Below are 72,089 nucleotides of genomic sequence, written 5' to 3' on the forward strand. Positions count from 1 at the left end.
GACACTACCTCACTTTCTCGACTTTAGCACTAATTTATTTATTTTTAAAGTGTGATTTGAAGTAATATTTGCACTGTGATTCTGTCACAAAACCACAGATTTCATGACCTCTTCTTAACAATAAATGCTGGTTCTGACATTAGTCAAATTACTTAAAATGTGTTCACTGAAATATAACCATCCTTGACTTTCTATTTTTAATTGGAAAGCTTCATTCACAATCCAGAGACAACCAAGGTTTCCTTGATGTGAAACCATGATGTTGGCAATCTTTCTTGTGAGACACTGCAGAGCATTCAATAATGCCAGAGACTAATCTGCACTACTAGTGTTAAACTTTTCATGGAATCATCTACAATACCTTAAATGGCAGAGCAGTTGACCATGCACATAACGAGTCAATGAGGTACATTTAAAACAGTGGTTCTCAACCTTTCTCTTCCCACTCACATACCACTTTAAGAATTCCCTAAGCCATAGGTGCTCTGCAATTAGTAAGGGATTGCTTAAGGTGGTATATGGGTGGAAAGAAAAAGGTTGAAAACCACTGTTTTAATTGTACCATTGACTCGTTATGTGCATGGTTTCATAACTCCAAAGGAAATTGGCCCATGATAATTTTTCTCAAGCAAAATATTTCAGTAACAATTGGCTGTAGAACAGTGATTCTCAACCTACCCTTCCCCCTCACATCCCACCTTAAGCAATTCCTTACTATTTGCAGAGCACTGATGGTGTAGGGATTACCTAAAGTGGTATGTGAGTGGAAAGAAAAAGGTTGAGAACCATTGATCTAACAATTGGTGTGTGAGCAGCAGCGATCATCAAGGATCCATACCACCTAGTATTCTGTTCTCACTACTGCCATCAGGCAAGAACTATCAATTTCACAAGTCTAGCACCACCAGGTTCAGGAACAGCTGCTCCTCCTCCACCATTAGACTCCTCAACGACACTCAATCAGAGACTCTTACTTATTACTGATTTTTTTTTCTGTTTTGCACAGTTCATTTACATTTCTTTGAATCTCAGGGATGTATATGATGTCATATATGTTCTCTGACATAAATCTGAACTTTGAAACTAAAATCAAGGAATAAATAGAAAATTAACCTTGATAGTTGCATAGTTTCATATCCCTCCCATTTGAAAATCTTGCAGTTGGGGACTTTGGAATATCATAAGGTCCTCTGTGGGCTCCAACTCAATACGCTGATTTGTTGATGACACCACCGTTGTTGTCTGAATTACTGGCAGGATGGCGATCGAGAACCTGGCAGGGTGGGGCCAGAACAACAGACTTGCTCTTAACATCACCCAGACCAGGGAGCTGATTGTTGATTTTATGAAGGGGAGACTGAGGTGGGGGGGGGGGGGGGGGCTGAGGTTGTGGTGGGGGGAGTGTCATGCACCTGTCTACATTGATGGGATGGAGGTGGAGAGGGTCAGAACCAAGTTCCAGGTAGTCCAAATTTCATGAGACATCTCCAGGTGCCACACCTCTACATTCCAAGGAGATTTGACATGCCATCAAATACACAGCCAAACTCCTACTTCTGTCAGAAGTGCACTGGGTGCTTGCATCACAGCCTGGTTTGGGAATTCAAGGGCCCAGGAACACAGAAGGCTGCAGAAGGTTTTAAAAAAAAAGTCACCAGGCTCTGACCTCCCATCCATTGTAGTCATAAATGTGAGCTGCTGCCTCAAGAAGGCTGCCAACATCATAAAAGTCTCCATCACCATGGTCATGATTCCTTCTCCGTGCCGCTTTTGGGCAGAGATTACAGAAGCCTGAAGATCAGGACCTCCAGATTCAATGATGTTTTCTTTTTTAACAAATTCCAGATGAAGGGATTAAAAAGGAAAGACTCAGCATATAGCAGCCAAGTGGGTAATCAAGTTGAACAGCTGAAGGGCATTTGAGTCAGGTGACTCAAATAGCACTAGAAACGTGAGGGACTGTGATAATTAAATGGTTGTCATCAAAGTGGAAAGGCTTTGGCTCAAGTGGCTTCAGTGAGAAGAGCCTGAGGTGGTGGTGATGGAGATGAGGTAGGAAAGGGCCACCCTATTCGAGGAACAAAAAGGAATCAGCAGGTACGTACAGGTAAGGGCAGGTTTTAGATATTATGTACTTTATTCCTCTTGTCATAGACAGAGGGAATGGCAGCCAAGGCAGGGGAATGCTCCTCTTGCAGAATGTGGGTGGTCAGGGAAGCCAGCAGTATCCCTGACAACTTCATCTGCAAGAAGTGCATCCAGCTGGAGCTCCTGATGAGCTGAGCTAAGGAATTTGAGCTGGAGCTGAACTCAGATCATTTTGGAGGCAGAAGGGGTGATTGACAGAAGTTACAGGGACACTATCACACATAAGAGGCAAGAGGAGGGTAGATGAGTGACCGGAGAGGAGAAGGGAGCATGCAGGCAGTGCAGGGCACGCATGTGAACATTCCCCTCAATAACAAGTATGCCATTTCAGATACTGTTAGGGGGATGACCAACCAGGGACAAGCCACGGTGATCAGGTGTCTGCACAGAGTCTGGTTCTGTGGCTAAGAAGGGAAGGGAGGAGAAGAGGTGAACTGTAGTGTTAGGGGAACAGATAAGTTCTGTGGAAGAGATCGAGTACTCGGATGGTATGTTGCCTCCCAGGTGCCAGGGATATCTCAGATTATGTTCATGGCATTCTCAGGAAGGAGAGTGAGCAGTCAGATGTCATGGTCCATATAGGGACCAATGACATGGGTAGGAAGGGAGAGGAGGTCCTGCAAAGAAAGTTCAGGGACCTCCAGGGTTGTGATCTCAGGATTATTACCTGTGCCACGTGCTGGTGAGGTTAGAAATAGGAGGATAATGCAACTTAACACGAGGCTAAAGGCCTGGTGCAAGGGGGAGGGCTTCATTTTTCTGGATCGTTGGATTTTCTCCCAGGGAAGGTGGGACCTATTCCGACAGGACAATTTGCATCTGATCTGGAGGGGCGTATCCTTGTGGGAAGGTTTTCTAGTGCTTCTCTGGTGGGGTTAAACTAGATTTGCAGGGGATGGGAACCAGAGTATCAGAGCAAATAGAGGAGTGGGGGAGGGAACAGATGATTATAAGCACCATGAGAAGTCAACAGGTTTAAAGAGGTGGAAGTTTTCTAAAGTGCATTTATTTCAATGCAAGGAGTATTGTAGGAAATTAGAACATGGATTGGCATGTGGAATTATGACACCGTGGTGGTTAGTTGCAGGAGCAACAGGATTGGCAGCTCAGTGTTCCAGGCTTCCGTTGCTTTACCTGCAATAGAATGGGTGGGGGAGGGGTGAAAAAAGTGTGAGGTAGGGCATTGCTCGACAGGGAAAATATCACAGCTGTGCTCCACCAGGACAGACCAGAGGGCTCGTCTACTGAGGCTATATGGGTGGAGCTGAGGAATGGGGATGTATTATAGGCCGTCCAATAGTCAGTGAGAATTGGAGGAGCAGATCTATAGAGAGATAACAGATGGCTGTGGGAAACAGGAGGTGTGATAGTAGGAGATTTTAATTTTCCACATATTGACTGGGACTCCCATACTGTAAAAGGGCTGAATGAATTAGAGTTTGTTTAATGTGTTCAGGAAAGTTTTCTAAATCAATATAAAGAAGTCCAAAATAAAGAAAGCACAAAGAGAATAACATGAAAATCTGTAAACATTATGGCTGAAGTAAAAACACACATAAAGGACACTGTTTGACCTTTTGAGTTTGTTCAGCATTATATGTGTTTGCTAGAGAGGGTGCAATACTGGATCTCCTATTTGGGAACGAGACAGGTGTCAGAAGTATGTGTAGGGGAAACATTTTGGGTCCGATGATCATAATTCCATTAGTTTCAGGTTAATTGTGGAGAAGGATTGGTCTGGACCTCAGGTTGAAGTTCTCTATTGGAGAAAGGCCAATTTTGAGGAAATGAGAAAGGATCCAGAATGCATGGATTGGGGCAAGGATGCACGAGATACATGGAGGACCTTCAAAGGTGACATTTAGAGAGTACAGAGTTTGTATGTTCCTGTTTGGATTAAAGGAAAAGTTAGCAGGCATTTCATTGGATATTGGGGATCTGGTTCAGAAGAAGAGAGAGGTGCATAAACAGGTATAGGCAATGGAGCAAATGAGGTACTTGAGGAGTATTTTTTTTAAAGTAAGAAAAACCTTAACAAAGAAATCATGAAAGCTAAAAGACATGAGGTTGCTTTGGTAGAAAATGTGAAGGAAAATCCTTCAGAGCAATAGTAAGGGACAAAATTGGTCCCCTTGAAGATCAGAGTGGTTGGCTTTCTATAGAGCCAAAAGATATGGGGGAGATCTTAATTTTTTTTAATCAATATTCACTCAGGAAATAGTTATGGAACGTGGAAAGTAAGGAAAATAAGCAGTGAGGACATGGACCCTATACAGATTAAAGAGGAGGAAATGTTTGTTGTCTTAAAGCAAGTAAGGGTGGATAAATCCCCTAGGCCTGACAAGATAGTCCCCCGAACCTTGAGGGAGGCTCACGTACAAATTGTAGGGGCTCTGGCAGAAATATTTAAAATGTCTTTGGCCATGGGTTTAGTGCATGAGTTTTGAAGGGTAGCTCGCATTGTTCCGTTGTTTAAAAAAGGCCCCAAATGTAACCCTGAAAATTATAGGCTGGTGAGCCTATTGGAAGGTGTTCTAGGAGACTTGATATACAAGTCTTTTGATAACATGGAATAATTAGGGATAAGGATAATCAACAAGTGTGGTAGGTCGTGTTTAACCAATTTTATAGAGTTTATCGAGGCAGGTACCAGGAAAGATGATGAACAAAAGGCTATGGATGTTGTCTACATGGACATGGTCCCACATGGGAGGTTAGTCAGCAAGGTTCAGATGCTAGGTATTCCTGGTGAAGTAGTGAACTGGATTAGACAATGGCTGGACGGGAAAAGCCAGAAAGTAGTGGTGGATGATTGCTTCTCAGACTGGAGGCCTGTGACTAATACAGGATGTGCAATTTATACAGGAAAGATATTAGACTGGGTGGATCCTGTTCTGGTTGGTTGCCGATTACTACTGGTGTTCTGCAGGGGTCTGAGTTGGGACCACTTCTTTTTACAAAGTATATTGATGATTTAGATTATGGATTGAATGGCTTTGTGCCAAAGTTTGTAGATGACACCAAGATAGCTGGTGGAGTAGGAAGTGTTGAAGAAACCAAAAGGTTGCAGAGAGACTTGGACAGTTGAGGAGAGTGGGTAAAGAAATGGGAGATGAGATACAATGTTGAGAAATGTACGGTTGTATAGTTTGTTTTTTTTCTATTTTATTTATAGATGCTTTGATTTATACAATCAAAACATTATATATACCTCATTCACAATTTCAGTGGTACATTTTGGAAGAGGAAATATACTGGCAGATTATTTGGATGGGGAGAAAGTCCTCCATTTCCTTCAGTTTCCCCTCCAGCTTTTCAATTTAAACAGTTAAATCTTTCATATTATCCTCCACTCTCTATAGCCTCTGTTTAATATCTTCTGTGGCCACTTTGTGTTCTTTTCTCAGTTTGCAGATCTCTGAGAGAATTCATGATGCTTCCTTATCAGACTGTTCCCCACTGTCCTGTGGGGTGCCTTCTCCATCTGCTCTCGATTGTCACTCCCTCCCTTCCTCTGCCCTCATTCACCCTACGCCAGTTCATCGCACTCAATTAATCATGACTACTTGAGTTACAGCTCATGCCTCGGACGTTATTTTCTATATGGCTGGTTTAACAAGGGTTTCTCGACGGGCAAGTTGACTTACACAGCTGGAGCTTTTATGATGTCACTGGAAGTTGCTGATGTCTTTCTATTGAAAAATAACCACTGGAAAGTTGAGTCTTGCAAAATGTGTGCTCAGTTTTCTATTTGAAAATAAGGCAATAAGACCATTCAATATTGGGGCAGAATTAGACCACTCAGCCGTGGAATGGATCATTTCATAGTGGAAAGGTGGAGGGGACTCAACAGGCCAAATGACCTACTTCTGCTCCTATATTAAATGTTCTTATGGAAGCAAATTATCCTTAATCTTGAACAGGACAGTGTTTGTGTGAGTCGTATTGTAGCGCCAAATGAACCCAGCTCAGCGTGGACATTGGCGACTTCAGGGGTTTTTACGAGGCTCTAAAGGCTGTGTACAGCCCCTCACCCCAAGTCCAAAGCCCACTGCACAGCTCAGACGGCAAAGACCTCCTCAGCGACAAGATCTCCATCCTCAACCGATGGTCAGAACACTTCCAATCTCTTTTCAGTGCCAACCGCTCAGTCCAAGAATCCGCCCTCCTCCAGCTCCCTCAACAGCCCCTAAGGCTAGAGCAGGATGAGGTCCTCACCTGGGAAGAGACATATAAGACAATTGAACAACTGAAAAGTGGCAAAGCAGCAGGTATGGATGGAATCCCCCCCAGAGTTCTGGAAGGCTGGCGGCAAAACTCTGCATGCCAAACTGCATGAGTTTTTCAAGCTCTGCTGGGACCAAGGAAAGCTGCCTCAGGACCTTCGTGATGCCATCATCATCACCCTGTACAAAAACAAAGGCGAGAAATCAGACTGCTCAAACTACAGAGGAATCACGCTGCTCTCCATTGCAGGCAAAATCTTCGCTAGGATTCTCCTAAATAGAATAATACTTAGTGTCGCCGAGAATGTTCTCCCAGAACCACAGTGCGGCTTTCGCGCAAACAGAGGAACTACTGACATGGTCTTTGCCCTCAGACAGCTCCAAGAAAAGTGCAGAGAACAAATCAAAGGACTCTACATCACCTTTGTTGACCTCACCAAAGCCTTCGACACCGTGAGCAGGAAAGGGCTTTGGCAAATACTAGAGCGCCTAGGATGCCCCCCAAAGTTACTCAACATGGTTATCCAACTGCACGAAAACCAACAAGGTCGGGTCAGATACAGCAATGAGCTCTCTGAACCCTTCTCCATTAACAATGGCATGAAGCAAGGCTGCATTCTCGCACCAACCCTCTTTTCAATCTTCTTCAGCATGATGCTGAAACAAGCCACGAAAGACCTCAACAATGAAGATGCTGTTTTTCATTCGGTATCGCACGGATGGCAGTCTCTTCAATCTGAGGTGCCTGCAAGCTTACACCAATACACAAGAGCAACTTGTCCGTGAACTACTCTTTGCAGACAATGCCGCTTTAGTTGCCCATTCAGAGCCAGTTCTTCAGCTCTTGACATCCTGTTTTGCGGAAACTGCCAAAATGTTTGGCCTGTAAGTCAGCCTGAAGGAAACTGAGGTCATCCATCAGCCAGCTCCCCACCATGACTACCAGCCCCCCCACATCTCCATTGGGCACACAAAACTCAAAACGGTCAACCAGTTTACCAATCTCGGCTGCACCATTTCATCCGATGCAAGGATCGACAACGAGATAGACAACAGACTCGCCAAGGCAAATAGCGCCTTTGGAAGACTACACAAAAGAGTCTGGAAAAACAACAAACTGAAAAACCTCACAAAGATTAGCGTATACAGAGCCGTTGTCATACCCACACTCCTGTTCGGCTCCGAATCATGGGTCCTCTACCGGCATCACCTACGGCTCCTAGAACGCTTCCACCAGCATTGTCTCCGCTCCATCCTCAACATTCATTGGAGCGACTTCATCCCTAACATCGAAGTACTCGAGATGGCAGAGGCCGACAGCATCGAATCCACGGTGCTGAAGATCCAACTGCGCTGGGTAGGTCATGTCTCCAGCATGGAGGACCATCGCCTTCCCAAGATCGTATTATATGGCGAGCTCTCCACTGGTCACCGTGACAGAGGTGCACCAAAGAAGAGGTACAAGGACTGCCTAAAGAAATCTCTTGGTGCCTGCCACATTTTCCACCGCCAGTGGGCTGATATCGCCTCAAACCATGCATCTTGGCGCCTCACAGTTCGGCGGGCAGCAACCTCCTTTGAAGAAGACCGCAGAGCCCACCTCACTGACAAAAGACAAAGGAGGAAAAACCCAACACCCAACCCCAACCAACCAATTTTTCCTTGGAACCGCTGCAACCGTGTCTGCCTGTCCCGCATCGGACTTGTCAGCCACAAACGAGCCTGCAGCTGACGTGGACATTTACCCCCTCCATAAATCTTCGTCCGCGAAGCCAAGCCAAAGAAAAGAGATTGTAGTGGCACACTGCTGCGGTAATTGGGCCAGCGCTCCAGGTCGCGAGTGCAACAAGGAGCCAGCAGACCGCACAGCGGTCTCAGCAAGTGAACCGGTGGTCAAACGGCTGAGCCAGTGTAGGGGCCAGCATCCCCAACGTGGCGCTGGCCACACTGCACAGCCAACAGTTAGGGACAGCACGTGGGAAAGAACTTATTGTCATGTAAGAATGTACCCTCACATGGGATACCCGCTGTTGTTATGCGGGCGGTGACATCAGCAAATGGTGTAAAAGTTGGGCTTCAGCCGCAATAAACCAGTTATACTTGACTACACTTGTGTGTGTGTGTCTTTACTTCGAATAGTGTGTGGCTAGAGTATTTTGTGGCACGTGAAGGATTCTTCTACCTGAAAGTTTCTTCGAAATGTACTGGGGGTGCAGGATAATTGGGTGTAAATTAGGCAGCATGGACTCAAGGGCCGAAATGGCTTATTATGGCGCTGTATGTCTAAATTAAAAGAAACTCCTTGACTCATCCACAGCCAGATTTTATTCCTTCTGATTCATCTCCCAACCCACCATGTGCATAGAGCCTCCCTCATTGCATGCTTGTATTGTAACTTCTCCACCTGCTAGTGAATGTAGGAGCTCTCTCCCTCTACACTCCAGCCTCTCTCAATGGCCACTGTGCTGTGTGTCGCTTCTCTCCTTCTACCATGAGAGAGTGGAAGTTAGTGCTGATGTGCAGTAGGGTGTAACTGGTCATCCTCTCAAGAACTGGGAAGATCACATTTTCACTCTTTATTCTGTGCACTTCAATACTGTTACACATCTTTGCCTTGAAGCAGAGGTGAGAATGTAACCAAGTGGGTGAAGTAGACCTGCAATCTATTAGACAGTTTCATGAAACCATAGTAGCCAGCCAACAAACACTGGCCCTGAAGGATAAATACAAGTCGCAATACAGTGATCCAGTTAGAAGATCTATTGGCTCAGCCTTCCACTGACCCAGGTTCAGTGCTGCCTTCCAGTGCTGTTTGTGTGGAGTTTGTGTGTTCTCCCTTTGACTGCGTGTGCATTGTGCAGAGTCTCCAGCTTCCTCCCACATTCCAAAGATGTGTGAGTTGGCAGGTTAACTGGTCGCTGTAAATTGGAGACTGTGGTACTTGTACACCAGTCTCTGAAGGCGAGCATGCAGGTACAGCAGGCGGTTAAAAAGGCAAATGGTATGTTGGCCTTCATATCAAGAGGGTTTGAGTATAGGAACAAGGATACCTTACTGCAGCTGTACAGGGCCTTGGTGAGACCCCACCTGGAGTATTGTGTGCAATTTTGGTCACCTTATCTAAGGAAGGATGTTCTTGGAATGGAGGGAGTGCAGAGGCGATTCACCAGGCTGATACCTGGAATGGCAGGAATGACTTATGAGGAAAGATTGTGCAAATTGGGATTGTACTCGCTGGAGTTTAGAAGATTGAGAGGGGATCTCATAGAGACATATAAAATTCTGGCAGGACTGGACAGAATGGATGCAGATGGGATGTTTCCAATGATGGGAAAATCCAGAACCCGGGGCCATGGTTTGAGGATAATAGGCAAACCATTTAGGACCGGGATGAGGAGGCATCTCTTTACCCAGAGGGTGGTGAATCTGTGGAATTCATTGCCATAGAGGGCAGTAGAGGGAGGTTCATTAAATATATTTAAGAGGGAATTAGATCTATTTCTTCAGTATAAGGGTATTAAAGGTTATGGAGAGAAGGCGGGGACGGGGTACTGAACTTTAAGATCAGCCATGATCTCGTTGAATGGCGGAGCAGGCTCGAAGGGTCGAATGACCTACTCCTGCTCCTATCTTCTATGTTTCTATGATTCATGGCACACTGAAGAGCTTGATGAGTCACCAAATTTGCAATGAAAGCTACAATAAAGATAACCACACGGCAGTTTTAAAAAAAAACATGCTAATCTTCATGAATGTTGGTGCAGATTCCAGAAGAGAATATTATTTCACTGAGGCAACGGAGTATAAATGGTCTTTTTTCTATTTTTTCAATACAAAACAACCAAATTTGAATATGTATGCACTTGCCCAATTTGTACAGCTACACCAATCCTGAGGAATAGTCACTTGAATTTAAAAAAAACAATGAATGTGGATTTGTTGCCAAGATTGTTCCCTATGGCCTTTGGGAGAATGGTGAACCATTTCCGTTAAGAGGAGGAAGGATTAAAACAAGAGGACATGAGTTAAGAATTAAGGGGCAGAGGTTTAGAGGTAACATGAGGGGGAACTTCTTTACTCAGAGAGTGGTAGACGTGTGGAATGAGCTTCCGGGAGAAATAGTGGCGGCGGAGTCAATTGTATTATTTAAGAAAAGGTTGGACAGGTATATGGATGAGAAGAAGATGGAGGGTTATGGGCATTGTGCAGGGAGGTGGGACTAGAGAGGGGTGTTTGGTTCGGTGCAGACTAGAAGGGCCTAATGGCCTGTTTCCGTGCTGTAATTGTTATGTTATTATGTTTATTATTAACACTCATCTGGACAGATAGATAGTGCAGGGATATGTCAAAGTCAATGTAAATTATAAACCCACACTGATGTTTGCATCGTCGGGATCTCAAGGATGATAAATGATTTCACTTTAAATCTAGATATTAGACAACTGTACCTGTTGCATAAATTGAATGTTGAGAGAGTGCTGTGTTTGCACCCTCAATTCCTCAATGCTGTCTGAGATATTGTATCTGACCATTAAGTTATGGAATTGCAGCAACTGCTGGGGTTGAAGATTTATTTTGGCAGAAAGCAAGGACAAATTGTCTTGTTCGACTTCTTTCTATTAGAGAAAATGCAAGCAGGCGTTTTCCTCTGCGTTGGGCAAGACAAGATCTGGAGGACAAAAGTTAAGGGTGAAAGGTGGATGTTTTGGTGGGGAACATTAGGAGGAACCTCTTCATGCAGACAATTGTGAGAGTGTGGAACGAGCAGCCAGCTGAAGGTGGTGTATTTAGGTCCGATCATCACACAAACCTCCGTCCTCTGCATGCACACCACTTGCATCTCTTTCTGCCAACATGCTATCTACTCTCTGGACATCTCCCTCATTCTATCAGTGAGAAGGCTCGAAGGTGCAAAAATGCGCACCAACAAGCTTAAAGATGTGGTTTTCCCCCACAACCATCAGGCTCCTGAATGAACCCCGCAACCGTGCTATCATTTCCCAACTAATCTTCCTTTTGACTGCAATCTTAGAAATGAATATTCTTCTTTACTCTGCTGTGTGCATTGTTAGAGGAAAACTTAAACTTAAATATGGCTTTCAAGGGAGGCAAATGTTGGGCATGGAAGAGATCCCTGGTCAAAACCACATTTCTACCCATCAGTCCTGATGCATTTTTTTTTAAACTTCTTTGGAATGTTCCCTCCCTTCACACTTTGAAACATGATTAGTGGTAAATAGTGTGTCAAATGAAAGGTGTGCAAAAAAAACCATATAACCTTCATTTCTGCAGCGTCTCACATTTAAGGGGAAAAGGAGATGGTTAACGGCAAGAAATGAAAGAGGACAAACTGTTTTTAAAAAAAGAGATTTTCAACAAAATGTTTTCAAGGCAAAATTATTTTGGAAAACATTTCAGTATAAAGTGGAAATGAAGAGGAATAAATGCTGCAGTCGATGAATCAAGGGGTGCAGATCGGAATGCTTGATTCATTGTTGCACTGCAAGAAACAAGCATCTGAGAAATAATGAGCAAATGGCCCTACAAGGACGAGAATTATGCCTTACAGGAAATCTAATCCAAAAATGATCAGAAATTGTGCAGGCCTTTCAGAAGGATTAAAAGTATTTAATTGGGAAGAGTGATTGAACCAGAGCTAAAACTATGGAAATACTATTGAGAGATGTTGGTTAATGTTTTTTGGTTAAACATTTGAGAGCTTCCGTTTACGAGACTTTAGCAGAGTGATTTATGAGAAGGTTATTAACCACGGCTACTCTAAAGCTCTGGAACAGTACACAAACATGCTGGAGAACCTCAGCAGGTCACACACCATCCATGGGAAGTGAGAGGGGCCTTCCCTCTGGGAGAAGCAAAAGCAGATAGGCACCTGAAAAGGCAGAGGTAGGAGAGGAGGCAGGAATGGGGGAAGAAGCACAGGCTAACAGGTCACGGGTAGATACAGATAGGGTGACAGAAGAGAAAAAAATGTGAAAATGCAAAGGGACCTGGGAGTCCTCATGCAGGATAGCATGAAGGGAAACTTGCAGGTTGAGTCAATGGTGAAGAAGGCAAATGCAATGCTGGCATTCGTTTCAAAAGGAATAGAATATAAGAGCAGGGATGTGATTTTGAGGCTCTATCGGGCACTGGTGAGACCTCACTTAGAGCATTGAGAGCAGTTTTGGGCCCCTCATTTAACAAAGGATGTGTTGTCATTGGAGAAAGTTCAAAGGAGGTTCACTAGGATGACTCCAGGAATGAAAAGGGTATCATACAAAAAGCATTTGACAGCTCATGGCTTGTATTCTTGGAATTTAGGAGAAGGGGAAGGTGTGACATTTTAAACATTGAAAGGTTGTTTCTCATGGTGGGAGAGTCTAAGATAAGAAGGCACAACTTCAGGATTAAATGGTGTCCGCTTAGAACAGATGCAGAGGAATTTGTTTAGCCAGAGGGTGGTAAGCCTGTGAAATTTGTTGCCAGAGACCATTGTGGAGACCAGGTCATTTGGTGTATTTAAGGCAGAGATTGATAGGTACATGATCAACCAGGGCATCAAAGGTTATGGGGAGAAGGCTAGATTGTGGGACTGAGTGGAGAAAATGGGTCAGCTCATGATTAAATGGGTGGGGGGGGGGGGCAGACTCAATGGGAAAGTGTAGAAATCAACATTAATGCTGCCTGGTTGGAGACTTCCAAGATGAAATATAGGATGTTAGAGGTTTGTTGGCAAATTAATTATGTTCAACTACATAATATGAGATCGATCGGATTTATTGCCATCTCAGAAGTTTGTGAGAAACAATTGTTCACCCAACTCAGACATTAAAATAGAGAAATAATTAAAAAAGACATTTGATGATCAGAGACCTATCAATCTTAACCTTCTGCCCTCTTACCCATCTCAGCTTTATTGTCTTCTACCCTCCTGCCTGTTTCTATATCTATAACCACTTGCACGTTAGCCTGTGCTCTTCCCATGGCCCCTTCCCCCATTCTCTCCTCCTCCTTGGTGATGGTATTGGAATAGTTGAAAGCCAGTTGCAATGGGAGGGGGTGTGAGAACTAGAGCACCAAGACAGCAGCTGGAGTGGCTGAGGGGAAGGTAGATATGTGTTGGCCCAGCATCATGGGCAGCAGGACTTGTGCTGTGCTGTTCCAAGAAAGGCAGTTTCATGTAATATGCCTGTGAACACTTCAGGAATACCTCTTTCCTGTAATGGCCACAATCCTAGCTTTTTAAACAATCTAGCAGTCTGTATCCAGCCTCCCTGATGCAGAGGAGGCCACAATAGGAGCACCCGGTGCAGTAAATAACTCCTGCTGTTTCACAGGTGGTATGGCTTCACCTGAAAGGACGGTTTGGGAATATTCCAAGACTAGATGTTTCCAAATATTGGTCCAGATAACATGTACAATGCTGTATTCAAATTGCAAATCTGCATTGGACATGAAGAACTACTCTAGTCTCCTCCAAATCTTCTTGCAGATTTGCAAGGAAGATTGGTTGAGAGATTGAACAAAAAGAAATTCAGAAGCTTCAGAGGTGGGCTGTTATTTTGCTTGGAAGCACTGTGAAGAAGATTAATTTACTGGGGCTGAGAGACCAAACTGATGAATCTCTGAAGCTGAATATTCATGAGTGCCAAAGTATGCAGAAGAAGCTAACCGATTAATTATAATTTGGTTTTAAAGCAAGAAAATCTGTAGCTGCTGGGACTGAGTGTAATACACAAGTGTGCTGGAGAAAATCTGCAGGTTGTATGTAAAGAGTAACCAAAGATTTCAGGCCTGAGCCCTTCATCAAGCAGGCAGATGCCAAAATATAAAAGTGGAGTTAGGGAAGAGGATGGACGAAGGGGCAAAGGGGGAGGAGTATGGGCTAACAGGTAAGAATTTGTAGGTGGATACAGGTCAGAGAGTAAAAAGCTGAGGTGCTCGGGAAGAGGCTTGAGGGTGAAGAACGATAGCTCTCTGGAAGAAAGGGAAATAGCTGGCGACATGGAGGCAGGGGTAGGGAAAGAAGAGAGACATGCTGGAGAGAGGGTTAATGAAAAGTCTATGTTAATCCTGTCTGGTTGGAGACTACCAAAATGGAATTTAAAAACATGTTAGAAGTTTCTTGACAAATTAACTCTGCTCTGCTACAGAATCTGAGATTGACTGGATTCATTGTCACCTCAGAAGCTTGTGAGAAACTATTGTTTGCCCAACTCTGACATTAAAATGAAGAAATAATTTGAATTGAGATTTGGTGATGTGAAAAACCCAAGTGGTGTTCGAGGAAGTATAGAACCACAGACCTCCAAGCAGTTTGTCCATGGGATGGCGTGCTAATCTGCATTTGTACAGAGTTCTTATTCAACGTGTACATCACTCCTAAGTTTGAAAGTCACTGGGGGGGGGGGGGTTCTAGATTACCTGAAAGATTCATTGAAAGATGGTAGAATCAATGCTTTCAAGGGGGAACTTAAGACCTGAAGATACATTCAATGTGCTTTTTTATGTCTATTTTTGGTTTAATTTAAACTGAGGAAATAGCAATAACTTTAAAAACACTGTTCGCAAGGAAATATCCAAGTTTTCACAACAAAACTTGTGGCACTTTAGAAGCAGTTGTGCTCGCTGTCTGTAAAACCTGGCTGGATCAGTAAGGCACTGTATTCATTTGGACACCGCGCAGTATTTAATATGAATATTTGGTAACTTGCCCTGGCTTTGCACCAGAGAATTCATAACAAAAGTTTAAACACTGATTAAATGTTTTGCATTTGACAGCGACTTCAGTCTTTTAGCATGCAGATGGAGACTGGTTACTTAGTACTAAGAGAATGTTAACTACATTAACAGAAATACTGTATATCATTAAGGCACTTCTTCATATTTCTCGACCCACTTTCTTCCAAGTAGAAAATGCTAACTCTCTGCTCAGAGGTATATGTAGTACAAACAAGACTTGGTTTCTGTAAATTGAACTGTTTAATGTGGCTTAGTTTAAACAAGCCAAATCTTGGCATCTAAGATATCTTAGGACAGTCATCCATTAGACACGATTGCAGTACGAGGTTGGAGACATTGATGCCTGACAATTAATGCTCCCTTGTGGAAGTCAGTTATCCTCCATTTTCTGCAGTCTTTATCTGAGGCTTGTTCCCTCAAAAAAGAATCTCGTATGTGAAAGTAGATTCCTGTCACATTAGGGATTGTGAATGGAATTAACTGATTTATTCTATTTATTTGCTGTTACTTTCAGAGCTCAGTTGCTACATTTAAACGAGCATTATTTAAACAAGAAAGTCTGCAGACGCTAGGGTCGGATGCAATACGCAAATGCACTGGAGAGAGTCAGCAGGTCATGCAGTGCCCAGAGGAAGTAAAAGGGAAGCAACGTTTTGGGCCTGAAACATTGGCTACCCTTTACATTCTATGGATGACACAAGATCTGCATTTTTCCAACACTTTAATGTATGGGTGGTTGATTTAATCCTTTGGTTAAACAACTTGTCAGTAATTCTTCGAGGAATTTATGATTTTCCAATGTAACCTTGTCCACGTTCGTCTGTAACTCCTTGAGACACTGATGACGTTATGGTTGAAACAGAGTTTCCACCTTTCTTCACAGAGATAGAGGTGCAGGTGCCAGCCACTACACCCCTTCTCCTCATGGTGGCTTTGATCCCATCCATTTGAAACTTAACAAATCCAACACCTTTATTTACAAAGGAATGTAGATGGTCAGAAGAAAATTACTGGGCAGTTACTTCAACTCCTGACATGGGGTCTAATGTCCAAAATTATTATTAAGGTTGTTGTATCAAGGAATTTGCTAATACAGTATTCAAGTTTATTGGGCAAATTCAATGTGGTTTTGTGAAAGGGAAATAACATCGTTTCTTGGAGATCTTTGAAGAACTGATGTGGATTAATCGAACCAGTAGATTCCTCAGATTTACCTCAGCTCCCTGCCCTCTTCCCATCCTTTTCCTACATTTGACCCTCTTCACCTGTCACTTTCAGCTATTTTTTAAAATCTTCTCCCCTCCCACCTGTTATCTCCTGCTTGTTGGCCTGTGCTCCTCTACCTGCCCCTCCTTCCCTCCTCTCCTCCTCCACCTTTTTACTTTGGCATCTGCCTGCTCTTTGCTCGTTCCTTGAAGAAGGGCCCAAGCCCAAAATATTGGTCACCCTTCACTTCCTTTGGATGCTGCGAGACCTGCTGAAGGATGCTTGTGTATTGCACTTGACCCCAGCACCTTGCTTAGCTCGAAGTGCAATACTTTAACTTCCAGAAGACATTTGATAAAGTGCTGCATTGAACATTGTTGTCTTTGCAGCAGGTATTGTAATGGTGGGAACAGAAGATGGGTAAGATGGGTCTTTTTATGGTTGTTGGGATGTGCCACAAGGTTGTTACAGGCTCCTCAACATTTTACAGGCTCCAAAAGTATGGTTACTATTTGCTGAAAAGACAATTGGAAAGTTGATACGCTCTATCCATCACTCCAGAGACAGTGAGTGAGAAACTATAAGATTTAATACACTTTAGATTATAGCTGACCCGAGTCCATGTGCTCAAATGAATAGATAGGAGGAGGGAGGTCAACCTTTATGACCAGGTCACACACACACACACACACACACACACACACACACACACACACACACACACACACACACACACACACACACACACACACACACACACACACACACACACACACACACACACACACATATATATATACACACACACATGCATATATACATATGTAGACAATATTTTGCTTGTTTCTCTGTCCACGTCTGCTGCAGGCTCATTGGTGACTGACAAGTCCGATATGAGACAGACAGGCACGGTTGCAGCAGTTGCAAGGGAAAATTGGTGGGTTGGGGTTGGGTGTTGGGTTTTTCCTCCTTTGTCTTTTGTCTGTGAGGTGGGCTCTGCGGTCTTCTTCAAAGAAGGTTGCTGCCCGTCGAACTGTGAGGCGCCAAGATGCATGGTTGGAGGCGAGATCAGCCCACTGGCGGTGGTCAATGTGGCAGGCACCAAGAGATTTCTTTAAGCAGTCCTTGTACCACTTCTTTTTATGCACCTCTTTCTTGGTGGCCAGTGGAGAGCTCGCCATATAACACGATCTTGGGAAGGCGATATATATACACACATACATATACACACACACACATTTGCACACACACATTTACACACACACACAAACACACACAAAGGTGAAAAATATACAAAAAGAGGTAGATTAAGTGAGTGGGAAAAAGATCTAGCAAATGAACATGGTGGGAGGAAAATGTGAAATTGTCCATTTTGGCAGGAAATAGAACTGACAAATACAGCACAGAACTGAGATTCGGAGAATATGGTTCCTATCCTCAATAATTCACAAAAATTGTAAGTGCCTAATGTAAATAGGAATGCTAAGATACTATTTGTTGCAAGGGCAATTTAAAACAGAAATTGGGAAGAAATAGGATAACATTGTCTGAGGAATACAGAGTCTTAAGTTTTCACAACATAGTAACATTGCCCCTTCTGACCAAGTTGTCCACCCGTGCAAGTCTCAGTTGCCTACGATTGGCCCATATTCCTCTGAAGCTTTCCCACCCTTGCACCAGACTAGATGTCTTCTAACCATCACAATTGCTCCCATTTGTTCTTCAAAGGAAATAGGTCCATTTCCACTTAATTTGCAATGTTCGCTTTTGAAATGTGTTCCAGGTTTTGGATCCTGAAAGCTCAAATGGAAGCCCAGCTTAGTGGTAAAATCAAACCTGGAAGGACATAACAGCAACCAGCATGATCAGGAATCTGACGTACAGATGACAGGGACATTGGTTATTACCAGTAGAGAACACTGAAAAGGATGTTGCCAGGAGTTGAGGAACTGAGTTACAGGGAAAGGACAGGTTAGGACTTTATTCTTAATTTAAATTTAAATGTACAGACCATTTCAGCCCATAAGCCCATACCATCCATTACACCCAATTCACCTACAACCTCCATGCATTTTGAAGGGTGGGAAGAAATCGGAGCCCCTGGGCAAAACCAACACAAACACAGGGGGAACGTACAAGCTCTCTTATGACAGTGCGGGATTCAAACCCCTATTCCGATCGCTGACACTGTAACAGTACTGTGCTAAACGGGCAGCCTGGAACATTGGTGAATGAGGGGAGACTTCATCAAAGTATGCAGAACTATGTGGGATATGGATGAAATAAATGTGAGGTTGACTGAGATGAGAATGAGAGGAATGGGTTAAGAGTGAAAGGTGAAATGTTTAAAGGGAACAGTAGGGGGAACCTCTTCACACAGAGAGCGGTGGAATGAGCTGCCAGCTGAAGTGGTGAATGTGAACACAATTGTGATATTTAATGGATGCGAGGTACATGAAAGACTATGGTCCGGGTGCAGGTCAATGGGACCAGGCAGAATAATAGTTCATCATTGACTAGATGGGCCAAATAACCTGTTTATGTCTGTACTGTTCTATGGTTCTCGGTCTTGGATTGTTGTCTGATTTACATTGCGTATGAAATTGGTACATACTCCAAGAACGCGGAGTGGGCTACACACTCTACTGGTCTGGCAAGCCTTCGGATGAACGACGCCTATCTGGTGTAGGCTTCATGGTCAAGATTTTCATTGCCTCCAAACTCGAAAACCTTCCGACAGGCCTCTCAGACCGAATCATGTCCATGCGACTCCCCCTTCAAAACAAGCGTCACATCACCCTCATCAGTGTCTATGCTCCAACCCTCCAGGCGGAACCAGCAGAAAAGGACAAGTTCTACACCGACCTGCGCAACCTCATCCAACGCACCCCTACAGCCGACAAGGTTGTCATCCTGGGCGACTTCAACGCTCGTGTCGGCAAAGACTCAGAAACCTGGCCAGGAATCCTAGGCAAGCATGGCGTCGGCAAGTGCAACGACAACGGGCGCCTCCTGTTGGAGCTCTGCGCAGAACAGCGGCTTGTCATTACAAACACCCTTTTTCAGCAGAGGGTCAGCCTTAAGACCACCTGGATGCATCCCCGATCCAAACACTGGCACCTCCTGGACTACATCCTGGTGCGAGAAAGTGACAAACGAGATGTGCTCCACACCAGGGTCATTCCTAGCGCGGAATGCCACACTGACCACCGGCTGGTTCGCTGCAAGCTCAACCTTCACTTCAAGCCAAAGCCCAGGAACAATAAAGCCCCCAGAAAGAGGTTCAATGTTGGAAACCTGCAGTCAGACGAAGCGAGAGGAAACTTCCAAGCAAACCTCAAAGCAAAGCTTGACGATGCAACCCGCCTCACGGACCCGTCCCCTGAAACCCTCTGGGATCAGTTGAAGACTACCATACTGCAATCCACTGAAGAGGTACTGGGCTTCTCCTCCAGGAAAAACAAGGACTGGTTTGACGAAAACAGCCAGGAAATCCAGGAGCTGCTGGCAAAGAAGCGAGCTGCCCACCAGGCTCACCTTACAAAGCCGTCCTGTCCAGAGAAGAAACAAGCCTTCCGTCGCGCATGCAGCCATCTTCAGCGCAAACTCCGGAAGATCCAAAATGAGTGGTGGACTAGCCTCGCCAAACGAACCCAGCTCAGCGCGGACATTGGTGACTTCAGGGGTTTCTACGAGGCTCTAAAGGCTGTGTGCGGCCCCTCACCCCAAGTCCAAAGCCCGCTGCGCAGCTCAGATGGCAAAGTCCTCCTCAGCGACAAGATCTCCATCCTCAACCGATGGTCAGAACACTTCCAATCTCTTTTCAGTGCCAACCGCTCAGTCCAAGATTCCGCCCTGCTCCAGCTTCCTCAACAGCCCCTAAGGCTAGAGCTGGATGAGGTTCTCACCCTGGATGAGACATATAAGGCAATCGAACAACTGAAAAGTGGCAAAGCAGCAGGTATGGATGAATTCCCCCAGAGGTCTGGAAGGCTGGCGGCAAAACTCTGCATGCCAAACTGCATGAGTTTTTCAAGCTTTGTTGGGACCAAGGAAAACTGCCTCAGGATCTTCGTGATGCCACCATCATCGCCCTGTACAAAAACGAAGGCGAGAAATCAGACTGCTCAAACTACAGGGGAATCATGTTGCTCTCCATTGCAGGCAAAATCTTCGCTAGGATTCTACTAAATAGAATAATACCTAGTGTCGCCGAGAATATTCTCCCAGAATCACAGTGCGGCTTTCGCGCAAACAGAGGAACTACTGACATGGTCTTTGCCCTCAGACAGCTCCAAGAAAAGTGCAGAGAACAAAACAAAGGACTCTACATCACCTTTGTTGACCTCACCAAAGCCTTTGACACCGTGAGCAGGAAAGGGCTTTGGCAAATACTAGAGCGCATCGGATGCCCCCCAAAGTTCCTCAACATGATTATCCAACTGCACGTAAACCAACAAGTTCGGGTCAGATACAGCAATGAGCTCTCTGAACCCTTCTCCATTAACAATGGCGTGAAGCAAGGCTGTGTTCTCGCGCCAACCCTCTTTTCAATCTTCTTCAGCATGATGCTGAACCAAGCCATGAAAGACCCCAACAATGAAGACGCTGTTTACATCCGGTACCGCACGGATGGCAGACTCTTCAATCTGAGGCGCCTGCAAGCTCACACCAAGACACAAGAGAAACTTGTCCGTGAACTACTCTTTGCAGACGATGCCGCTTTAGTTGCCCATTCAGAGCCAGCTCTTCAGCGCTTGACGTCCTGCTTTGCGGAAACTGCCAAAATGTTTGGCCTGGAAGTCAGCCTGAAGAAAACTGAGGTCCTCCATCAGCCAGCTCCCCACCATGACTACCAGCCCACCCACATCTCCATCGGGCACACAAAACTCAAAACGGTCAACCAGTTTACCTATCTCAGCTGCACCATTTCATCAGATGCAAGGATCGACAATGAGATAGACAACAGACTCGCCAAGGCAAATAGCGCCTTTGGAAGACTACACAAAAGAATCTGGAAAAACAACCAACTGAAAAACCTCACAAAGATAAGCGTATACAGAGCCGTTGTCATACCCACACTCCTGTTCGGCTCCAAATCATGGGTCCTCTACCGGCACCACCTACGGCTCCTAGAACGCTTCCACCAGCGTTGTCTCCGCTCCATCCTCAACATCCATTGGAGCGCTTTCATCCCTAACGTCGAAGTACTCGAGATGGCAGAGGTCGACAGCATCGAGTCCACGCTGTTGAAGATCCAGCTGCGCTGGATGGGTCATGTCTCCAGAATGGAGGACCATCGCCTTCCCAAGATCGTGTTATATGGCGAGCTCTCCACTGGCCACCGTGACAGAGGTGCACCAAAGAAAAGGTACAAGGACTGCCTAAAGAAATCTCTTGGTGCCTGCCACATTGACCACCGCCAGTGGGCTGATAACGCCTCAAACCGTGCATCTTGGCGCCTCACAGTTTGGCGGGCAGCAACCTCCTTTGAAGAAGACCACAGAGCCCACCTCACTGACAAAAGGCAAAGGAGGAAAAACCCAACACCCAACCCCAACCAACCAATTTTCCCCTGCAACCGCTGCAACCGTGTCTGCCTGTCCCGCATCGGACTTGTCAGCCACAAACGAGCCTGCAGCTGACGTGGACTTTTTACCCCCTCCATAAATCTTCGTCCTCGAAGCCAAGCCAAAGAAGACCTTGAATAAAAAGAACAATTCCACAAATCTGAGCTGTTGAGCCAAGAAACATTTTCGTGTCACCACACCCATTCTCAGATGATGATTTTGGATCATTGCTATATCTATTGTTCTTTTCGGGTGATTATCAAGATATTTTATGGGTTCAGGTCATAGGTCAAATCTATTCAGACTATCCTGGGAGGATAGATTATTCTTAAGTTTCCTTTTCTCTGACTCACTGAGAGTTTGTGAATTTCCTGGTTTTGCATCTACATTAAGACTGATTAATCCTTGTCAACCACATTTGAACCACATACACTTTTTGGCAATAAGGCAGGGCCCCCTGGCGAGGACATAGCTTTAGGGGAGAGGTATAAGGGGAACATTAGGGGAAAGTTTTTTTGCTCAGAGAGAGGCGGGAGTGTGGAATGAGCTGACATCTGATGTAGTGAATGCAGATTCAATCTTGAGTTTTAAAAATAAATTGGATTTATAGGAGATGTCTAGAGGGTGATGGAATGAGAGCAGGTCAGTGGAACTAGCTAGTTTTATTGGTCAGCACAGATCAGAAGGGTTGAATGGCCCATTTTTCTGTGTTGTTACGTTCTGTGATTCTATGGTTCCCCAGAACGCTTTGTCTTTCTGTCTGGAAACAAGGAAGAGTTCTCTATTTATGATACTGCATGGTCTCTGGAATGCAAGCAGAATCAAAGATAAAAATAACTTTCCTTTCAGCATTTAATTATCAAACAAAACTACTGAAATTTGGAAACCAAACCTCATGTGAATAATGTGTATTCCCAAAAACAAGCTTTATAGCGGGTGGGTCATGTGATGTGGAGGAACTGAGCAGATGGACCTCTGAGCTCCTCAACAGATTCCTTAAGATCAGCGAAAAATAGCCTGTAAACTGGAAAATAACTGCTACAAAGTATAACATTATGGGGAAGAACAACAAAACAAGCTTCCTGGGAATGGCCATCAGAACCGCGCGCACGGGAGCGATGTGATGGGGGATGGGTCCAACGCAATGACAGAGGGCCCAGGTCCTCCCTGCAAGCGGCAGATCGATCAATGGTGACCATCGATGATGTAATGAGCACCATTCAGAGATTGGTGACTAGGATCCGGACCCTAGACGAGAGGGTCCAAATAATGATAGAAGGCATAGGCGAGCTAAAAATTGTGCTTGCCCACACTGACCAACCACCCAAGGTAAAATGGAGGCCAGTGTAGATAGATTGGAGAGGATCGACAATGGCACAGTTGCCTGGAAGATTGAAAGGGAGAAATTCATGGAAAGGCTGGACTCACTAGAAAATCACGGCAGAATGTAAGAATTATATAGTTAGGGGAAGGGGCAGAGGGTCAAAATTCGGTGGGTTTTTTGGGAAGTAGATCCCCAAGATCCTGGGGCTGAAAGATGAGCCTATTATAATCGAGAGGGCCCACCGAATTTCAGATCCCCAACCAGGGCTGAATCAGTGCCTATGTACAGTCCTAATAAATATCAGGTCAGGTCAGAGCAATGACATTACGCGCAGCCAGGGAACGTGATGGACCATTGAGAGATGAAGGCGAGAGGATCAGTTTTTTTTTTCTTTGACCTAATCGTGGCATTGGTTAAGAAAAAAATTCTTTGCAACTAAAAGAATGTTACGTGCAAAAAAGATTTATATGCCTTATTATATCCGGTGATGTTACGGGTGAGGGGGGAAGAAAATATTTAAAGGATCCTCAAGCGGCATGGAGATGGTGCAGAAAATAAAAGGAGGACACGAAGACCAAGAAAATTAGACTTGGGGACAAAGTGTATAAGGGATACGGACAATTACGAGATATCCTTTCCCTTGGTATTTTTTCTACGGTGTGAAAAGCAGTAAATGGAACAGGATATAACATTTAAATGATGTTCTGTAGCTAGTGAAAACAAGGATAATGATGTAGATTATCTAAATATATGATAAGGAGCGTGAACAAGGACAGTTAAAAGCTTCAATGTGTATGGTTTGAAGGGCAATAATGACTTCAGGGTGGATAGCCATTTGGTGCCAAAATAGAAGGGAGGGAATATTATACTTATAGAGGGGGGAATACTTATTGAGGGGGGAATTGTTTTACTTTTTCCTTTTCCATTTTTTGTTACAGTGGAAACACCAACATTAAAGAAAAAAAGATCTGACAGGAGGCATGCACAAAAATACATGAGCTACCTGAGTGAGAGAAACATCCAGGTGCACAGTTGTCTCAGGTGGGCGGCTGGCGATGAGGATATTGTCCAAATAGATGAACGCAAATGGGAGGAGGTCCGGCTCACTGCATCCATCAGCCACTTGAAAGTTTGTCCTACCTTTAGACTGAAGGGCATGCGGAGAAATTCAAACAAGCCAAAAGGGGTTATAATTGAGGAGTTAGGGTCATCCTGGGAGTGAACTGGGAATTGGTGGTACCCTCAGATGAGGTTCACCTTGGAGAACAGTCATGACCCGGGCAGGTTGGTGGCAAAGTCTTGATGTGGGGCATGGGTTATGTGTCAGGCGCGGTGGCCTCGATGAGGCGGTGGTGGTCGCCATATGGCCTCCACCCTGCTCCACTGGTTTTGGCACCTTGTGGAGGGGAGAGGCCCAAGGACTGTCGGAGTGCCGCATAATCCCCATCTCCTACATTTTCTTAAACCCTTCACCAGGCTATGTTTCTTGGGCTGGAGTCAATGTGCTCTGCCATGGCATGGGGCGGGGAGCCCTCAGTCAGAATGTGGTGCCTTACCCCTTGCTTTGGCTCAGCCACAAAGAACTGTGGCGCCACTATCGAGGGGAACATTGCCAGGATGTGGACAAACTCATTGTCCGAGAATGTTAGAGTCCAGATGGGGAGCAGGTAACTTGGCTTCCCCGAGGCAGAGTCTGAACAGTTCTAGTGGGCACCAAGCCCCGTCCCTTGAGGTCAACTAGCAGGCAGTGGGCCAAAAGGAAGTCAGCCCCCAGGAGTGGTTGTGCCACTGCTGCGAGGGTGAAGGTCCTTGTAAAGCAGCTGTTGCCGAAGTGAAGGGGGATGGTAAGGTCCAAAAAGTCTGAATAGAGGAGCTGTCGGCTGCCCTCAGTGATGGACCCTGCTTGCCACTGTGGGTGTTGAGGCCTGTGAGAGAGTTGGATGCTTATCTCAGTGCCTGTGTCAACCAGGAAACACCGGCCTGACAGTGAGTCCCAGACATAGAGGAGACTATCACGTGGGTCAACCACCACAGCCATCAATGACGGTTGGCCATGGCATTTCCCAAAAACTCACAGATTGAGTGGCATTGACGGGCCTCCACACCACATCACTGATGATGGTAGCAGAATTGTCCTGGGATATTAACTTACCTCTCCACTGGTCTTGTTCTCACAGGCAGCTGTTCGTGGGGCTGATGTGGCCTACGACAGTACTGTTGCCCTTCATTCTCTAGAGCATGTCCGCCTGGGTCATGTCCCTCCGAGGGTCGCTAAAGTCCTTGTCTGTGAGCAAGAGTTAGATATCCTCTGGCAGTTGCTCCAGAAAGATCTGCTCGAAAAGCTTGCAAGGCTTATAGCCCTCAATTAAAGTGAGGATCTCTGTCATTAGGGCAGATGGGACCCTGCCCCCAAATCTCTCCATATGCAGCAATCAGGTGGCACTGGGAAAGCCCAAAAGTGCAGGTTAATAGCTCTTTGAGAGCCGCATATTTGCCTTGCTCCAGAGGCTGCCGAAGGAAAGCTACGACCCTTGCCACTGTGTCCTGACCAAGGGCACTCATGTTGTAGAAGTAGCGGGTGTTGTCAGCTCTGACATGTTGAAACTGTGCCTCAGCCTGCTTGAACCACACATGTGGCTACGACACCCAAAATGTTGGGCGCCTCAGTGATCATCACTCGATCCGCTTGATCCATCATCTTCGGGTCCAACTATCAGTTGGACCTGTCAGGGTCACCAATGTAGCATTCATGCTACATGTGCATGGAGAAGAATGACAAACACACCAAAGTCTTGAAGTCAAGACTGATTTATTGCCCTGGCCATTGTGTTTATGTGGGCCCCGGGAAGTGACATCAGGGCCCCACGTCATCAGAGTGCTGGCCTGGAATTGGTTGGCATTTCTGGCAGAGTTACCCAAATTCCCACCATGTGGGAGGTCACCTGGAATGACGGCCAGTGTCACCTCCCCCAGGCCTGTGCGATTGCCCCATTTGTCGGCCATCTTGTGGGCCAGACTGCGTCTCTGGGCACGGGCCACTACAAGAGAAAGAATATCAAAAATATGGTTCAAAAGACAAATATCAAAAATAAATAAAAATCTTAAATACAATACCAACATATAAAATGGAAAAAGATGTAATGAGCTCAACCAAAAATACTACGAATTAGGAGAGAGAGCTCTTAAAGTTTTGTCTTGCTACTTAAAGGTAAAGGAAACCTCAAAGACAATTAACGCAGTTCGGCTGGAACAAGACACAATATACCATGATGCATAAATAATTGATATTTTCAAACAGCTTATGCAGAACTATATAAATCAGAATTATCACGGGGGCACACAAAAATAGATGACTTTTTGAATGGAATCAAACTATTGAGATTGAGCCAAAAAAGCCAGATGCACCCTTTACTAAGGAAGAAATTGAAAAAGGTTTTGGGACTGTTGCAAACCAATCAGTCTCTGGGAGACGAGGGTTTTCTGTCTGAGTTTTATAAAAAAGATGTAAAGATTCATTGATGCCACTCATGATGGATGTGGTTAACAAAATGGCAGAGACAAAGACTCTCCCAGACATCCTTTCAACAGCCATAGTTGTGATGTTACCAAAGAAAAATAAAGATCCGTTAGAACCTTCTTTTATAGACCCATCTCATTACTAAATACAGATTACAAGATAATAGCCAAAGCATTGGCTGAGAGATTGGGCCAATATTTACAAAAATTAATAAATCCGGACCAAGCAGGTTTTATAACGAAAATAGATTCTGCTGACAACCTTGGAAGATTGCTGAATATAGCAAGTTTTGCACAGTTCAGAAAGGATCAGAGTGTGATGATATCTCTGGATACAGAGAAGGCCTTTGATAGACTAGAATGGCCATACTTACTCAAAGTAATGGAAAAATTTGGACTGGGACATATATCTATATATCAACTGGGTGAAAACCTTATATTATGAATCACAAGCAAGGATTATTATAAATGAACAGATCTCATCGACATTCTCCTTAAGTAGGTCAAGGTTACAGGGTTGTCTGCTGTCGGCAGGATTGTTTGTACTGGTTATTGAATCATTCGCAGAATACATTAGAAAAGGCCCGCACATAAAGGGGTTTAAGCTGAATCTTTGCTTAAACTACAGGCCATCCTGGAAGATTATGGTATGCTCTCCAGATATAAAATAAATTGGGGAAATCGTGAGATCATGCCCTTAACTTATTTCGATTATAGGAGATATAAACAAGTGAGTCGATTTAAATGGCAGATGGGTAATATAAAATATCTAGGGATAATGACAGATAGAGACTTGAGAAACTTATTTAAACTAACTTACCCCTCGGAGATTATTTAAATAGATGGAGAAGCCCATCAGGGTGAACTGTATCAAAATGAAGGTTATCCCGAGGTTACAGTATTTTTTGCAGTCCATTCCCATTTACCTGCCATGGAAATTTTTCAGTATGGTAATATAAGAATTTTTCTTTGGAATGGCAAAGTGTCCAGGATCTCCATTGACGAATTGACATGGGATTATGGATTGGAGGAGGCAGGGGATGGGGAGCTGCAATAACCAGATTTTAGAAAATGCTACTTAGCAGGCCATTCGAGATTCCTCGCATCTTTATTTGAAGGTGACCCACCAAACTGGATTAGCATAGGACGACATAGTATGGGGGAGAAGATGGCAAAAGACTTCATCAATAAGACAAATACCAAATCAATAGGTAAAAGATCAGATAACCCCATTCTAAAACATATTATAACAATCTGGAAGGAAATTAATGATTGTATTGGTAAAGATATTCTTCTTTTTCTTTGGCTTGGCTTCGCGGATGAAGATTTATGGAGGGGTAATGTCCACGTCAGCCGCAGGCTCGTTTGTGGCTGACAAGTCCGATGTGAGACAGCCAGGCACGGTTGCAGTGGTTCCAAGGGAAAATTGGTTGGTTGGGGTTGGGTGTTGGGTTTTTCCTCCTTTGTCCTTTGTCTTTTGTCACTGAGATATTGTAATATCGCCAAAAGCATCGTTGATGCATAATGAGCTGATGCCTATGAACTTAGGCAACAAAATTCTTGATATTTGGCATCAATAGGGGATCTGAACTATTGAGGACTGCTATGAGAATAGACACCTTATGTCCTTCAAACAACTGAAGGATAAATATGATTTTCCTAATAGAATCTCTCACTATTTTCTCCAGTTAAGATCCTTCCTGAGGAAAAAATGGGGGCCCTAGCATGACCCTAGCTGAAGGGAACTAAGTGAAGAGCTACTTTGACTGGGAAGCACTTCCAAATCTATGTCCAGAATGTACTTTGTACTTCAAAGGGAGAGCCCAAAGTTAGGCCTGCAAAGATTGAGGGAGAGATGGGAATAATGATCGATGATGTGTTGGTCAGATTTATGTAGGGAAAGTGTAACGTCAGTGATCAACTCTAGACTACAATTGGTACAGTACAATTTCTTACACCAATTATTACCTCACACCACAAAAATGACATAAAGGAAAATCAGAGATACTGGAAATGTTCTTTAGGTGTGGGCTAGAAATTGGGACTTTTATACACTCCACATGGGCCTGCCTGAAGGCAAGAGCCTTTTGGCTTGAATTATCTAACATGCTAACTATGATTATGAGAATAAACTTCCTACTGGACCTGAAGTTTTATTTATTGGGAAACTTGGAGGATGTGAGCAGAAAATTAACAAAATTCCAAATTAAGTTTGTAGATGTTGCCCTGTCAGTAGCAAAAAAAAAGTATTGCAATCACCTGGAGGTCCAGTTCTCCCCTGCTGAACATTCAATGGTCCACGGAGATGCACAACTGTGTACCATGGAAAAGATAACATATAATTTGAGAAATAAATATGACACTTTTGCCAAAATATGGCAACCTTATCTAGAACACTTGGGTTCCCAGTTATAATGACAGCTCACAGGTTGAAAAAATGTAAAGACAACGCCAGTGAAGCACCTCAAAGAGTGGAAGTAGATTAGAAAGACTGGTGGGGCGCTGAACTTCTCTTTTCATTCTTTTAATATTTCCTGTCTCTTTAGTTGTTTTTCTTTTGATGTTTGGGAGAGAAGGGAGAGGAATTACAAGTAAATTGACATTGTATCTGAAACTCAGAAGCGATTTGTACTAAGAATATGCAAACATGTTAAAAATGATTGTGCTTTCAAAAGTGATACTATGTTTTTAAAAATGAAAAATAAAATTTTCAAAAGTATGCTTGCATTCTTCGTGTCCTATTCGTATAGACATCCACTACTGTGCAACATTACCTTCTTTCTCTGATGTACTGCATAACGTCGCTGCCACCACTGTTGCCCCTTGCAGTTACTCTCCCCTCTGTTGTTTGAGGGACGTCACCTCAGTCTCAGTGAGGCCCGATAGAAAAATGACTCAAGACTGTGGTCCTTCCTACCAAAGCCCAAGCCTCAGTGCATTCCTTAGCCCATTACTCCTATAGCCTGGAGTTTGTTAGTTGACAGCATTCCCTCACGGACATCTCGGTGTGCTGGAAAACTTAGCAAGTTTCGGCATTTCACTTAGATGATGATCCTCCAGCAGCATTGGATTGTGTGTCCCAGGGAACAGCCTGTAAATCAGAGATTCCTCTGTCACGCTGCTGCTGGGGATGAAGGGCCTATGACAAGGACCCTTGCATCTTTCTCCTCACACCCTAAGCATATTGCATTCTGCAAAGCGGTGGGTGACTGTCTCCACTCCACCACGGTCCACCCGCATGTGTTGCGGGTGAGATTCTGCTTGTACAGGAATGATCTGACTGAAAGGGTCACGTGATTTAAATAGCTCTTCATTTTACTCTTCTCAATGATATCATTTTCAATACTTCTTTGCCTTGATGACTCTAATGCAACAGAGTCAGCAAAGAGACTGAAAGACCAGCACAAGGAGGGTAGAGGTTAGCGCCACGCTGTTACAGCAGCACCGACCCGGCTTCCAATCCAGTTTGTATCTTCTCCCCATGTCTGCATGGGTTTTCTCCAATTCCCTCCACCCTCCAAAATGCATGGGGGTTGAAGGTTCATTGGGTGACATGTAGAGGAAGGGCTTGTTATCAAGCTGTATATCTACATTTAAATTTAAATATTGACAGTATGCTAAAGGTGGCCAAACCGCGGCTCGCAAGCCACATGCTGCTCTTTGACCTTTAAGATGCGGCTCATGGAAAATTCAAATATTCTAGAAATTTCGACCCACACCCCCCCCTCACCTGCCCGACTCGTGCTGTCGGTCTCTCGCCCGCCCGACTCACGCTGCCGGTCTCTTGCCCACCCGATTCATGCTGCCAGTCTCTCACCCACCCAACTCATGCTGCTAGTCTCTCCCCCCACCCCCCCCCCAACCTCACCTGCCCGACTCGCACTGCCGATCTCTCGCCCGCCCGACTCACGCTGCCAGTCTCCTCCCCCCCCCCTCACCCGCCAACTCGTGCTGCCTGTCTCTCGTCAGCCCGACTCTCGCTGCTGGTCCTTCTCCCGCCTAACTTGCGTTGTCAGTCTCTCGCCTGCCCGACTAATTTTGTAAGGTGGAAATCTGATTTAAAATATATCTAATTTTTTGGTTTACCTTTTTTACATATTTGTGTCTTTATAATTACTAAAACTAATACAAATTAGCAGTTTAAAACTGCATGCATGAATAAATATTATTGCATTTAATAAGCATTTCTTAAAATGTATCTAAAATTTTTGTAACAAAATGTGTACGTAACAATAAAAACATATGTACATATCCTGCGACTCTCGAGCATCTGAGCTTTATCGTTTGTGGCTCTTTACATTAAGCAAGTTTGGCCACTTCTGTAGTATGCTGCAGATTAGTGAAATCTGAAATTTCATTTGCAGATGGTTTCAGTTGATAAACCCAGAGTTATGTTTGCCAAGCCCCCACAGGGCTGCATTTTGTGCATCAGCTCATTCACATGTACATTGGACAAATTGTGTGCAAACATGAGGAATGTACTGAGAATGTTTGGACATTACAGTGATGAACCGACTAACCCCTTCCTTTACGGAGGGTGGGAGGAAGCTGGAGCTCCTGGAGAAAATCCATGCAAGTGACGTGAAGAACGTACAAACTCCTTACAGACAGGTGTGGATTCAAACCCAGGTCACTGGCACTGTAAAGCATTGTGCTAACTGTGTCACTACCGACAAATTCATCCTCCATCTGTAGGACTGAATAGGCACTGACTGTGTATCGCTGAAGACCAGGAATGAATGTCTAAGCACAATCCTCTCAACATTTTCTCTAATCTAATTTAATTTTTAACTCCGAGATACAGCTTGGTAACAGGCCCTTCTGGCCCATGAGCCATGTAACCAGTTAATAAACTAACCATGTACTTTTTTTGGGATGTGGGATAAAGCAGGAGTGGACAGGGGAGAACAGATAATGCTGGATTTGAACTCAGGTCACTGGTGCTGTGATAGTGTTGTACTAACCATGCAATACTGTTTCTCCGCTATCCTGAGTTGATGAAACATAATTTGCCTCCAATTGTCAGAGACCTTGTTTCATTACCTACTGAAGACAAATTTGCCCAACACACCCACATTCTCATGTCACTTATTTCCCGCCTGGAAAACAAATAAAAGCTGCAAATGTCAGAATCAGGAACAAAACCAGAAATGCTGTAATAACTGAACCAGTGAAGCAGCAACTGGATTCTGAGGAAGAGACCTTGGTCAGAAACATTAAAAGTTTTCTCTTTTCATCGACGTTGCTCGACTGGTTGATTTCATCCAACATTTCTGGTTTTGTCGCTCCTCTCTCCTTGGTCATAATGGTTAAGCCAAACAGATTGAATTTTTACATTCCTTTTTGTAGGCAAGTGTCTGACCCATATCTCCTCCATCACAAATCTGCCTACGTTGTCAATATTCTCATGCTGAAATTTTTATTTAGTGGTACAGGACCAGATGTGTAGGGATTAATTAGGGATAATCAACATGACTTTGTGCCTGGTTGGTCATTTCTAACCAATCTTGAGAATTTTTTGAGGATGTTACCAGGAAAGCTAATGAAAGAAAGATGTTGTCTACGTGGGGGGTGTGGCGTGATGGCAGATGAGAGAGACGTGAGTGGTCAAGTTTTTTATTCTTCCTTTTAATTCTAAAGCTAGAGGGGTGGCAATTTTAGTTCATAAAAATTTGCCATTTATATCAATTGGGAGGGTTTTGTTAGTTAATTGTAACATTTATTCTGAGTCTTGGACTTTGATGAAGTCTAAAATTGATCTGCATAAATCAAGACTTAAATGGAAGAAAGATGTGGGAGTTGATTTCGATAGAGATCACTGGGAAAATATTAGTGATGATAGTACGACAAAAATTATAAATGTTAAGTACAGGCTTGTAACTTATAACTTTATACATCAATTATATTTGCCTCCGGAGCATTTGAAAAGATATAATTATGAGTTTTTCTGATTTGTGTTTTCGATGTAATGGTCAGAAAGGTATGTTTTTACATTCAGTTTGGTCTTGTGATAAGGTTAAATCTTTTTGGTCTCAGGTTAAGGATTTTTTAGAGAATATTTTGAAAATAAAATGTTTAAATTTGAGATATTAGTGAGTTTTGTTTGCTATATAAATTGTATAAATTTCAAATAGCTTTTCTGAGATTGGCATTGGCAGTGGCGAGGAAATGTATAGCTATTTCGTGGAAAGATCAGGTAGAACAGTTTACAGAGATGGCATTCAGAATTAAGGACGTATTCTGTTGGAGAAAATAATGTACAATTTGAGGGATAAATGTTATATTTTTAAAAAGACGGAGCCCATATTTGGATTATTTCAATTGGAAAATTTGAAGATGGTGATCTGAATGTAGTGGGGTTTCTTTATTGCACGATGTATTCATTTGTTTTTCGGTATTTTTTTTTTCTTTTCCTTCTGTTAGGTGGGTTAGGTGGGTTATGGGGTAAGATTGGAGGGCGGTTTTGGGTTTTTTTAGTTTTAGGTTTATATAAACCATGTTAGAATTAGGATATATTGTATCATTGTATTATTGTTGTTATTTTTAAATAAAATATTCAAAAAAAATGTTGTCCATGTGGACTTTAGTAAGGCGTTTGACAAGGTTCCACTTGGGATCCAGGATGAGGTAATAAATTGAATTAGACATTGGCTTTTTGGGAGAATCCAGAGAGTGGTTGAAGAGGATTAACTCTCTGACTGAGTTTGTTATTTACATCAATGAGCTGGATAATATTGTTGTCAATTTGACACTAAGATTTGGGGTGTCGTGGACAGTGAGGAAAAATGAGCTGCAAAATCGCAGATAGAATTTAATACAGGAAGTGTGAGGTGTGGCACTTTGGGAGGGCAAGGCAGAGTAGGGCTTACATGGTGAAAGGTAGGGAACTGAGGAATGGAGTGGAACAGAGGTATCTGGGAATGCAGATCCGTAATTCCTTGAAAGAGGCATAAAGGGCGCTTTTGGCACATTTACCTTTATAAAGTATTGAGTATAGGAGTTGGGATGTTTTCCTGAGGTTGTATGAGACATTGGAGAGGCTAAATTTGGAGCTTTGTTTATCTTTTTGGTCACCTAACTACAGAAAGGATAGCAATAAAAATGAAAGAGTACAGAGAAAATTTACTAGGATGTTGCAGGACTGAGTTACAGATATAAGGATAGGTTGAATAGGTCTGGACTTTACTGGTGTCGGAGAATGAGAGGAAATTTGTTAGAGGTCATAAGGGTTTGGACTCCCTGCCGATCTTATCATTGGGAGTTAATGGGTTGTCCGTGCACATATGCCAATATTTTGTATGGCCTTTTCTGAGGGAGAGCTATTCTGCCTAAACTGATCTGAACTTGTTTCTGACAGCACATGACAATCAATCTGAGGCTATCATGGGGTGGGGGGGGGGGGCAGTGTGGTGGTGTTGTATGTGCTTTTTACTGTAGCTGAGAAATAAGCATCACAGAAAGGAGCAGGTGACCTCAGGAGTTTGGACTTCACTGGTCACTACAATCCACTTAGAATATGCAAATAATAAAATTCACATGAGAATCTTTGGAAAGTTTTATGTGTAAGTATCATGTACTTAATCTACAACAGTAATGCACAGAGAACTGCAGCCAAGGTCATTTGGACACACAATTCCCTCTTTGGTTATGAGAGAGACAATTATCCTGAGCTTTTATGGCATTGATTCAGTCCAGGGAGAAACTCTAATAGCCAGACTCCATGCATTCATCAGGTGAATGTCAGGCTTTGGAAGAACACTGGAGGATTACTGGGCCAGATTGAGCTAGCTGATAGCCAGCTGTTCCATTCAGGTAGTGCCACTTGTCAGCTCTTCAACCATCAGCCCTGGTTTGACTTATGCGCATGTTCCGTGAGGTGTGTGTTCAAGGTGAGCTACAGGTCAGATGCACGAATGAGCCAGGGTTCAGGTGTGCAGCAGGTGTACTTCACAACTGAGCCACAACATTAGCCCAAGGAAGACTGAGAAAGAAAAGCTCACTCTGTTTATCTTCGTGTTTTAATGTAGACTATCTGCAAATGTATCCATTTGAATAGTTTTGAAATGTTTCTCTGGGCCGCAGGATTCATCGACCAAAACTTGCTCTGCTTCACTGGAATCACAATGAAAAGGCATGCTCACCTGACTCATCAACCCCAGAGACCATCATCCAGTCAGGCAGGTACTGAGACTGGCCAAGGGCTGAATGACCATTACATTACATAGAACATAGAACAATACAGAACAGCCCTCGATGTTGTGCAGACCCATATATTCCTTCCTACAAAAAGTACTAAACCCTCCCTATCCCATAACCTTCTATTTTTCTTTCAGCTGTGTGTTTGTCTAAGAGTTTTTTAAATGCCACCAATGTTTCAGCCTCCACCATCATCCTGGACAAGGCATTCCAGGCATTCACAACTCTCTGTGTAAAAAAAAAGTGTCCCTGATATCTCCCCTAAACTTCCCTCCCTTCACTTTGTACACATGTCCTCTGGTGTTTGCTGATTCTGCCCTGGAAAACAGGCACTGGCTGTCCATCCTATCTAAGCCTCTTATAATCTTGTAGATCTCTATTAAGTCTCCATTCATCTTTCTATGCTCCAAAAAGAAAAGTCCCAGCTCTGCTAACCTTGCCTCATAAGACTTGTTTCCCAATCCAGGCAACATCCTGGTAAATCTCCTCTGCACCCTTTCCACAGCTTCCACATCCTTCCGATAATGAGGTGACCAGAACTGAACTCCAAATGTGGTCTTACCAGAGATTTGTAGAGTTGCAACATGACCTCTCTACTCTTGAACTCAATCCCCCTATTAAGAAAGCCCAGCATCCCAGCCTTCTTAACTATCATATCAACCTGTGCGGCAACCTTGAGAGATGTATGGATTTGAACCTTAAGGACCCTTTGTTCCTCTTAAGTTATCGGCCATTAACCCTGTACTCAGCCTTCTGGTTTGTTCTTCCAAAATGCATCACCTCACACTTATCCGGATTGAAATCTATCTGCCACTTTTCTGCCCAACTCTGCATCCTGTCTCTATTCTCTTGTAACTTTCGACAACCTTCCGCTCCATCCACAACTCCTCCAACCTTCATGTCATCCACAAACTTACTGACCCATACTTCTGCCTCTTCATCCAGATCAGTTATAAAAATCACAAGGTTCAGGGTTCCCAGAACAGATCCTTATGGTACTCCAGAAGTCACTGACCTCCAGGCAGAATTCTTTCCTTCCATTGTTTCTTCCTACAAGCCCATTCCTTGCCACTGTAACAGCAGCAACTGTGCTGTTCTTGTCCAATATTACTGGTCTCATAGCTATTTGGTCAGACCTCACTTATGAAATAGAAAAGCTCAAAATTATATTTAGAATGTGGACTTTCTCTTCAAACATTTTAAGAGTGAATGAGGCTAAACTGGTCTTTGAAAATGTCAAACAAAAAAAAACCAGAAATGACCATCCATTTAACAATGCATTCAACTTTTCTTTCCCTTGAAATGATTTCACTAGAAAAGAAAGGGTGGCCTCGTTAGCTATTACAGCGTCAAATCTTGCCCTCTCTGTAAGGAGTTGGTACGTTCTCTCTGCGTTTCCTCTGGGTGCTCCAGTTCCCTCTCACCATTCAAAACGTACAGGGGTTGGAGGTTAATTGGGCTTCTGTTGCTGTGCTGTATGTCTAAATAAAATAATAATAATATCCAAATTCTTGATGACAATTCAGACTCAATGATGGATTCTGGCCCAAACTGATGGCCATTCTTTTTCTCCAAATGAGTCACTGATCTGCTGACTTTTGCCAGCAGATTGTGTTTAGCTTCAGATTCCACTGTCTACAGTCACCTGAGCTTCTCCGGTACATCTTAAAACTTAGTTCCTGTAACTGAGTTGCTTTCAGAGCAGATGATTGCAGAAAGACATGCATTGATTTGTTTGTAAGGCAAGAAGTTACCCAAGTAAAAGTCATGCCAGATCAGGTCACGGTCAACATATTAGCCCTCAGCTCACTGAGAACATGGCTCAGATTTCACAGTTATAAAACCAATGTGATTCAGAGAGCGGGGAGAGGAAAATGTGTTTTTATCCCTAAATTACATGCCCACAATCCACCAATGAGTCTGCTCCTTTTTTTAATACCCATTCACTGACATGAATAATCTTGGTGTGGCTAACTGCAATTTGACACAGGAGGCATTGTTGGAGAAGCCAATACAACGCCAGTGAACCGGGATAGAATCCTGCACTCTCTGTAAGGAGTTTGTACGTTCTCCCTGTGTCTGTATCAGTTTCCTCCCACCCTTCAAAACATGGAGGGAGGGGGGTTTAGGTCAATTGGTGTATTTGGTGGCATGGGATCGTGGGCTGGAAGAGCCTGCCACCATGCTGTACGACTACATTTAAAACATTTAAATATTGTACCAATAATGCCTTGCACTGCTTTTCTTTCTTGCTAATTGGCGTCACAGCATTCAAATATGAATATTTTATTGACACTCAACCTGTACCAAGCATATGCTGGTGATGAGTTACATAGATCAAAAAGTATTGAAGTAGTAAAGACATATTTTTTGGATACCTGGCCCCATTCCACAAATTGGAATGAGTCTGCATAATTCTTCCTTTTGCATCTCACAGATTTATTTGATTTAATCAGAACAAAATGTTCTTTTGGACACTGACCTACTTTAATAACTTATTGGGGAACAGGATGCCATTAATTTGCCTGGATAATGCCAAGTGGTGTGTTTCACTACTTGCTTTATTTCTATTGCACCATAAAGGATCCAAAGTAGAAAAGGACAACAGAATATAATTGAAATTATGATGTGGCTATGCAATATGTTTGCTACTTAAATCTGTATCAATTGATCGTAGCAAGATAGGCTTGTGATTCATGCGGACAGAGGCAGCCTACACATTAACCACATATTACGGGCTATATATTTACACCCTATGATAGCTAAGTATTATTCATTAGTTTGGCTTCAATTTTGGCTCATAATGAATATGGAAATTCAGAGTTGCATTCCTTTAGAGAAAATTATGTATAGTTTGAGAAATATATTTTTGCAAATATGGTGTCCATCTATGCAAATGTTAGGCAAAATATGTAATGGCCTCTTCCTTTCCCTGGAGCCCTGTAGAAATCCTCTAAAAATTGACTTTATAGAAAATTGATTAATGTCTTACATGTTTGATCATGCCTCTCAGAGCAATCCTTGAAGTTTTTCTTTCTTTTTTTAAACTATAAGGGTGGGGCTAATGGGAAGAGGGGGATTATAAATACATGAACTTTATTGTTATATTAATTGAATATTAAATACATGTATGGAATATTTTAAATAAAATATTCAATAAAACCTTTGGCTTATAATGGAACAGAAAAGTATTCCTTGTAAAATATGTTGTGTCATAAATGTCATCTTAAACATATAACCACATAATATTTACAGCAGAGAGACAGGCCAACTTACCCCGCCAAACACTTACTATTGACACACTCAACCCATAGCCCTCCATTCCTTTCTCATCCATATGCATATCCAACTTCTCCTTAAATGCTAATATCGAGCCTGCCTCCACCATTTCATCTGGAAGCTCGTTCCATATGCCCACCACCATCTGAGTAAAGAAGTCCCTCTTCATGTTTCCTCTAAATTTTTGCCCCCCAACTCTCATTTGTATCTCTCGTTTGTATCTTTCCCTTTCTTAAAGGAAAAAGCCTCTCCACACCAACTCTATCTATACCCCTAATAATTTTAAATCCTTCAATCAAATCCCCTCTCCACCTTCTGCACTCAAAGAATAAAGACCTAATTTGGGCCTTTCCACTGAGAGAATGGAAATGCTTATCTTTCCATGTTTTCTTCAGGAACTGCAAACGATTATATTTAAAAAGATTGAAGACTAGACTACTTAACTCCTTTAAGTTCCAGGGTAATGCTAATTTGTGAGGCAGGAAGAAGAACCACCAATTCTCAGACTACCTTCAGCAGAAACTAGCCATGGCCACATGAATTTATCTGTCCTAATTTCTTAACATTGCACAGTTTGAAAATAATGAATTTTGCAGTGGAAAATGCAAGACTGGTGTTTGCCTTCTCAGTTGTGCAAAGGAGAACAAAAAGTGAATATGAACTCAAAGTCTAGGAGCTCTCAGAAATGATCAGTGTGTGTGTCAGGGAAACAAAGGATTTTTAACAAAGAAATTTTGTCTTAACGCTATATTTAGGATGATTTTGTTTCTGGTTTTTCTTATCAGTAAGATGAGTCAAGATTGTCAACATCTCCTTCACATATTGGCACAAAAGCAACAAATCAAAGGCAAAATATCAGAAAACCTCTGGTAAGTGAGGATATCCTGACAATAAACTGAGTATCATTGATATATTTCATGACCAATCTCACATTATTGTATTCGGAAGCTAAACAGGCTCAGGACTGGTCAGTTCTTGGAGGGCAGACTGCCTAGGAACACCAGGTGCTGTAGGTTTCTGTGAGGAGTGCTGGACAAAGTGGCAACTCTCTGTCTGCCTTATGGTAGAGAAAGAATTTCATGCATGTTGCATTCTAAATGTAGTATTACATGACAACAATGGAACCATTACCTTTAACTTCATGAAAACTTTAGCAACTTTACCAATTGATTTAAAATGTAAAGTTTAATTTTCTGAAGCTTATAGAGTTCATTTTGCTCTGATAATGAAATGTCAACTCTATAGGAAGTATTCTCTTTGTGGCTATGAACAGCTTCAGAAAATTAAACTTTACATTTTAAATCAATTGGTAAAGTTGCTAACGAACTCTTCCCTTGGCTTTCCAGATTTGAGTTATCACTTAATCAGCGCAGGAATCCATACCCAACAGCTGGTGACGAAATGTGCCAAACTTATAAAAATGCATGACTGCTGGTTAAAGCTGATCTTGGTGGACTCCAGCAAATGACAGTAGCAGGACTGCCTAAAACCTTTTGGCTATTCCCAATACGACATCAACATCTCACATTTCAATGAATGATTTCTGTGAAGTAAAACACGAAAGTCTGCAGACAACATGGTTGAAGTGAAAACACAAAAATCTTAGCTCGTCAAACAGTTTTCTTCAAAGAGCAAATATAGAAATTTGAAACCAATGTTTTGGGCTTGAGTCCTTCATCAAGGTATGACATAATGTAGGCAGGCAGGTGGGGGCAGGGGCAGGGGGAGGAGCATAGACCCAAAGGCAGGAGGTAATAGGTGGATAAGGCAGGGATAGCAGACTACAAATAAGGTAAGGGGGATGGCCCTGTGAATGGAGGGGAAGGGATGTGGAGAGCTGGAGGAAAGAAGACAAAGGGAATGAGAAGGGGGGGAGAATGGAGAGTAGGTTGGCAGAAACGATCCAGTTGGAGAGTACTCAGACAGAAAATCAAGTGTTGCTCCTCCATTTTACAACTGGTCTATTTTTGGTTGGACAGACGTGTCAGCATGGGAATGGGGAACAGAATTGAACTGGTTGACCAACTGGGAGATCCCTGTCACTGATGTGGACAGAGCGAAGGTGCTGAGCAAAGCGATCTCCTAGTCTGCATCCAGTCTCTCCGAAGTAGAGAGGGCCACAACGGGGGCACCGGATACAGTAGATGACTCCTGCGGATGCACAGTAAAATGTTGCTTCACTTGGAAGGACTGTTTGGAGCCCTGAATGGTGGTGAGGGAGGAGGTGTGGGTGCAAGTGTGGGCACACGTTCTGTAGGAGTAGGTGCCAAGGGACAAGAGATGAGTAGATGAGGGAATCACAGTGGAAGCAGTCCCCATGGAAGGTGGAGAGAGGAAGATGAGTCTGGTGGTGGGATCATGTTGGTAGGTGGCAGAAATTATGAAGAATAATATAATGGTGGGGTGATAGGTGAGGACAAAGGGAAATCCTGCTTTTGTTGCGTCTGGGGGGCAGAGGAGGCCAGGGAAGATGAGCTGGAAATAGAGGAGATGTGGGTGAGGGCTGAGGTGATGGTGGTGGAGGGGAAGCCACGATTTTGAAAGGAGGAGGAAATTTTGGATGATCTGGACTGGAAGACCTCATCTTGGGAACAGATACAATGGAGACGGAAAAATTGGAAGAAGGGATTAGAACCCTTGCAGTGGACTGGATGTGAAAATGTGTAGTCGAGGTTTGAGAAATATGTCGGTGTGGAAAGCTTGTCTCCTGAGATGGAGGCAGAGATCAGGGAAAGTGTGAGGGTCACCAGAGATGACCATGTGAATTTGAGGTTGGGGTGAAAGTTTGCAGCAAAAGTGGCTGAAGTTGATGAGCTCATCACAAGTGCCTGAGGCAACACCGATGTAGACATCACTATAGTGAAGGAAGAGTTGAGAGGCCTTGCCTGTGTTTATTATTCCTGTGAAACTGTTACGCATTAAAATAGTTTTGGCTTAATTTTAGTAATCAACATTATGCCAGTACACAAATGAATAACTTTTTAAACATTCTTCAGGAAAATACAAGGAACATCATATTGATTGAGAGTTTCCTTTATCTCTTTCAATTACCACAGTGCTTTCTCTGTGACTCTCTTGTACACTCAAACTTCTCCATCAATCATCCCCTTGCACCCACACCTCCTCCCTCTCCACAGTCGGGGGCCCCAAACAAGCAACACTTCGCTTGTGTATCTGCAGGAGTGATTTACTGCATCCGTGCTCCCTTTGTGGCCTTCTTTACATCGGAGAGAGTGGGCGGAGAATGGGAGATCGCTTCGCCGAGCACCTTCGCTCTGTCTGCATGAGTGACAGGGACCTTCTAGTGGGAAATCTTTTCTATTTTGAGTTGCACTCCCACACTCACATGCCTGTCCATGGCCTTATGAACTATCCCACCAAGACCACCCATAAATGGGAGGAACAACACTTGATTTTTCACCTGGGCGTGCTCCAGCTGGATGGCATTAACATCGACTTCTCCACTTTCTGTTCACCTGCTCTTCTCACCCTCCCCCTTCCCTTCCTCGCCTTCTTTCCCTCAGCTCTCCACCCCTTCCATCTCTATTAACCGAGCCATCCCTCCTCCTCATGTGCCCTCCCTCCTTCTCCACCTATTATTGTTGGGGCCACACTCCTCTCCCCACCCCCCCCCACCTTTTTGTTTAGACACCTTCCGACATTTTTCCATACATTGATGAAGGGCTCAAGCCTGAAACATTAGTCACGTATCTTTATCTTTGCTACATAAAGGTCACTGTTTGACCTGCTGAGTTTCTCCAGCATTGTGTGTGTTTTACTTCAAACTATGGTGTCCGCAGATTTTTGTGTTTTACTTCATTTTGCTTTCTAAATTCATCTGCAATACATATGTATCATTATGGAAAGATTGTGGTTTTGAATCGTTTTACATTCCCTTCAAAGATATCCTGGCATGAGATGATAATTTAGGAGGAAAAGAGGAAAATTATTTACTTAATGAAAAATAATTTTGTTTAGAACAAGCCCAGTACAAGCCCTGCGGCCCTCGATGTTGTGCCGACCCATATATTCCTTAAAAGAATACTAAACCCTCCCTACCCAGTAACCATCTATTTTTCTTCCATCCATGTGTCTATCTAAGAGTCTCTAAATGCCCCCAATGTTTCAGCCTCCACCACCATCCTCAGCAAGGCATCCACAACTCTGTGAAAAAAACCTACCCCTCATGTCTCCCCTAAATGTCTCTCCTTTCACTGTGTTCAGATATCCTCTGGCTTTTGCTGACCCTGCCCTGGGGAAAAGGCGCTGGCCCTCCATTATCTATGCCTCAAACCTATGATGCCCACCCTCTCCTTTGCCTATGTAGCACTAAAGCACACATACAGGCCCTTTGACTGTCTGTGCTGAACTATTTCTCTGCCTAGACCCTAGTGCCCTCCACATCCCTCCCATTTGTGTATAAATCTAAATTTTTATTAAATGTCAAAAAAAACCCCTGCATTCACCACAGAAGAAGTCCCCTGCCAAATATTCCCTTTAAATATTTTACCTTTTAAAACCCTTTATCCATGTTCTCTGGCTTTTGTTTCACCTACCCTCAGTGGGAAAAGCTTGCTTGTATTATACTCCCTTTTAATTTCATGATTTGGTTAATTTCACCTTTAAAATATCTTCAAAGTTTGCAATTAGTTTTTGAAGTATTCCTGAAAATTGGAGACTTATAAAAACTCAAAATTGCATTAAACTTGTACAATCAATAACATTGCAGATAAGCTTGTGCAACAAAGGAGAAACTCAACAGGGCACACAACGTCCACTGGAAGTAAAGGGTAGCCAACCTTTCCTCCTGTGACTTCTTACCAGCTAGCCTATTCACCTCCCCTACCCCTCCTCCTACCCCTACCCCTCCTCCCCCAACTTTTTTATTGCCTATTTTTCCCCCAGATGCTGCGTGATCTGTTGAGTTTGTGTGTTGTAAATTGGAGTTAATCGTTTTGATCAATAAAAGAATCTACTTGTTACCGTATGGTTGAGTGAAATAATTGAACAAGATCTGATCACAGCCGGACCCAGGAGAGTGCCCTCATGTTTTGGGCTCCAATAATGAGAATTATCTTCCTTTTTGACTTCAACCACTGTTCCCCTTAACTGTTACCTCACCCCGACAGAGGCATTCTAAAGCTATTTTAATGACAAGCATAGTCAATTAATCTTTAAATTTGCCATATTTGCCAAGTTCTACTTTGAATACAGCATAAAAAGAGCGTCAACTGAACTGAGATTGTTTGTAGAACAATGAATGTTACAGCACAGTACAGGCCCTTTGGCCCACGAGATATCGCTTTAGTGGGACTAACTGGAGAGCTCAAGAAACACAACTACCAGAGAAGAGTCAATTACCAACTGGGTTATATTTTAAATAATCGCATGCTTCATAAAGGGGAGTGACGTCAGCACCTCATAAAGGAGAGTGATGTCAGTGCGCCTCATAAAGGGGAGTGATGCCAGTGCGCCTCATAAAGGGGAGTGATGTCAGCGCCTCATAAAGGGGGGTGAGGTTAACGTGCTACAGAGTCGCTGTCTCTCTGGCAACATCCCAGCAGAGAAACAACGTGCTCCATCAACCCAAGGGGGTCTGCAAACATCAGCTTCTCCTGGGCAAAGAAGGGGAGCCCACCCCATTCTGTGCTGGCCACTCTGGAGGTGGGACATGCACAGGTTCAGCAATGTCTATATGTCCAGGCTTCAGTCTGTCTCATGTAAAAAATTCTGGTTGACCACCAATATCCAATAGCACAGTAGATCCATTATGCTGCAGCACTTTATAAGGCCCCTCTTACAGTAGGATGGACGTTGAACAAAGACGTAAGAGGTAGAGTCGAGAGCAGCAGGAATGTGTGAAGGCAGTGATCCATGATGAGTTGCTGGAATCAAAGCCAGGAAACCCATCTTGTTTCTTAGTTCTTGTAATTCCTCTATGACCAAGGATCTAGCTTTGATTGGAGAAGGAGTGATGTCTGCCAGTACTAGGAGTGGAGCACCGTAAACTAATTCTGCTGAAGGGATCTTCAGATCATCCTTAGGTGCTGTTCTAATACCCAACTGAGGCCCGTTAAGTCTTGCCCGCAAGGCTTATTTCAGATCCCGGTGGAAACATTCCACTGGCTCATTAGCCACGTTTCAACCGTGATGTCCATCATTGGTGTAGCTTCCGGCCAACGAGTTAAATGGTCAACCATTGTTAATATATACTGTTGACCTCTGGATATGGGGCAGTGGGCCCACAATGTCAATATGTACATGCTGAAACCTTTGAGTCTCAGGTGTAAATTGTTGAAGTGGTGCTCGGGTGTGCCGTGGACCTTAGCTGCCTTACACTAGAAGCATGTTCATGCCTAGTGAGTGACCTGCTTCCTTAAACTATGCCAGATATATTTTGAGGACATCAGCTTGACGGTTGTGTGGACAAATGGATGGGACAGGCCGTGAATGTGGTTGAAAAGTTTCCCCTGCCAAGAGAGTGGGATGATTGGTCGTGGCTGGCCAGTTGAAGTATCACCAAGTATGTTCACCTGGTTGGGGCCCAATGGAACGTTGGCTAAGAGCAGGTCCATAATAGCTGTACAGAAAACTTGTATCTTCTGGCCTTCTTGTTGGGCTATTGCAAGATCCCAGAGATCCAGCCCTCCTGTAATTGCATTGACCTCCGTCATGGACAAGGCATCAGCTACAACATTGTCTTTATCGGACAAATGCTGCACATCAGAGGTAAATTCAGAAATATAGGCTAGATGCCTCTGTTGACGTGCCAATCAGGGATCTGTAATCTTGGTAAATGTTAGAGGCTTATGGTCAATAAATGTAGTAAAATGCCTACACTTGAGAAAATATCTGAAAGGTTTGATAGCCAGATAAAGCGTTAACAACTCATCGTCGTAAACGCTGTACTTTAATTTGGGAGGGTATAGGTGGCAGCTGAAAAATCTCAGGGGTTGCCAGTGACCGCTGATTTTCTGTTCTAGGACTGCCCCATGGCGATGTCCAATGTGAGTGAAAGTAGGGCTTCCATATGGGGGAGGGCCAACGTGGTTACCTTTGAAAGGACCTCTTTTGCTTTGTCAAATGCTTCTGTGGCCTTTGTAGTTCAGAGCAGTGTTTTAAGATTGTCTGTGAGGATGTGGAACAAGGGCTTCATGATCCTGGCAGCTGCTGGGATGAACCTGCTATAAAAGTTAACCATTCCCAGGAATTATTGTAGCTCTTTCACTTTGGGCTTTGGGAAGGCTCAAATGGCTGATACTTTGTCTGAAAGCAGGGTTGCGCCTGCATTTGAAATCCTGTGTTCCAAAAAACCCAATTGTGTGTTTGCCAAATACACACTTCGCAAGGTTAATAGAAAGGCCAAAGTCCTGAGTCTCTGGAACAATTATTGCAGGTGTTGTCTGTGCTCTTGTGTTAACTCGCTGGCCACTAAGATGACATCAAGGTAGATGAGAAGGCAAATCTCTTGTGATGGCGTCCATTAAACATTGGTATGTCTGAGCCGCGTTCTTAAGGCTGAAAGACATCCTCCGAAACTCAATTGACCAAATGGAGTAATAATGGCCGTTTTAGGGATGTCTTCTGGGTTGACAGGGATTTGGTAATAATCTTTTACTAAGTCTACCTTCGAGAAGATAAGTTTGTCATGGATGTTGGCGGGAAAATTTTGAATGTATGGTATTGGATACCTATTCGGCACAGTTGCACCATTGTGACGTCAGTAATCTCCACAAGGTCTTAGGCCATTGGATGCTTTGGGCATCATATGGAGTGTCAATGTCCAAAGTCTCTCGGACCTTCGGATGATGCCTAGTTCCTCCATGGTTTTGAACTCTTTTTTTGGCCTGCAGTAGCCGGTCAGGGGGAAGTCTGCATGCCTTGGAATGTAGGGGAAGGCCAGTGGTGGTTAAGTATTGCTGAACTCCATGACATAGAGAGACTAAATGGAAATCTGGTGTAATAAATTTGCAAAATTATCGGTGGCAAGTGTTTGCAGAAGTAGCAGTGTTGCCAGCTGATGACCTAAATAAAGTGGGCATGTGTGAAATGTGGTGGTTTGGACCAAATGGTGCTTTTTCACGACTATCAACAAGTCATGTGCCCTCAGGAAGTTCGCTCCCAAAATGGGCTGTCCTACGGCCACTAGCATGAAAGTCCAGCAGTAAGGTGTGTCGCCTAATACCAGCTATATCTACTTGGTACCATAACTGCTAATTGTACTTCCAAGGCAAATCGTTACTTGAACAAAAGTTGATTTAATTATCTTTAAACATCAAAACAGGATCAAACTTTAACTTATTAGTATAAACTTAATTAACCTAACTTAACCCCCATATAATTCTAAGCGCACGTGTGTGTATTGTGTGTATAAGTTCAGAAAAGTTCTTTGATTCACAGTCCAATCTCACTTCTCACTCCTCCAAATTCACTGATTGCATGCAATTCTTATACTATGCACAGAATTTAACATTTATCAATCTTCACTAGGCTTTGGTGCTTGAAAGATAAATGGTTACCACACAGGAAAGTTCTTGTCAGTTTTCAGAGAGAGATTTGTTGTTCGCTGGACACCCACAAACTGATCCCTTAACCATATAACCATATAACCACTTATAGCACAGAACAGGCCAGTTTAGCCCTACTAGTCCATGCCATAGCAAATCCCCACCCTCCTAGTCCCACTGACCAGCACCCGGTCCATATCCCTCTAGTCCCCTCCTATTCATGTAACGATCCAGCCTTTCCTTAAATGTAACCAATGATCCCGCCTCGACCATGTCTGCCGGAAGCTCATTCCACATCCCCACCACCCTCTGCGTAAAGAAATTTCCCCTCATGTTCCCCTTATAATTTTCCCCCTTCAATCTTAAACCTTGTAATCAGCCATGTCAGTGTCTTGCTGAAGAAACTTGCCCCATCAGGGTTTTCCAGATGATAACCTCTTTCTTTCAGGTCACCACAGAGTTCCTTTTTGTTTCCCTTATTTCATGTGAAATATTAAGCAGCCAGTCCTCTCCTCTTGTATAGACCTCAAGGGGTTTGATCAGGCTGAACGAAGAACTCACAACCCATCTTCAAAATGGGGTTTTTCCACAAGTGATCTGCTCCGCAATTTATTGCAGACTGTGTTCCCTGATTCAGTAGGTTTAAACCATACAGAATCTTACCGATTTGATCTGCTAATTTGAAAGACCAGTTTGTGTTTTGTATTTTGACAAGCGTTTCCCGATCGATTGTAGAATCAACGTAATGTGTTGGGGATTTTACTGTTGCAAGGAACCGAAGTGGCCATTGTGACCTCGTGTGCCACCATCTTGGATGAGGGAGGCTATACTTTTGGAAGTTATCCTGAGAGACTGCTTGTGAAAATGGCCTGGGGACATTTGCATGTTGTCTGTGAGCCACCGTGGAGTTGGGGGTTTCACTAGGTGGGCACATAATGTTTGTGTCTACTTGTTTTGGAGCAACCAACTGGGATTTGGCAATAAACCCTGTTCTTCAATAAAATAAATAACTTGGTAATCCTGAAGATGAGAATCGCAACATTTCTTTCTCATTTTGGTTACCGATTATTCAGCTGGGGAAGTTTTAAATAATGTTTCAGTCCAGTTCACTCAAAGAATAACAAAGTTCAAAGTTTATATTTATTGTCACAGAGTAAATACATGACATAACTAACAACCTTGAGACTTTTTTCCCTGCTGGCCAGGCAGAATTTATACTTAGTGGTAGTGTGTATTCAAAAAAGAGAAATGTAAACAAACAAACTGATTGCGCAAACAAACCGATTGTGCAATATAGAAATAAAAATCAAAGGAGAGTTTTTAAATACGTTTTTAATTGAGTCTGTGGTTGAGGAATCTGATGGTGGAGAGGTAGCAGCTATTCCTGAACCTGGTGGTGCAAGCCTTGTGGCATCTATACATCTTTCCTGATGGCAGCAGCAAGAACAGAGCATGCGCTGAGTGGTGTGGATCCTTGATGATTGCTGCTTCTCTCCAACCACAGTGTTCCAAGGAGATTTTCTTCATGGTGGGGAGAGTGTTGTCTGTGATGCACTGGGTTGTGTCAACTACCTTTAGCAGAGCTTTCTGCTCAGAGGTATTGGTGCCCCCCCCCACCCACCTCCTGCCCATACTAGGCCCTGATGCAGCCAGTCAGCACATTTACCACCTTATATCTGCAGAAGTCTGCCAAGGTCTTTTGATATCATACCAAACCTTCACCAACTCCTCCAATGCTGATGTGCTTTCTTCAAGATGACATGCATGCGTTGGGACCAGGAAAGGTCCTCCAAGATAGTGATGCCAGGGAATTTAAATTTTCTCACTGACTCTTCCTCTGATCTCCCAATGATCACCTTTGGTTTTCCCCTCCTAAAGTACACAATCAGCTCTTTGGTTTTGGTGACGTTTTGGTGATATGAGAATAGTACGGAGGGAAAATAGAACTGCTAAAGTTGTTTCCTCTTACAGCATAATGACACTATGACAACTTGATTCTGTCCAAATCTCCTACCTGTGAAAAAGAGTGAACTATTATTTCCACATAACTCTTCCACATTGGTGGAAGACAATGAGACTGATGCACTATCAATAACTCCAAAAACTAGATGTTACCTGACTGAATGGCTTTTATTACCATAAACAAAAGGCATGTCTCATGTTGCTGACCAGAGACCCGGGCTTGTTCTGGGGGAGGGGTTTATGGTGTTGCCGCCTTTATTGGGGGAATCAAGGGGGAGGAGCCACAGGTACAATCAGCCATACACATACAAACAGTAATACAGCGGTTCCACCACAGAGCAGAATTTGGCCATTCAGCCCATCGTCTTCCCCACTATTCCTTCATGCCTGATTTACTACACCTTTCAACTCCATAATCCTGCCTTCTCACTATAATCCTTGGCTCCCTTCTACTCAAGAGCCTACCTAACTTCATCTAAAATATACCCAATGGTTTAGCCTCCACAACCATCTGCAGCAATGAATTCCACAGATTCACCACCATCAGGGTCAAGAAACTCTTCATCTCGGTTTTCATGTACTGAGGCTTCGCCCTCTGGTCCCAGCCTTCCCCACATCCTCTATATCCACTCTATCCAGTCCTTTCAGTATTCAATGAGATCCCCTCATCTTTCTAAACTCGAGCGATTACAGACCCAGATCAAACACTCCTCATAGGAGACCCTTTCATTGTAGGGATCATTCTTGTGAACCTCAGGAAAGTATCATAGCTATGTTTTAGGTTTTAGGTTTTTTTTTATACTCTACTTGGTCATGTGAGATGGTGAAACATTTTTGGAATAGAATTAAGGAATCGTTAGAAGCTATATTTAAATTTAAATTTTTACTTGATCTTATGGTATTTTTATTGGGTTATATTAAGAAATTGCGTTTGGAATTAGATAAGTTTCAAATTGCTTTTTTTGAGATTGGCTTTAGCTGTGGCTAGAAAATGTTCGGCAATTACTTGGTGTAGAGCTCGTCGAAAGAACCAAAGACTTGTTGATCCAAACCAAGGCTTTTATTAGCAAAAGACCGGAGCTCTTCACAGGTGGCCGACCAGTCCGGAATGATCCGACTGGCTAGGGACACAACCCTTTAAGGCCCAAACAATAGGTGTGGCTTAGCTCTCAGCCAATCGCTGTAAGCACAGTCTAGATACAGTAACTATATACACTATGTACATTGGTGATAGATCTGTACTATCACATTCACCCCTTCTTGGAGAATTGACCCTGGAAAAAAAAACAAAAACGAGGGAGAGAATGAAAAGGAAGGGGTAGGTCAAGGACTGTAGCGATCAGGGGGTCTGACCATCCGGCGTGACCGCCGTGGTGCCGGGATTGGGGTCGCTGGAGTGGTGTCGCCAGCGGGCTCATCGGGTGCGACTGCTCCATCGCTCAATTCCCCAGTCGTTTTGTCGGCAGGGTGGCCCGAGTCATTGGGGTGCTGTTGGTCCTTCTGTTGCGGCACAGGGCCTGGAGCATAAGGAGTTGGGGGGTTTGCTGGGTCTACCGCGTCCTGAGCTAGGTCCCGCACCGAAACAGTGTCCTCCCGCCCGTCTGGGAACTCCACGTATGCGTAATGTGGGTTCGCGTGGAGTAGAGTCACTCGGTCGACCAAGAGGTCGTTCTTTGAGTGCCGGACGTGGCGTCGCAAAAGGACAGGGCCAGGGACGGTGATCCATGCCGGTACAGTGGTTCCCGATTCGGATTTCCTCGGGAAAAGGAACATCCTTTCGTGGGGGGTGGCATTTGTTGCAGTACATAGGAGGGAGCGGATGGAGTGTAAGGCACTAGTGAGAACCTCCTGCCAGTGAGAGGTGGGGAGACCTTTAGACCGGAGAGCCAGTGTAACCGCTCTCCATATGGTGGCATTCTCCCTCTCGACCTGGCCATTACCGCGTGGGTTATAGCTCGTGGTCCTGCTTGAAGCAATACCACACTCCAGAAGGTACTGTTGCAGCTCTGCACTCATGAATGAGGACCCCCTATCACTGTGGATGGAATTGGGGTACCCGAAGATGGTGAAAATACTGTGAAGGGCCTGTATCACTGAGGTGGCAGTGGTGTCTGGGCAGGCCACAGCGAATGGGAAGCGGGAGTATTCGTCGATGGCCGTAAGGATGTAGGTATTACGGTTGGTCGACGGTAGGGGTCCCTTAAAGTCTACGCTAAGACGCTCGAAGGGGCGGGTGGCTTTGATGACGTGGGAGTTACCCGGACGGAAGAAGTGGGGCTTGCATTCGGCGCACACCGAACAGGCTCGGGTCATGGAGCGGATCTCCTCAACTGTGTAGGGTAAGTTGCGCGCCTTGACAAAGTGAGCAAACCTAGTGACCCCTGGATGACAGAGCGCCTCATGGAGTTTCCGTAGTCTGTCCATCTGTATGCTGGCGCACGTCCCCCTGGAGAGCGCGTCAGGCGGGTCGTTGAGCTTACCAGGCCGGTACAGGATGTCATAGTTAAAGGTGGAGAGTTCGATTCTCCATCTGGCGATTTTGTCGTTTTTTATCTTACCACGCTGGGTGTTGCTGAACATGAAGGAGACCGCGCGTTGATCAGTCAACAGTGTAAAGCGCCTCCCAGCGAGGTAATGTCTCCAACGACGTACCGCTTCAACTATGGCCTGGGCCTCCTTCTCGATCGAGGAGTGTCTACTCTCCGGACCCTGGAGGGTTCTGGAGAAGAAGGCTACAGGCCGACCGGCCTGGTTCAAGGTGGCTGCCAGGGCGAAGTCGGATGCATCGCTCTCGACTTGAAACGGGACAGACTCATCGATCGCGTGCAGCGTCGCAGCAGCGATGTCAGATTTGATTCGATCGAAAGCCGCTGTGGCTTCGGTCGAGAGGGGAAAAGAGGTGGTCTTGATAAGAGGACGTGCCTTGTCGGCGTAGTTTGGAACCCATTGGGCGTAATACGAGAAAAGGCCCAGGCAGCGTTTGAGAGCTTTCTGGGTATGTGGGGGGGGTAAGTCCATTAAGGGACGCATGCGGTCAGGATCTGGCATGACTATCCCGTTTTCCACCACACAACCTAGAATAGCGAGTCGTGTGGTTCGGAAAACACACTTGTCCAAATTGTAAGTCAGGTTTAGCTGACGGGCAGTTTGAAGAAATTTGTCTAGGTTGGCGTCATGGTCCTGCATGTCGTGGCCGCAGATGGTGATATTGTCCAGATACGGGAAGGTAGCGGTTAGCCCGTTCTGGTCCACCATCCTGTCCATTTCCCGCTGGAAGACCGCGACACCATTTGTGACCCCGAATGGTACCCTGAGAAATTGATATAGCCGCCCATTCGCTTCAAAGGCCGTGAATGGTCGGTCCTCGCAGCGGATCGGGAGCTGGTGGTAGGCCGAACGTAGGTCAATAGTGGAGAAAATGCGGTACTGGGCGATCTGGTTCACCACATCCGTGATGCGTGGCAGGGGGTACGCATCCAGGAGTGTGAAGCGGGTAGAGCTCGTCAAAAGAACCAAAGACTTGTTGATCCAAACCAAGGCTTTTATTAGCAAAAGACCGGAGCTCTTCACAGGTGGCCGACCAGTCCGGAATGATCCGACCTGGCTAGGGACACAACCCTTTAAGGCCCAAACAATAGGTGTGGCTTAGCTCTCAGCCAATCGCTGTAAGCACAGTCTAGATACAGTAACTATATACACTATGTACATTGGTGATAGATCTGTACTATCACACTTGGAAAAATGAGACTGATTTGAGTATTCGCCGGTGGCATTTGGAGATGAGATCTTGTATTCCATTGGAAAAGATAATTTACGTAATAATTATTCCTTCTTTGTTAAAACTTGGAGTCTGTATATGAAATATATGAGGTTGAATTTGTAGTAGTTTTTTTTTCCCACAATGGATGGTGTTGCCCCAAACCATGGCAATAATTGAAGGCTGTGATGTTATTCAATCTCCTATTCTCTCTTTCTTTTGGGGTAGTTTAGAGAGGGGTTGGGAGGGGTGGGGTGTTAGATGGGGTAAAATACTATGTATTTACTCATGTTTTTATTGTACGACTTCTTACGATCAATAAATAAAATTTTCAAAAGAAAAGGGAAGTATACCATACTAAATAAAGTTAAAGGTGATGGCTATGTTTAGCTCTTCAACAAACTTGCATGAAATGAAATTCAAATGAAAGCTGATGCCACTGGTTATCTGGCAGTTACATGCTATCATTCCTAACATTCGAAAATTTGAAAAGCCACTTTAGTGTGAGGTTACATTTAGAAAGAACAACAGCTAGTGGTGTCCATACTGTAAAAGAGGGGATTTGGATTTTATTGTTCTGTTGTTTTCCAGACCAAATTAATAGTAATAACTTCCAAAAATATAGTGTTAATAGCTAGGCTGGATAAAATAAATAGACATAAATCATCTAGATTGTAAAATGTAATTTTTAAAAATAAAATATTTTTCAGATTGTGTTCACCCTTTACATGGTTCAGAGATTTTTTTTTAAATCTGCCTGTTTCCTACAATCATGAACCTGCAAGTTCCATGTGGACAAATAAGAAAAATCAATCAATTTTTCATTTAGAGGTGCAATGTGGCAATTGCGTGTTGATCCTGAATATTCCGCCTGAACACTCTCCAACTAGATGGCATTAACATTGACCTCAACTCTCCATTAATCCTCCTCCCCCAAATCTTTCTCTTTCCCTACCTCCCTTCCTCCCTTCCTCCAGATTCCCTTTCATCTTGTCAGGGAGCAACCCCCTCCACCATAACTCTCACCTGTTGTCTCATGTCCCCCCTCACCTGTATCCATCTCTTACCCATTAGCCTACGCTCCTCCTGCATATCTCTTCATTCCTCCTCTCCTCCTGATGTCACGCAAGTCCTTGTAACTTCTGGCCAAATTAAAAGATCTACCTATTGTGCCACCATTGCTTATCCACAGATGCTTATATAGTCTCAGAATCAGATTTATTGTCATGAGCATGTGTCATGACATTGGTTGTTTTGTGATGGCAGTATTGTCCAGAACAAGGAGCAAATTACAATTCTGTTAATACAAGATTCAAAAAAATAAATAACTAATGCGAAAAAAAATTGAGGTTATGTCCACAGCTTTATTGTCCGTTCAGAAATCTGATAATGGAGGGGAAGAAGCTGTTCTTGGCAACATTCGGTGTGTGGCTTCAGGCCCCTGTACCTCCTTCCTGATGGTGGCATTGAGGAATGGGCATGGCCTGAGTGGGGAAGGCCCTTGATGATAGAAGCTGCTTTCTTGAGACACCACCTCTTGCAGATGTCCTTAATGGAGTGAAGACTAATGTCCATGATGGCACTGGCCATGTTTACAACCCTCTGTAACCTGTTCCTGCCTTGTGCATTGGCATGTCCACATCAGACAGTGATGCAACCAGTCAGAATTCTCTCCATGGTACACCTGTAGAAGTTTCGAAGTGTGTTTGGTGATATACCAAACCTCTTTAAACTCCTAATAAAATCCCTGTATAGCCATTGCTGTTTCTCCCTCATGATTCTCAGGCTAGGTCTTCAAAGACATTGATAGTCAGGAATTTAAAATTTCTTACCCTCTCTGCTGCTGACCCCTTGCTGAGGACTGGTTGGTGCTCTGGTTTCCCTTCCTGAAGTCCACAATCAATTCCTTAGTGTCACTGATGTTGAGTGCAAGGTTGTTGTTGTGACACCACTCAACTAGCTGATCTATACACTCCTGTATATTTCTTCATTGCCATCTGTGATTCTGCCGATAACCGTGTTGTCATCAACAGATTGTTAGATGGCTTTTGTACCTGGCCACACAGTCATCGGGGTAGATCAGTGGTTCTCATTCTTTTTCTTTCCACTCACAAACCAATTTAAGTAATCCCTATGCCATTGGTGTTCTGTGATTAGTAAGGGATTGCTTATGATGGGACGTGGGTGGAAAGAAAAAGTTTAAAAAGCACTATTTTAATCGTATCTCATTGGCTCATTATGTGCACGGTTTCATAATTCCAAAGGAAATGGGCCAATGACCATTTTTCTCAAGCAAAATATTTCAGCAACAATTGGGTCCAGAGCAGTGATTCTCAACCTTCCCTTCCTACTCAGATACCACCTTAAGCAATCCCTTTCTAATCACAGAGTACCGATTGCATAGGGATTACTTAAAGTGGGATGTGGGTGGAAAGAGAAAGGTTGAGAACCACTGGTGTAAAGAGAATAGAACAGTGAACTAAGCACACACCCTTGAGGTGCGTCTCAAGTCATCTCAAGTCAAGTTTATTATTCTCTGATCACACAAAAACAACCCAACAAAACAGTGTTTTCCGGTTCTCGGTGCAAAACATGCTGATACGCAACCAGACATAACACATATACAGACAAACAATACACAGGAAGGACAAGTATTCATATAAACAAATAAATAAATTTTGTTTTGTAGACACGGGAGTCCTGGATGGTTAGTGTAAGCAGTTCCTTTGGTTATATAACAATGACAACACAGAAACAGGCCAGTTCAGCCCTTATAGTCCATGCCAAACACCTTCTCCCACCTTGTCCCATTGACCCGCATCCAGCCCATAACCTTCCATATCTCTCATCCATATAGGTATCCAACTTTTCCTTAAATATTAAAATCGAGCCCACATCTACCACTTCAGCCAGAAGCTCATTCCACACTCCCACCTCCCTCTAAGTGAAGTAATTCCCTCTCATGTTTCCCAATATACTTTTCCCCCTCAATCTCAGTCCATGTTCACTTGTTTGAAACTCCCAACTCTCAATGGAAAAAGCCTATCCATATTTACTCTATCCATTCTCCTCATAATTTTAAATACCTCTATCAAATCACCCCTCAATCTTCTACACTCCAGGGAATAAAGTCGCAGGCTGTTTAACCTTTCCCTGTGACTCAAACCCTGGATCCCAGGCAGCATTCTTGTAAATCTCTGCACTCTCTCTATTTTGTTGATAACTTTCCAGTAATTCGGCAACTAAAACTGCACACAATATTCCAAATTTGGCCTTACCAATTCCCTGTGTAACTTCAACATGACATCCCAACTCCTGTACTCAATACTCTGATTAATGAAGGCCAAACCTCTGCCACAGATGCTCTATGATTAGTAAGGGATTACTTAAGGTGTACAGAGAGGTGGAGGCGGCGGCCCCAATCCAGGCACAGGGAGAGCAGCGGCGGCCCCGGACCCGGTCCGGGCAGAGGGGAGGCGGCGGCAGCCCTGATCCGTGCAGGAGCAAGGGGGAGGCGGCGGCCCCGGCCTTGGTCGAGTGAGGCAGGCGGAGGCCCCGGTCCGGGCAGAGAGGTGGAGGCGGCGGCTCCAGTACGGGCACAGGGAGAGCAGCGGCGGCCCTGGCCCCGGTCCGGGCAGTATGGTCTGACCTAGGAGGGGAGGCAGGCCCCTCCAGCCCGGGTAAGAAACCTGCATAGGAGAAGGCCACTCCGATATAAAACCTACAACCCAAGGACCTCGCTGCCATGTCCCAGCTTGCTTGGCCATGGCACACGAACCATGGGTGTAAAGGGTGGGGCCAGTGCTGCACACACTGCACTCCACCTAAAAGCTCCTTTACGCAGGCCCGAGGACAGGTCCACATCCTCCCCCTCCACGTCCTCCCCCTCAAAAGATGCTCACAAACTCAAGCTAGCATGCTGGAACATCAGAACCATGCTAGACGAGGCTGACAGCCACTGACCTGAACGTCAGTCTGCCCTCATCGCACATGAACTCCTCAGACTTGACATCCACATAGCCGCTCTCAGTGAAGTCCGCCTTGCAGATGTAGGCAGCCTCCAAGAACGCGGCGCGGGCTACACACTCTACTGGTCTGGCAAGCCTTTGGATGAACGACGCCTATCTGGTGTAGGCTTCATGGTCAAGAACTGCATTGCCTCCAAACTCGAAAACCTTCCGACAGGCCACTCAGACCGAATCATGTCCATGCGACTCCCCCTTCAAAACAAGCGTCACATCACCCTCATCAGTGTCTATGCTCCAACCCTCCAGGCGGAACCAGCAGAAAAGGACAAGTTCTACACTGACCTGCGCAACCTCATTCAACGCACCCCTACAGCCGACAAGGTTGTCATCCTTGGCGACTTCAACGCTCGCATCGGCAAAGACTCAGAAACCTGGCCAGGAATCCTGGGCAAGCATGGCGTCGGCAAGTGCAACGACAATGGGCGCCTCCTGTTGGAGCTCTGCGCAGAACAATGGCTTGTCATTACAAACACCCTTTTTCAGCAGAGGGACAGCCTAAAGACTACCTGGATGCATCCCCCATCCAAACACTGGCACCTCCTGGACTACGTCGTGGTGCGAGAAAGAGACAAATGAGATGTGCTCCACACCAGGGTCATGCCCAGCGCAGAATGCCACACTGACCACTGGCTGGTTCGCTGCAAGCTCAACCTTCACTTCAAGCCAAAGTCCAGCAACAGTAAAGCCGCAGAAAGAGGTTCAATGTTGGAAACCTGCAGTCAGACGAAGTGAGAGGAAACTTCCAGGCAAACCTCAAAGCAAAGCTCGACGATGCAATCCACCTCACGGACTCGTCCCCCAAAACCCTCTGGGATCAGCTGAAGACTACCATACTGCAATCCACTGAAGAGGTACTGGGCTTCTCCTCCAGGAAAAACAAGGACTGGTTCGACGATAACAGCCAGGAAATCCAGGAGCTGCTGGCAAAGAAGCAAGCTGCCCACCAGGCTCACCTTACAAAGCCATCCTGTCCAGAGAAGAAACAAGCCTTCCGTCGCGCATGCAGCCATCTTCAGCGCAAACTCCGGGAGATCCAAAATGAGTGGTGGACCAGCCTCGCCAAGAGAACGCAGCTCAGCGCGGACATTGGCGACTTCAGGGGTTTCTACGAGGCTCTAAAGGCTGTGTACGGCCCCTCACCCCAAGTCCAAAGCCCGCTGCGCAGCTCAGACGGCAAAGTCCTCCTCAGCGACAAGATCTCCATCCTCAACCGATGGTCAGAACACTTCCAATCTCTTTTCAGCGCCAACCGCTCAGTCCAAGATTCCGCCCTGCTCCAGCTCCCTCAACAGCCCCTAAGGCTAGAGCTGGATGAGGTCCTCACCCAGGATGAGACATATAAGGCAATTGAACAACTGAAAAGTGGCAAAGCAGCATGTATGGATGGAATCCCCCCTCCCCCCCAACCCAGAGGTCTGGAAGGCTGGCGGCAAAACTCTGCATGTCAAACTGCATGAGTTTTTCAAGCTTTGTTGGGACCAATGAAAACTGTCTCAGGACCTTCGTGATGCCATCATCATCACCCTGTACAAAAACAAAGGCGAGAAATCAGACTGCTCAAACTACAGGGGAATCACGCTTCTCTCCGTTGCAGGCAAAATCTTCGCAAGGATTCTCCTAAATAGAATAATACCTAGTGTCGCCGAGAATATTCTCCCAGAATCATAGTGCGGCTTTCGCGCAAACAGAGGAACTACTGACATGGTCTTTGCCCTCAGACAGCTCCAAGAAAAGTGCAAAGAACAAAATAAAGGACTCTACATCACCTTTGTTGACCTCACCAAAGCCTTCGACACTGTGAGCAGAAAAGGGCTTTGGCAAAAACTAGAGTGCATCAGATGCCCCCCAAAGTTCCTCAACATGGTTATCCAACTGCACAAAAACCAACAAGGTCGGGTCAGATACAGCAATGTGCTCTCTGAACCCTTCTCCATTAACAATGGCGTGAAGGAAGGCTGTGTTCTCGCACCAAGTCTCTTTTCAATCTTCTTCAGCATGATGCTGAACCAAGCCATGAAAGACCTCAACAATGAAGGCGCTGTTTACATCAGGTACCGCACGGATGGCAGTCTCTTCAATCTGAGGCGCCTGCAAGCTCACACCAAGACACAAGAGAAACTTGTCCGTGAACTACTCTTTGCAGACGATGCCGCTTTAGTTGCCCATTCAGAGCCAGCTCTTCAGCGCTTGACGTCCTGTTTTGCGGAAACTGCCAAAATGTTTGGCCTGGAAGTCAGCGTGAAGAAAACTGAGGTCCTCCATCAGCCAGCTCCCCACCATTACTACCAGCCCCCCCACATCTCCATCGGGCACACAAAACTCAAAACGGTCAACCAGTTTACCTATCTCGGCTGCATCATTTCATCAGATGCAAGGATCGACAACGAGATAGACAACAGACTCGCCAAGGCAAATAGCGCCTTTGGGAGACTACACAAAAGAGTCTGGAAAAACAACCAACTGAAAAACCTCACAAAGATAAGCGTATACAGAGCCGTTGTCATTCCCACACTGGTGTTTGGCTCCGAATCATGGGTCCTCTACCGGCATCACCTACGGCTCCTAGAACGCTTCCACCAGCGTTGTCTCCGCTCCATCCTCAACATTCATTGGAGCGCCTTCATCCCTAACGCCGAAGTACTCGAGATGGCAGAGGCCGACAGCATCGAGTCCACGCTGCTGAAGATCCAGCTGCGCTGGGTGGGTCACGTCTCCAGAATGGAGGACCATCGCCTTCCCAAGATCGTGTTATATGGCGAGCTCTCCACTGGCCACCGTGACAGAGGTGCACCAAAGAAGAGGTACAAGGACTGCCTAAAGAAATCTCTTGGTGCCTGCCACATTGACCACCGCCAGTGGGCTGATATCGCCTCAAACCGTGCATCTTTGCGCCTCACAGTTCGGTGGGCAGCAACCTCCTTTGAAGAAGACCACAGAGCCCACCTCACTGACAATAGACAAAGGAGGAAAAACCCAACACCCAACCCAAACCAACCAATTTTCCCTGCAACCGCTGCAACCGTGTCTGCCTGTCCCGCATCGGACTTGTCATCCACAAACGAGCCTGCAGCTGACGTGGACATTTACCCCCTCTATAAATCTTCATCCGCGAAGCCAAGCCAAACAAGAAGACATGAGTGGAAAGAAAAAATTTTGAAAACCACTGCTCTACAGCAACCGGACCACACGGATGCAGCTAGCTAGGATATTCTTAATAGAGCTCCTGTATAAAGTTGACAGGATGGTGACTGTAACCTTGCCCAATTCGGTCTTCTAAGGGGGTGCAGTCACTTTCGTGCCTCTCTGACAAGTGAGGAGATGTTGAGTGCCCACAATACATCACTGGTTAAGTGAACTACGAGGAACCTGGTGCTCTCCACGATAAGACTGGAGGTGTTTCAGGGAGGCACCCATCTGTAATGCTAGTTAGAGGAGTTTAGTGAATGGCCACATCAGCAAGTGGATTGAGGATGTCACCGAGATCTAATGCTTCACAACCGTTAACCAGACTGAATGCAGAGGTCTGGGCCTCTTCGGAGCTCATGGAGCTGCTTTCAGATGAGGGTATAGGATGGCACTGAGATCAGCCAGGATCTCCCATGCAATCTGGAAGGTAAAGCAAAGCTATGCAGAGAAGATCCACAGACAGCTGTTCGACACTGGCGAATCGAGGCGCATGCGGCAAAGGATCAGGAGTTTGATGGATCACGGCAACCTTGCAAATTAAGGACAATGATGCCTCCCTTCTGGACAGACTGAAAACCTTAATGCATAGTGATCATGGTTGCAATGCAACTAGCAAGGCCTTACTGTTTGATTAGACTTGGCTGCCAGCAGGGGACTGACACACAGTACGCAAGATCTGTAATGGAGATTTGCAGCCTCATGATGAATGTTTACAACAACTTTGAAGTAAAGAACCTTTTCCTTCATCCATGTGTTGCTCAAGAACTCACACATATGAATGCAAGATGAAACACATTATTTAATGAGAAGAACAGGGTGAGGCAAAAGAAAGTTCCTTATACACCTTTATCAGTCGTGGCCAAAGTGAAGAGAACCCTATCTAAGGTGAACCCACACAAGGCAATGGGACCACACAACATACCTGGTTAGGTACTGAAGGACAGCACAGACCAATTGGCGCAAGTCTTCACTGACATCTTCAACAGCTTACTGCAGCAGTCCATCGTTCCCACTGGGTTCAAGACAGCCACCATCATCGCAGTACCCAAGAGGGCGACATCAATAGGCCTCAGTGATACAACCTGTGCCACTGACCTCCACGATTATGAAATGCTTCAAGTGTCTAGTGATGGAACACATCAAAGCACACCTCCCAGAGACGCTAGACCCATTTCAATTTGCCTATAGAAGACACCGTTCCACAGACAATGCCATAGCCTCGTCGCTTCACTGTGTCCTGCCCCACCTGGAGAACGATGCCTCACACGTCAGGATGCTGTTCAATGACTTCAGCTTAGTGTTTAATACAATAATTCCCCAGAGGCTGGTGGAGAAGCTGTCCTCGCTGGGATTCAACACACCTCGCTGTAATTGGATCCTGGACCTCCTAACAGAAAGACCACAGCCTGTTTGGGTTTGTGGCAAAAGATCAAGCACCATCACACCTAGCACTGGCGCACCTCAGGGCTGTGTGCTCAGCCCACTCTAGTTCAGGCTACTGTCCCATGACTGCTACCCCAGAATCAGCTCCATCAGAGTCATCAAGTTTGCAGATGACACAACAGTCGTTGGCCTCATCAGAAACAATGATGAGTCGCACTACAGAGAAGAGGAGGAAAATCTCGTGAAATGGTGTGAGAGTAACAACTTGAGTCTTAATGCGGACAAGATGAAAGAGATGATCATGGACTTCAGGAGGACCAGGAATGACCACTCTCCACTACACATCAACAACTTTGTAGTGGAGAGAGTGGAGAGCACCAAGTTCCTTGGAGTTCACTTAATTAATGACCTATCATGGACACTCGACCTTTCCTCACTTGTCAGGAAGGTGCAACAGCAACTGAGAAGATTAAAGTGGCCACCATTATGACAACCTTCTATAGGAACTTTATTGAGACCGTCCTGGCTGGCTGCATCACAGTACGGTAGGGTTGTTGCAGAGGAGTGGATTGGAGGTCAATCCTCAGGTCCATAATAGTGGCAGAGAGGATCACTGGAGTCTCCCTCCCCACCCTTTAACGTGATCTACCAGGATCATTGTCTGGGGTGGCACAGTTAGTGTAGAGGTTAGTGCAACACTATGACAGTGCCAAATGGCACTGGGGTTCAAATCTTACATTACCAATAAGGAGTTTGTACATTCTCCCCATGTCTGTGTGGATTTCACTGGGTCCTCTGGTTTCCTCCCACCATTCAAAAAGTACTGGGGGCTGTAGGTCTATTGGGTGTAATTGGGTGGCACGGGCTCGTTGGCCAAAATGGCTTGTTATAATGCTGTATGTCTAAATTTAAATAATTTTTAAAAATTAAAAATTTAAGAGGACATGCAAAATCATTAAGGTCCCCTTCCACCATTCACACAGAATCTTTCAGCTGCTCCCATTGGGGAAGAGATATAGGGGTATCAGAGCCAGAACCACCAGGCTGAGGAACAGCTTCTTCCCACGGACCATTGAGAATGCTGAATGACCAAAGGAACAGCTCACACTAACCACTGAAGACTCTCGTATGCACCAAACAATTATTTGTTTGTTTGTTTATTTATTTATTTGTATCTATGAAATTCCAGGCTTGCATATGTATCATTTGTCTGTATGTGTGTTATGTCTGGTTGTGTGTCTGCATGTTTTGCACTGAGGACCGGAGAATGCTGGGTGTCATTGGATTGTACTTGTACAATCAGTTGACAGTAAACTTGACTTGGCTACAGAGGCGTGATGTTTAATGGACGGAGGCCATTTTTGGCCCTCATGAAGTCCATGATCATCTCCTTTGTCTTCTCCACGTTGAGGCAGGTTGTGACTCTCACACCATTTCACAAGGTTTTCCACCTCTTCTCTGTAGTGTGGCTGATGAGGCATCTATTGTATTGGACTGTGTTGGTTATCAGTGAGGAGACATTGTTACTGATCTACACTGATGATGATCTTCCATTGAGAAAGTATCGATATAGGTTTTACTGTCGTCCAGGTGACCCAAGGCTGAGCGGAGTGATATTGCACTTGCTATGAAACCATTGTGGTGATGGGCAAAGTGTAGTGAGTCCAGATCTTTACTTAGGTTGAGTTAATTCTGGCCATGACCAAATTCTCAAAATATTTCATCACAGTAGTCATTGAGGCAGCTCACTCCGCTCTTCTTGGGCAGCAGGATGACTGATGCCCCTTTCAAGCAGATGGGAACCTCCGACTGCAGTAAAGAGAGATTGAAAATGCTTGTGAATGTCCCCAGCTAGTTGGCTAGTGCACATTTTCAGTACCCTGCCAAGTTCGCCATCAGGGCCTGATACATGGTGAGAGATTGTTAGCCTCTGAAACAGATATCACAGGGTTTCCAGCTTCTTCAGGGATTCTCACTGCTCCAGTTGAATTCTCTGTTTCAAAGCCAGCATACAAGGTGTTCAGCTCATCAGAGAGTGAAGCATCACAGCAATTATGATGTTAGACTTTGCCTTGTCAGATGTAATAGCCTGCAAGCCCTGCCAAGGCTGGCAAGTTTCTGTTTCTAACTTCACTTGGAATTTCTTCTTTGTTGTTAAGATATTAGTTCTTGGTCATGCCTGGTCTTCCTGTAGAGATCTGGATTAACACCATCGATCTCACCCTCAGCAGGTGGCAAATCCTTTAGTTAATCCAGAGCTTTTGGATGGAGTGCTCACAGCATGGGCACACACTCATCCACACAGGTCCTGATGAAGTCGGTGACAGCTGTGGCCTATTCATACAAATCTGGAGATGAATCCCTAAATATGGTCAAATCCATTGATTCAAAGCAATCCTGCAGTCACTCCTCTGCCTCCCTTGATCATTCTTTCACTGTCTTCATAACTGCATTCCTCAGTCTCTCATTGTATGCCAGGAGAAGTATAGCCTGATGATCAGACAGGTGAAAGTATGGGTGTGGTAGGCGTTCTTGAATGTGATGCAACAGTGGTGAGGTCCCCTGCAATGACCAGGTGGGCTTCAGCACGTGCTGCCGTATGGCTGCCGATTATATTCCCCTCCTCCAACGGCAGCCTGATGTTAACCTGCATGTACACCGCAACCAGGATGATGGCAGAAACACCCCTTGGCATATCGAATGGATGACACTTGACCGCCAGATGTTCCAGGAGGTCTGAGACACAACCATAAAGTGATTTTTTAAAAATGGCATTGCTGCCGGAACTGCTGTAACACTGGTGTGGACCCATAGGGACCAGAGACAGTGCTCCCCTACAGGGTCCTACTGCCCAGTCTTACTGCCAACAGCTCCATACAGGCTTTAATCAGCTTCGCTTCGCGGTCAAAGATTTATGGAGGGGTAATGTCCATGTCAGCTGCAGGCTCGTTTGTGGCTGACAAGTCCGATGTGGGACAGGCAGACACGGATGCAGCGGTTGCAAGGGAAAATTGGTTGGTTGGGGTTGGGTGTTGGGTTTTTCCTCCTTTGTCTTTTGCCAGGGAGGTGGGCTCTGCGGTCTTCTTCAAAGGAAGTTGCTGCCCGCCAAACTGTGAGGTGTCAAGATGCACGGTTTGAGGCGATATCAGCCCACTGGCGGTGGTCAATGTGGCAGTCACCAAGAGATTTCTTTAGGCAGTCCTTGTACCTCTTCTTTGGTGCACCTCTGTCACAGTGGCCAGTGGAGAGCTGGACTTACACTAGGCTGTGGGCTGCTGGAGCCAGGCTGATGAGAACCAGGTATCGGAACCAGGATTCGAGAGGGCAAGGAGGACTCTGGAGGGCCCACAGCACTGAAGGCTTCCCCGTCGTGTCAGAATTTTTGATTTGGACTCAGGTTGCCGATGGTTTGAACTGAACTGGAGTTTTGTATTGTGGCAGCAGAGGCTGCAGGAGCGCTGGAGGCAAATCCATGGACACTTGAGGGGACTCTCTTTTGCTTCTGACTGCAAGGGTCACTGGGCAATGCTAATGGTAAATCTTTGCCTGCCTGATGGCAGACTAAAGGCAGTTTCATGTAATATTACAAGATCTATTTTATTACATGGCAATAATCAATAAATAGCATCGGTACCTGCAAGTTTATGCACCATGATGAATTGATTATGGAGCAAGCACTGCTGTGTCTGTGTTTATTTGACACTGCTGTCTGGTCCACCTTGTGGAAGGTGAAGCCCTCGGATTGAATCACTGTCTGGAATGCTTTCATTCAGCCCCACATACCTGATGTCCCGCTGCTGATGTAATCTGGCTCAGAGTTTGTCACGTTTATTTTCTCAAGACTGTACATTAGCCAGGAAGATGGTGCCATGCCACATGCAAGTGAGATTAGAAATAGAAGGAGAATGGTGATTAATACTTAGCCAAAAACATGGTGCAGGAGGTTTCTGATCATTTGGCTCTCTTCCAGGGAAGATGGGACCTGTTGCAATGAACTGAACCAGAGGGGGGGACTAATATCCTTGCAGGGAAGGTTTGCTAGTGTTGCTCTGGGGGGTCTTAAACATGAATTGCAGGGGTTGGGAACCAGAGTACCAGAGCAGATATTGGAGTGGAAGAGGGAAAAGATGATGTGAAGACTGCATGTAACATCAGAACATTTCCACCACCTACAACCCTTCAATGTTCTCTGGCCCATCTATTTCAATGCAAGGAGTATTGTAGAAAAGGCAGACTGACAGCTCAGTGTTCCAGGGTTCCGTTGTTTCAGACACGATAGGGAGGGATTAAAGGGGTGAAGAGGTATTGCACCACAGGGAAAATATCACAGCTGTGCTCAGGCAGGACAGACCAGCTGGCTCGGCAACTGAGGTTATATGTGGGAAGCAGAGGGATGGGAAAGGAATCCCAGCACTCATGGGGTTATATTATAGACTGTCCAATGGACAGCATGAATTGGAGGAGCCAATCTGTCAAGAGACAGGAGGCAGCTGTGATAGTTGGAGATTTTAACTTTCCCCATATTGAGTGGGACTCCCATACTGTAAAAGGGCTTGGAAATATTGATGAGGCCCAATTTGGAATACTGTGTGCAGTTTTGTCACTTAACTACAGAACAGATATCAATAAGATAGAAAGAGTCTTGGTACGGGGACACCAATATTCCTCAGCATAAAGCCCTGCAAAAGGTAATGGACACAGCCAAGGATATCATATCTTTCTTCTTTGGCTTGGCTTGGCAGACGAAGATTTGTGGAAGGGTATGTCCACGTCTGCTGCAGGCTCGTTGGTGACTGACAAGTCCGATGAGGGACAGGCAGGCACGGTTGCAGCGGTTGCAAGGGAAAATTGGTTGGTTGGGGTTGGTTGTTGTGTTTTTCCTCCTTTGTCTTTTGTCAGTGAGGTGGGCTCTGTGGTCTTCTTCAAAGGAGGTTGCTGCCTGCCGAACTCTGAGGTGCCAAGATGCACGGTTGGAGGCGATATCAGCCCACTGGCGGTGGTCAATGTGGCAGGCACCAAGAGATTTCTTTAAGCAGTCCTTGTACCTCTTCTTTGGTGCACCTCTGTCTTGGTGGCCAGTGGAGAGCTCGCCATACAACACGATCTTGGGAAGGTGATGGTCCTCCATTCTGGAGACGTGACTCACCCAGTGCAGTTGGGTCTTCAGCAGCATGGATTCAATGCTTGAGGACTCTGCCAGCTCGAGTACTTCAATGTTGGTGATGTAGTCACTCCAATGAATGTTGAGGATGGAGTGGAGACACTGCTGATGGAAGCGTTCTAGGAGCCGTAGGTGATGCCCATGGTCCTCTACCGGCATCACCTACGGATATCATATAACCATATAACAATTACAGTACACAAACAGGCCATCTCGGCCCCTCTAGTCCGCACCAATTTAAGTGAACTCCACTGGTCCCACCTACCTGCTCCCTGCCCATAACCCTCCAACCACTCATCCAACCTCCTCTTAAATGACAAAATTAACCCTGCTGCAACCACCCCTTCCGGAAGGTTATTCCACTCAGCCATCACTTTCTGAGTGAATAAGCTCCCTCCCTCTCATGTTACTTCTAAAGTTTTTCCCCCTAAACCTTAACTTATGACCCCTCATTCCAATCTCACCTAACCTCAAGGGCCTATTCATATCTACTCTGTCTATTCCCCTCATAATTTTATATACCTATATCAAATCCCTTCTCAACCTTCTACGCTTCAATGAATAAAGACCGAGTCTACTCAGTCTTTCTCCATATTCTAGTTACTGCAATCCAGGCAACATTTTAGTAAATCTTCTCTGCACCCTCTGTGCCTTTTTGATATCCTTCCTATAATTTGGAGACCAGAACTGCACACAATATTCCAAATTTGGCCTCACCAATGCCTTGAGCAGTCTCAACATCACTTCCCAGCTCTTATATTCTATTCCAAACCTCACAATTGAGAATATCTACAGGGAATGCTGCTGACGGAGAGCAACAACGATCATCAAGGACCCACACCACCCAGCACATGCTCTATTCTCACTGCTACCATCAGGGAAGAGGCATCAGTAGAACATAGAACACAGAACATGACAGCACAGTACAGGACTTCCAGCGCTCGATGTTGTGCTGAGCCATATATTTCACAAAAAAATACTAAACTCTCCCTACTCTGATGAAGGGCTCAAGCCCAAAACGTCGATTACATATTTTTACCTTTGCTTGACCTGGTGAGTTTCTCCAGCATTGTGTTTTTACTTCATCTGAGGTGCCTATTGATTTCATGTTTATTACTAAACCCTCCCAACCCCATAACCTATTTTTCTTCCATCCATGTGCCTAATAGTCTCTTCAATGCCCATAATGTTTCAGCCTCCACCACCACATCTGGCAAGGCATACCAGGCCCCCACAATTCTCTGTGTAAAGAAAAAAATTTTCACTGATGTCTCCCATAAACTTCCCTCCCTTTACTTTGTATAGATGTCCTCTGGTATTTGCTGATCCTGCCCTGGGAAATAGGTATGGGCTGTCAATCCTATCTGTGCCTTTCACAATCTTGTAGACCTCTATCAAGTCTCCTCTCATCCTTCTATGGTCTAAAGAGAAAAGTGCCAGCTCTGTTAATCTTGCCTCATAAGATTTATTTTCCAATCCAGGCAATATCCCGGTGAATCTCCTCTGCACCTTCTCCATAGCTTCTAGATCCTTCCTTAATGAGGTGACCAGAACTGAACACAATACTCTAACTGTGGTCTTACCAGAGATTTGTTAAATTACAACATGACCTCTCTGCACCTGAACTCAATCCCCTATTAATGAAGCTCAGCATCCCATAGACCTTCTTAACTATCCTATCAACCTGACCAGCAACCTTGAGGAAGGTATGGATTTGGCACAAGACTCTCAGCACCAGGTTCAGGAACAGCTGCTCCCCCTCCACCATCAGACTTTTCAACAACAAACTCAATCAGGGACTCATTTAAGGACTCTTACTTGTGCATTTTGTTGTTTTATTTTTCTTCTCTGTATTGCATAGTCATTTTGTTTACATTTCTTTATTCGTTTACATGTGTACATTGCATGCAGGTTTCTGATCTACCAATAAGTCATAATTCTGCCTCACCCGCAGAAAAAGAATCTCAGGGTTGTATGTGATGTCATGTATGTACCCTGACAACAAATCTGAAATCTGAAAGAGTGCAGAGAAGATTTACTAGGATGTTGCCTGGACTTCAGGAACTGAGTTACAGGAAAAGGCTAAACAGGTTAGGACTTTATTCCCTGGAGCAGAGAAGAATGAAGGGAGATTTGATAGAGGTATACAAAATTATGAGGGGTATAGACAGAGTAAATGAAAGTAGGTTTTTTGCACTGAGGGTAGGTGAGATACAAACTAGAGGACATGGGACAAGGGTGAAAGGGGAAAGGTTTAAAGGGAACATTTGTGGAAACTTCTTCACAGAGAGTGGTGGGAGTGTGGAATGAGCTGCCGGCTAAGTGATGAATTTTCACATGTAAGAAAACTTTGGAGAGGTACATAGATAGAAAGACTATGGAGGGCAATGGACTGGGTGCAGGTCAGTGGAACTAGTCAGAATAATAATTCAACACAGATTAGAAGGCCAAAGAGCCTGTTTTCTAGTGCTGTGATGTTCTATGGTAGGGAGTGGAGGCTTTAAGACCCAGAGTTTTATTTTTACTGTAGCCTCCAGCTGCCTCCTCATTGTCGAATCTTTCTTGAAGGGACTGTACACTGGTGCCTGAATGGCTCGCAGTCTGTCAATCACTAGGTTTTCCAACCATCTTAATACAATGTTTCTTAGACCATAAGACCATAAATAGGCCATTCAGCCCATCGAGTTTTCTCCTCCATTCATTCAAGTGCTGATCCATTTTATCACTCAGCCCCACTGCCCAGACTTCTCCCCATAACCATTGTTGCCCTAGCTAAACAAGAACCTATCAATCTCTGTCTTAAATACATCCAATGACCTGGCCTCCACCACCACCTATGGCAAAAAAAAACCCTGGCTGAAGAAATTCCAAGGCATCATGGTGTTGTGAGTGAGTGAGAAAACAGGTTTGATAGGTCTCAAAGGCAAGGACTCTGAACACAGTTTTGATGTAGGGAAAGATTTTATTTACAGAAGGCAACTGATGCAGAGCACAAACACAATGAACTGGTACATCAGCGAAACATCACTAAGATGCACCACCACCCCTCGACTCAGTGCAGGCACAGTTCTATGCTACAAGGGACACTAAATAAATGCTCCCAACCCTTTTCACAGTGCACATCTTACCAAGTTTCTCCAGCACCCTTCCACATTTTTAGACCTGGAGTGAAGCAGGATGGTCCTAAGTTGGCAAAGAGAGAGAACAAAGAGCACATGGCACCTTTCTAGTGCTGGAGGGACAAGCCCACATCATTTACTGGGGGCCAATAGCTCAGTGGCAGGAGGGTTAATCTAATGACAACAGCCAATGGCCCAAGGCAAAGTACAGACAGGCTAGAGAGTGGAGTCCAGGTAATTTACATGTGGCCAACAACAAGGTGTGCACTAATGGGTGGGTGGAACCAAATCTTGATTGGCAGCTGGTGTGTCCTCTGACTAGGTAGGGGGCAGTGCTGTCACATGACAGCTGCAACCCTTCACAATACACATGGTTCTAAGTGGACACCCTTCAATCCTGGACTGGCATTGTTTATCAGGGAAAATATCATAGCTGCACTCAGGCAGGACAAACCAGAGAGCTTGTTTACTGAGGCTATAGGGTGGAGCTGAGGAACGGGAAAGGTATGACCATAGTCATGGGGTTATAATATAGATCACCCAATAGTTAGCAAGAATTGGAGGTGCAAATCTGTAGAGAGACAGCATCCACAGCCTTTCCTTCATCTATCTTCTTGGCAACTTTCTCAAAAAACTCTACAAGATTCGTTAAACATGACCTACCATGTTTAACATTTCCAACACGTACAAACCTCTGACTGTCCTTAATCAGCCAATGGCTGTCAAAATACCAATATATCCTATCTCTCAGAACTCTTTCCAAAAATTTACCTAATACTGATGTCATGTTCACCAGCCTATAATTACCTGAATTGTTTTTGGAGTATTTTTTAAACAACAGGACAATGTGAGCTACCCTCCAATCCTTTGGCACCTCACCTGTGGCTAAGGACATGTTGAATATACCTGTCAGGGTCCTAAAATTTCTACATGAGTCTCCCTCAAGTTCTGAGGGACTATCATATCTGGCCAAGGGAATTGTCTACCTTTATATGCTGTAAAGGAGCAAACATCTCCTCTTCCTTAATCTCCATATGCTCCATGACCCTTCTGTTTGTTTCCCTTTCTTCCTTAAACACTGTGCCATTTAAGATCTTCCCCCATTTCATGAGGTTCCGCATATAGTTTATCACTCTGATCCACTAGGGGACCAATTTTGTCCCTTACTATCCTTAATATACTTGTAGAAACACATTGGATTTACCTTCACATTATCTGCCAAAGTAACCTCATGTCTTCTTTTTGCCTTCCTGATTTCCTTCTTTAGTATTTTCTTACATTTCTATACATTGCAAGTACCTCATTTGCTCCTTGTTGCCTATACCTGTTATACACCTCTCTCTTCTTCTTAACCAGATCCCCAATATCCTTTAAAAACCAAGGTTCCCTACATCTGAACTTTGCCTTTAATCCTGGTAGGATCATGCAAACTCTACACTCTCAAAATTTCACTTTTGAAGACCTTCCACTTACTGCCAGAAAACAACTTATTCCAATCCACTCTTCCTAGATCCTTTCTCATTTCCACAAAATTAGACTTTCTCCAATCTAGAATCTAAATTCGAGGACCAAACCAATCTTTATCCATAATTAACTTGAATCTAATGACATTATGGTCATTGGACACAAAATATTCATCTACTCAAACTTCTGTAACCTGACCTGTCTGGTTCCCTAATAGGAGATCGAGTATTGCATCCTCTCTCGTTGGTACCTCTATATATTGGTTTAGAAAACTTTCCTGAACACATTTGACAAACTCCAAGCCATCCAACCCTTTTACAGTATGGGTGTCCCAGTCAATATGTGGAAAGTTAGAATCTCCTTACATCGTTCTGGAATCTCTCTACAGATTTACTCCTCCAATTCTCTCTGATTATTGGGCGGTCTATAAAACAACCCTATCAGTGTGGTCACACCTTTCCCATTCCTCAGCTCCCCGTAAATTTGGTCTCCGGGCTGTCCTGTCTAAGAATATCTGTGATGTTTTCCTTGGTTAGCAATGCCACTCCTCCCCCTTTCATCCCTCTCCCTCTATTATGTCTGTAACAATGGAACCCCAGAACATTGAGCTAGCAGTTCTGCCCCTCTTGCCACCATCTCGCTGATAACAATAATGTCATAATCGCACGTGCCAATCCATGCCCTAAGCCATCTGCCTTATCGACAATACTCCTTGCATTAAAATAGATGCACTTGAGAACATTTCCAACACGTACAAACCTCTGATTTCTGTTTATACATGCAGTCCTTACATGACCTTTATCCTCCTCCACCCCACTATCTGCTCTAACACTGGTTCCCATCCCCCTGCCAATCTAGTTTAACCCCCCACCCCCCGGAATAGCACTTGCAAACCTACCCACAAGGATGTTAGCCCCTCTTCCAGTTCAGATGCAAACTGTCCCGTCGGAACAGCTCCCACCTTCCCTGGAACATGAAGCCCTCTCTCCAGCACAATCTCCTTAGCCACATATTTAGCTGCATTATCTTCCTCTTTTTAGTCTCATTAGCACCTGGCATGGGCAGAAATCCTGAGATCACAACCTTGGAGGTCCTGTCCTTCAGCTTTGTACCTAACGCCCTAAACTCTCCTTGCAGGACCTCCTCACCCTACTTCCCATATCATTGGTCCCAACATGGACAGCAACATCTGGCTGCTCACCCTCCCTCCTGAGAAGAGGGAGAACTCAATCCAAGATATTGCAGACCCTGGAATCAGGAATATTTGCATTCCAACTCTCTGCTTCTTGTCAATCAGCCAATACCCTACTCGTGC

The 72,089-nt window shown here is 44.6% G+C and overlaps 2 long non-coding RNA genes across 7 annotated transcripts; one reads left to right on the forward strand and one right to left on the reverse strand.

The window, feature by feature from the left end:
• Nucleotides 1-26,008: 26,008 nt before the first annotated feature.
• On the reverse strand, nucleotides 26,009-43,562 carry LOC138739864 (uncharacterized). Of its 6 annotated transcripts, XR_011342496.1 has the most exons (5): nucleotides 43,191-43,562; nucleotides 37,921-37,989; nucleotides 29,196-29,286; nucleotides 28,992-29,045; nucleotides 26,009-26,254 (listed from the first exon to the last, which is right to left on the reverse strand). It is a non-coding gene; the product is annotated as an uncharacterized lncRNA (long non-coding RNA). The 6 variants fall into 6 exon arrangements; XR_011342495.1 differs by lacking the exon at nucleotides 37,921-37,989; XR_011342497.1 differs by lacking the exons at nucleotides 29,196-29,286; nucleotides 37,921-37,989 and adding an exon at nucleotides 29,507-29,823.
• Nucleotides 43,563-43,703: 141 nt separating this feature from the next.
• Nucleotides 43,704-47,739, forward strand: LOC138739865 (uncharacterized). Its single transcript, XR_011342499.1, has 2 exons — nucleotides 43,704-43,871; nucleotides 47,450-47,739. It is a non-coding gene; the product is annotated as an uncharacterized lncRNA (long non-coding RNA).
• Nucleotides 47,740-72,089: the final 24,350 nt, after the last annotated feature.

Source organism: Narcine bancroftii, chromosome 7 (genome assembly GCF_036971445.1).
Source record: "Narcine bancroftii isolate sNarBan1 chromosome 7, sNarBan1.hap1, whole genome shotgun sequence".
In the NCBI taxonomy this organism is placed as follows: domain Eukaryota; kingdom Metazoa; phylum Chordata; class Chondrichthyes; order Torpediniformes; family Narcinidae; genus Narcine; species Narcine bancroftii.